This window comes from Ascaphus truei, chromosome 1 (genome assembly GCF_040206685.1).
Source record: "Ascaphus truei isolate aAscTru1 chromosome 1, aAscTru1.hap1, whole genome shotgun sequence".
NCBI lineage: Eukaryota > Metazoa > Chordata > Amphibia > Anura > Ascaphidae > Ascaphus > Ascaphus truei.
In genome coordinates this window covers 359,375,376-359,447,464 of record NC_134483.1, presented here as the reverse complement: position 1 = coordinate 359,447,464, position 72,089 = coordinate 359,375,376, and the positions used below count along the sequence as shown (strand labels likewise).

General features: G+C 43.1%; 1 protein-coding gene across 1 annotated transcript; it reads right to left on the bottom strand.

Annotated features, from left to right (window-relative positions):
- Positions 1-33,205: 33,205 nt before the first annotated feature.
- Positions 33,206-44,280, bottom strand: LOC142499100 (uncharacterized). The gene is made up of 3 exons (XM_075607999.1): positions 44,163-44,280; positions 34,720-34,797; positions 33,206-34,354 (listed from the first exon to the last, which is right to left on the bottom strand). Exons 1-3 carry the CDS (start codon positions 44,278-44,280, stop codon positions 33,291-33,293), a joined length of 1,260 nt encoding a protein of 419 aa, XP_075464114.1. The 3' UTR covers positions 33,206-33,290.
- Between the last annotated feature and the right edge of the window lie 27,809 nt (positions 44,281-72,089).

Below are 72,089 nucleotides of genomic sequence, written 5' to 3'. Positions count from 1 at the left end.
GAGGAGCGGCGGAGCAGCCACGGGAAGCGGAACCGCGGTTACGGCCGAGCTGACGGCCCGCGGGAGTGGTAGCAGGTTGGGGGAAGTTCCACTGTGCGCCCTGGGTGGTCCGAGGGTTGCGCGGACGGTGCAGAGGCACCGGTATCCTAACAGTACCCCCCTCTTTAAGTGCGGACTCTGGACGATCCTCAAAAGGTTTCTCCGGAAATTTCCTTCTGAATGCTCTAAGAAGCCTTGGCGCGCGGATGTCCCTCAAAGGAACCCAAGACCTCTTCTCGGGTCCAAAACCCTTCCATTGCACTAGGAACTGGAGTTGACCTCTGGACATGCAGGAATCAAGAAGAGAGTGGACCTCATACTCCTCATTATTTTGGATGGTCACTGGATCTGGCTTGCGTGTCAGGTCCGGGAAGAAGTGACTGGAGATTAATGGTTTTAAAAGAGAAACGTGGAAAACGTTAGGAATCCTCATGCTGTGTGGTAGGCTGGAGGCGGGTTGATCTGTTCTAGAATAGAAAAAGGACCCAGGAATTTTGGTGCCATTTTTGGGAACAGTACCTTTAAGTGGATATTCTTAGACGAGAGCCATACCAAATCCCCTGGCCTGTACCTGGGCGCAGAACAACGGTGGCGATCGGACTGGAGTTTAGCTCTGTGGGAGGAGTTGCGAAGGGTAGTTTGAATCCTAGACCAAGCTTCCAGGAGGGAAGAAATGCGCCCGTCCACGGCCGGCACCCCAGAGGCAATGATGGAGATGGGCAAGCAGGGAGGATGAACCCCATAATTTATGAAAAAAGGCGACTCATGGATGGCTTCGTTTTTGGCGGAATTAACAGCATACTCTGCCCAAGGAAGGAGTTGAGTCCAATCATCTTGGGAATCCGAAATAAAACATCTTAGATACTTCTCCAGGGATTGGTTGATCCTCTCCATTTGTCCATTGGACTGAGGATGGTAGGCAGAGGAAAAAGAGGAAGAGATGCCCAATCCCTTGGTAAACGTTCTCCAAAATTTGGACACAAACTGGGACCCCTGGTCAGACACAATAGAAGACGGAATACCATGGATACGAAAAATTTGATCGGTAAAGATTAAAGCGAGGGCGGGAGAGGTGGGCAGTCCCTTAAGTGGAATAAAATGAGCCATTTTGGAAAATCTGTTCTCGACCACCAAGATAGTGTTCATTCCTTTGGACTTGGGCAACTCCACTATGAAATCCATCGAAATATGGGACCAGGGTCGATCGGGAACCGGTAGAGGCAGCAGAAAACCTTTGGGGTTTTGACGGAGTGACTTGTTCTGGGCGCAGGTAGGGCAAGCGCGGGTATAGTCCAAAATATCTTTGGACATCTTGGGTCACCAAAAAGTCAGATGAATAAGGTCAAGAGTTTTCTTGAAACCATTTTGACCTGGGATCTTGAAGAATGACCCCAATTCAAGACTTCGGGACAAACTTGGGAGGTACGAAGAGTTTATTGTCGGGGATCACCAGGTCCTTAGGAATGCGTCTCTGAGAATGTACAATCTTATCAAGATTCTTGAAAGTAGATGTGGCGAGAATCTTCTCCTGTTGTAGGATGGTTGTCCAACGACTCCTCAGATCTCTCCTCTGAGGAATGTTGCCTGGAGAGAGCATCTGCCCTAACATTTTTTGAGCCGGGTATATATGAAAGATGAAAGTCAAATCGGGGGAAAAAAAGAGACCAACGAGCCTGTCGTGGACCAAGGCGTCGGGCGTTCTCGATGTAGAGAAGGTTTTTGTGATCCGTGAGGATAGTAAACGGCTTTTTCGACCACTCCAAAAGGTGTCTCCACTCTTGAAGAGCCATCTTCACGGCCAGAAGTTCCCTGTTACCCACGTCGTAATTCCTCTCAGCCGATGAGAATTTCTTGGAGAAATATGCGCAGGGATGTAACTTGTCTTGAGGTGTGGGTCTCTGAGACAGGACTGCCCCTGCGCCGCAATTGGAGGCATCAACCTCTAAGACGAAGGGAAGGTTGATGTCCGGATGGCGGAGAATCGGGGCGGATACAAATGCTTCCTTGAGTACCTTGAAGGCGGACAGAGCCTCGGGGGACAAAGCAGAAGGGTCTGCCCCTTTCTTCATAAGGGCTGTAAGGGGAGCTACAATAGAAGAAAAATTTCGTATAAACTTGCGATAGTAATTCGTGAACCCCAAAAATTGCTGAATGGCTTTGAGGGTATTAGGTCTAGGCCATTCCGTTACTGCCAGAAGCTTGCCAGAATCCATCATGAAGCCGTCGTCTGAGATGACGTAACCCAGGAAATGAGTAGAGGTCTAATGAAAAGAGCACTTCTCTAGCTTGGCGTATAGACGGTGTTCACGAAGACGAGAAAGAACGTAGGAGATGTGACGAATGTGGTCCTGAAGATTTTTGGAAAAAATCAAAATGTCATCCAAGTAAACAATTACAAAAATGTTGAGTACCCGATGAAAAACGTCATTAATAAAGTCCTGGAAGACTGCTGGAGCATTACACAACCCAAAAGGCATTACCAGATACTTGTAGTGGCCGCTACGTGTATTGAAGGCTGTCTACTACTCATCCCCCTGTTTGATGCGCACAAGGTTATAGGCTCCACGAATATCCAGTTTAGAAAAAATCTTAGCCCCCTGTAATTTGTCAAACAGTTCGGTAATAAGGGGAACAGTGCAGCGGTTTTTAACGGTGATGCGATTCAAACCCCTGTAATCAATGCAGGGTCTTAAGGACCCATCCTTTTTCTTCATGAAGAAAAAACCAGCCCCAGCCGGAGAGTTAAATGGTGAAACAAAGCGCACAAGCAAAAACGGAGCAGGAAGGACCCTGAATCAAAAATAGAATAAAAGGGCAATTTAATGTGACAAAAGACCCATCCAACGTGTTTCGAACGTCACAGCGTTCTTTTTCAAGGATAAAACATAGTGTAATACCATCCATTAAATACCCTCTTACCTGCAGGCAGATTCGCGCCAAAAAATGGGCGCATGATGACGTCATGACGCAATGCGCGTCATTGCGCATGCGCAGAACGACCCGGCGCCGTCTGAGGGCAAAGCTATCCATGCAGGCAGTGTGAAGTATTGTTAATAAGGGCAATGCATACGGCAACTCAGTAAATTCTAATGGTGTAGTAAGCAGGCAAATTCATACCACGAACGGACGCACAATGACGTCATGACGCAATGCGCGTCATCGCGCATGCGCAGAGCGACACGGCGCCGTCTGAGGGCAAAATTGTCCCTGCAGGCAGTGTGAAGCATTGTTGGTAAGGGCAATACATACGGCGACCACAGTAGGACAAAAAAGGAAATATCAAAAGACAATAACAATGAGCAAACCACAGAACCTCTTATTCCTTAATCAAAAACGATCAGGAGAAAGATGATATTTAAAAATGCATATGACCACAAAGTAAATTAAAATATATAATACAAAAAGATTATAGTATTTAAAAACAAGAAGCAAATAATTGAAATAAAGAATGAAAACAATACTGATTTAGCTTGAAGTAACAGGGGAATAAATATGAAAATACATATAAAATGAAATATAATAACCAATATATATATATATATATATATATATGTAAAATGAACACAAAAAAGTGTACTGCAAACAAGAAAAGGGTGAAAAAATATATACAGTAATCAAAATATGATAAAAAAATATCAATGAAAATGAAAAAATGAAAAAACAGAGAATGTATTGAATTGAAAAGATAAGTATATATAAAGTAACCAAATATTAAAAATTATTAAACAAAATTTGTAATAACTAAAAAAAAAATGTAAAAATGATATATCTTTTATAGAAAATGGGCCAATTGCCAATCAATATTTAAACCCATAGGGAAGCGCGTTTGGTGAATGAAAATCCAATACGCTTCCCTACGATTCAGTAGATTGATGCGGTCACCTCCTCTAGGTCTATTATTAATTAATTCAATGCCCAGGAAGGAGAAATTCCTGATACCCCCCTGACCACATTCGGAGAAGTGCTTGGAAACAGGATGATTAGTGTCTTTTAATCTTATAAGTCTTGGATGCTCTAATATCCTGACTTTAAGAGCTCTAATCGTTCTCCCCACATATCTTTTGCCGCAGCCACATGTTATAAGGTATACAACAAATTGACTTTTACAATTTATGAAATTATTAATATAAAATTTCTTAATATGACTGTTGTCGTCATCATGTGACTGCAGCAAATTATCCTGAAAAAAACTTTTGGCTGGTTTCATATGTTTGCAAACGCTACAGGAACCACATTTGAAAGAACCCCTGGTGATAAAGGATTTATCAATCCTAGAAGTAGTTTTGTCACTTGGGGAAACATATGATCCGCCCTACGGTACACAAATGCAGGACCAGAATCAGTGTATTTTTTGAGCACAGGGTCCATAGATAATACGTTCCAATGTTTGGAAATGATAGATTTAATTTTCCCACTTTGTTTGTTAAACTGTGAGATAAATAATGGACATTTATTGTTGGATTTTGCAGATCTATATGTACCGTGCAGATTCACATATTTCTCTGTGTCAGTACCAAGGTGAGAATCACCCATATCTTGAGTGGGCAACAATGACGCTCTCTCTGTATTGAGGGCATTGTCAAAAGCAACATTAATGTGAGATTAAGAATAACCTCTATCTGAGAAGCGTTTACCAAGATCCTCAGACTGGGAAAGAAAACCACCAGGTGTAGAGCAGTTCCTTCTCAGTCTAAGGAACTGTCCTTTAGGAATGGCTCTGATCACATGAGATGGATGGCAGCTGTCCGCCCTAAGAAAAGTGTTTCTTGAGTTTAATTTCCTATATACATCCGTTTGAATCAATTTATCAATATCCACAAACAATTGTAGATCCAGAAATTCAATGTGATGTGAATGAAAATTGAGTGTGAATTTAAGATTATACTTATTACTATTAAGATAATTAACAAGAGTGAAGTGTAGTGACATCTCCTTTCCAAATGATAATTAAGTCGTCCACAAATCTTTTATAAAAAACAATATTATTACGAAATGTGTTAGTGCTAGAAAATATAAAAAGTGCTTCCCACCACCCCATAAAAAGATTTGCATAAGAAGGAGCAAAGCTCGTACCCATAGCACTGCCGATTAACTGTAAATAAAATTTGTGATCAAAAGTGAAAAAATTGTGTGTAAGAAGAAAGAAAATAGCGTCCAAAATAAATGCCGACAGAAAAATTTAAATTTCTGGTATCTCAATGAATTGGCGAATAGCTGCCATCCCGTGATCATGTTGTATAACTGAGTAAAGAGATGTAACATCAAGAGTTACCCACAGATAATGGTTATCCCAAGTGACACATTTAATTTGACGAAGAAGATCACCAGAGTCCAATATAAAAGAGGGTAATTTCCTAACAAATGGTTGAAGAAAATTATTAACATATCTTGACAAACCATCTCCCAAAGATCCAATGCTAGAGACAATTGGTCGACCAGGAGGGTCGACCAATGTCTTATGGATCTTTGGGAGATGGTGGAAGACAGGAATAATAGGCTGTGAAGAAATAATATATTTAACCTCATCACTGGAAAGAACTTCCATAATGACACCTGAGTCAACTAGTTCAATAAGGGCTTCTAAAAAGTGCGGAGTGGGATCGGCGGGTAGCACAAGGTAGGACAAGCCATCCTCAAGTTGGCGTAAAGCCTCTTTGACATAACTGTCTCTGCTCTGCACCACCACAGCACCACCCTTGTCCGCACCCTTTATGACCAATGAGGAATTAGTTTGCAATGATTTCAAAGCTAAACGTTCACCTTGATTCAAATTGTCATAATTAATACGTGAAAATGAGAACCCCTGAGCCAGAAGACGAAGGTCCCTGATAACCAAGTTTTCAAACATTGTTAAAAATTGACCTTTGACATGGGTGGGATAGAAGATAGAACTCTTTTTTAGGCCTGAATTCCATTCAAAAAATGTAGGTACAATAATTTCATCAGAAGTCTGTTCCAACAGGAGATCATTCATGTCCTGTAATGTACAAAAATCATTAAAAGTATGCAACACAGTAGATACCGGAGGAACGGAGTCCGATGAGGGGACATCACTCTCGGTAATGAGTGGTGTCCCCCCATCAAAGTCACCAACTCCGGTCGACCCAGTAACATTTGGACTAAATTTATCAAAAAACTTTTTTAAAGATAATTTTCGAACAAATTTATAAACATCAATGGTAGTATCAAATAAATCAAAATTTGTAGCAGGTGAAAATTTGAGGCCTTTATCCAAAAGTGACATCTCAATAGGGGAGAGAGTGGTCCCTGATATATTAATAACATTAGGAAAGTCACTCAAAATTTCTTCCGTTTGGAAGCGGACCTGTAACCTCCTCCTCCTCCCCCCCCCCCCACCCTCTTCCCTCTTCTGATTCTCTTGTGTCCTTTTGAAATAAAGGGAAAGATTTTTGTTGTTATTGTTATCTTTGTTGATTGTCCTGTTGATGATAAGAGCATAAATCATGGGTGGGTTCAGGGGCCATTCCAGATCTAGATGGCTGACCCCAAAAGGTGCGACTACCTCTCCCTCCCTGCTTGCAGAGTGGGAGATACCACCAGGAGGGGAATCGGCCGGTACTCGGGCCGAAAGTACTGCGACCTGTCGGGTTAGAGCCACAATTTGATCCGCCATGGCCTGGTTTTGCTGAAGCAGATCAGAGAGGACCTGGCTTAGTTCAGTCTGGTCTGCATCTTGTGGGCTTGACATAATGTTACGCAGGTGCTGCCCGCAGACCAGACCCGTCCCCTGTGCTGAAGGGGTTTGCAAGGATACACGCACCCGCAGCAAAGGGAGCGCGTCCGGAGTGTGGAGTAAAGCGTTGCCAGGCCTGAGCTAGGTAACGTAGACAATACTTGCCGGTACCGGGTATTGGAGTAGAATCGTTAAAGCCTTGCCGAGGTCAGGGAGCAGAGAGAGGAGAAGAGTCAGGTTCCAAGCCGTGATTGAGAGGTGCCAGAGAATACGAAGTCCGAGGAGTGCCGAGGTCGAGAGCCAAAGTGAGTAGTCGTACAAGCCGTGTCTGAATCTGTGGAATCACTGAGAGAATAGCACATTAGCTCCATGCAGAGAGTATGTCGCGCGATGAGTGAGGGAACAGGGATGCCTGATAAGGTATGAGAGACCAATCAGGTGTGGGGGGCGGAACAGGAGGACTGCAGGAAGATCCTCAGGATAAGTGCAGCTGAAGGTGCACATGTGAGCCCTATAGAACTCAGGAAGTGTCCGTGCGGTGTAGGGAGGCGGAGCCTCACAGCAGGAGTGGAGGATAAGAGACGGGTGCAGGCCACCCGTGTGCACTGTAAGCAGGGCGTGCATGCGGCCCATGCCAGAGGGAGGTGCACGTGCGCACGTGGGACGGAAGGACCGCCTCTCCCGCCGAGGAGGAGGAGCGACGGAGTGGCGGAGCGGCCGAGGGAAGTGGAACCGTGACGATGGCCGAGCTGACAGCCCGTGGGAGTGGCAGCAGGTAGGGGGAAGTTCCGCTGTGTGCCCTGGGTGTCCGAGTGTTGCGCGGACGGTGCAGAGGTACCGGTATCCTAACAGCAGCCCCCTGGGTATTTCATGCACATGATGAGGTACACGACATTGCTGGAGGAACAGGTGAACCTTCCTCTGATTTTGTAATCCAGATTCCTTTGTTGTATTTCTATTGTGCCCACTGTGTGGAGCATTACGCAGGTTTTGCATCTTTTGTCCTGGCATGGTCTTGTCCCGCATTCAGTTGTACTGTTGAATACTTTACTCCTCACCCTCATTTTCTTGAGATTATGAGATTGTCTGTATGATAAGAAGGGTGTTTCAGGGAAGACCTGTTGCAGTCTTGTATCTTCATTGAGAATTGGTTGTAGTTCCCTGGCAATCTTGCATAGGGCTTGTAGGTGTAGGTTATATGTGACCACCAAAAGTGCGCTGTCGCTTGTCTCTTTCTGTCTGTATTCAAGAAGATCACTTCTTGGTATTCTGGTGGCTTTGTGGATTTGGTGGTCTACAATTCTGTGGTTATATCCACGGTTTATGAAATCTAATCTCAAGGCTGTAATCCGCTGGCCTCTCTGTCTGCTGTGTCAGAGCATATCTGGTTGTATCATATAGCTTGACTGTAGATGGTTGCATACATATTGTGTGTGGGGTGAAAGCTGTTGTCCCTCAAATAGCTGGCTTTGTCTGTAGGTTTGCGGTATACAGATGTCTGTAGTTGGTTGTTCTTTATAGTAGTGGTGGTGTTTGGAAATATACTTCGTCCGGGGGAATGGGTAAGTTTGAGGTTTATGGTCAGGTGGAACGTATTTTAAGTTGTCATGGAACTGTATGAGGTCATGTTCACCAGAGGTCCAAATCAGGAGGATGTCATTGATGTACCAAATGTATGTAAGGGGTTTCAAGTGACAGGTGAAAAGAAAGTCACTTTCCAGTTTTGTACAGAACAGATTGGCATACTGTGGCATCATCCGAATGCCCATAGAGGTCCCGGTTGTCTGGAGGTATGTGTCATTTCCAATTGTGAAGTAGTTATGGGTCAGAATACATTTTATGTATTTAGTCACCATCTCTGTGAGTGGCTCCTGCGGTCCCAGAAAGTATCTGCAGGCTGAAATCCCATCTTTGTTGGGGATGTTTGTGTAAAGTGATTCTACATCCATGGATGCTAGTAGTGTTCCTGTTGGGAGGGGGCCAATGGTGTTGGTTAGCAGGTCAGTGGTGTCCTGGATATAGCTGGGTGTGTTCCTGACAAGTGGTTTAGAAAGCCTTCCACCAGCCAGAAATATTCTCAGTCAGTGTGCCAGATCCAGAGATAATAAGGCGCCTAGGGTTACCCTCTGTGAGTTTTAGGGAGCATGTAGAATGTGCTAGGTTTGGGGTTAGCTGGTATCAGGTCCAGAATTTGTTATCTTGTGTGGATCGGGAGTGTTTTAATGATCCTGTTGTGTTCACGTATTTTTTTGTTGAATCCTCCTGCAGTTTGGTGTAATACTTTGCATCAGAGAGTTGTGTGTGCGCTTCCCACAGGTAGTCTGTGGTGTTCATTATGACCACTGCTCCTCCCTTGTCCGCAGGTTTGATTGTTATGTTGCGGTTGGCCTTTAGCGATTCTATGGCTCTCCTCTCGATCAGTGTCAGATTATTTGTCTGTTTCCTTACTTTGTCTAGGATGGTAGATTTGGCTCTGTGCCTAAAGCTTTCAATGTACCGGTCCAGTTTGGGATTGCACCCAGTTTGTGGGATCCAGTTAACACCTTAAGTCATAAATCGCATACTGCACAGGGTGGAGGGATAAGCTTCAGTCACAGATACATTCCAAGATGCACTGTTTTTAAGTAAAAACCTTTCTTGCTTTATGCATTATAACACCGCCAGAAGAAGTGATCAGTGTATCTCGAAATCTTACACAAATAAAAGCATTTCGCTAGCCACAGAACGGTATTGTCTATTTGTTTTTGATCATTAAGCTCGGCTAACATGGTACAGATACCTCTACATACATACATCTCTCTCTCTCCATCTCATTACCCCTCCCCCCCCCTGGGAGATGTTGCTGCTACATGGAGTGTGGTGGTGAATACCTGCTGGCTCACAGTAGATCGGAGTCTCCACATGGTGGTTGGGGATGTCAAAACAGGCTTCTGGGGTAATAACTGATTTGTACTCAAAGTGAAAGTCAAGCGCCTCCATCTCTTGCAGGCTCCAGGGATGATGGGAGCAATCCCTGCAGGAGAGTTTCTTTTCCCTTCCCCTGATATATTGCAGTCTCAGGCAGGAAGGTATAGTAACACAGGAACACTTTATTGCACACTGTAGACTTCACAGCATCCACAACAACATCCAGATATTCGGGCCTTCACCCTCAGGATGTTTCCCTGGATATTCACGGCAGGCCTAGGGCACCTGAAGCAGTCCCAGCTCTTCTCTTACTCCCTGGTGGAGTAAGAGGAACAGTCTCCCTCCACTCCCCTAAGGGAGGGCCCACAGATTGACAGAGCCCTGCACAACTGGTTTCGGTAGACTGGCCTCTCTCAAAGGTAGAGGCAAACTAAATAAATCAGGAAATGCTGCTCCTTCAGTACAGGAAAAGCAGGAACCAGTCCTGAGTCCCTGATTGGACACAAGGCCTGGTTGCACCGCCTCCCCTGTGACTCACTGAAGCTGCAGGAGGTGGGGAAAACCCATGATTACACCTGGCAGCCTGCTCTTACCAGGGCTTATTGCCAGAAGGAGAGCAGAAAGGTAGCCAGAAAACCAGCCCTGGCTATATATATATATATATATATATATAAAAGAAAAAAAGAGGAGAGAGCGCACGCCCCATAGCGTAAAAAGGTAATTTAATGAGGGAAGGGGGGGTAAGGGGGGTGGTTAAAATGCACTCACAAGGGTACAAGTAATAAAGGCATTGTGTGATTATAATCACCACCATCCGGTTCTTGCTTTGTGTCTTTAATGCAGTCCGGTCTCGGAACAGGATGGGTCCGCGTCCCAGCTAGTAGAGACCGGACTGCATTAAAGACACAAAGCAAGAACCGGATGGTGGTGATTATAATCACACAATGCCTTTATTACTTGTACCCTTGTGAGTGCATTTTAACCACCCCCCTTACCCCCCCTTCCCTCATTAAATTACCTTTTTACGCTATGGGGCGTGCGCTCTCTCCTCTTTTTTTCTTTTAGATTTCCTGTGGACGTGGTTTGTCCATCTTTAAGAGCAGCCAAAGTTCCCCTGCACAAGTATCCATTTCATTTTGGACTTACAATTGAGGACTGGTTTATCCTTTTTCTTTAGTTATTTGTTTTTTCTTTTTCTAATTACAATAAGCATTTTTATATATATTTTATATGTACACAGTTGTTTAAGTTAAGTGTTTAGTCTTGTTTATATTCCAGGTGTTTTATGAGTATTTGCTAGCCAATTATGTACTATTAATAGGAGTTCATTCTTAATTTACAATCTTATTTTCACTTCATACTATATTACACCCCCCCGTTTTTTATACAAATTTTAGATTAATAGTTTTGATTATACCCAATTGGTTCAGAGGCACAGCTTTTTCCTTTTGCTATATATATATATATATATATATATATATATATATATATATATATATAATATATATATGTATGTATATATACACTTACATATATCATTTAGGCTTTAAAGACATATTTTGTTTAAATGCCAATATTAAACTTAAGAGTTGAAAATGACAGGGTTAATCTGTTTCTGACTTCCATGTGATTTACATCATATTTCTGGCATGGTTTAATGAAATTATGAAAACACTGCCTTTATGAAAAGTTTTTTGATGTAGACAATTATTGACAAGTTTGCAATTTAAGCTTAACCATGAAGTCCAATAAATTGGATGACTGAAGTTCAGAAGTAAACGTTTTACACATCTCTAGATTTATAAGCATTTTACTACTAAACAGACAACCCATACTTCCTCCTAAACCCAACAGCAGAATGTTCCTCACCTACCTGTTTGGATTTGGGATGTATTGGTGTCAAAGAGGGTACTACTATACATTTGCAGCATGAATGTGGACATTATAATAAATGTGCATGAATAAGAGCAAAGAGCTTCAGTAATAATGATGCAACCGGACATGTCTGGAAAGACATAGAATTGTTGATTTGGCGTCAGTAGTTTTTTATTAGATAATAGCATGGATAATGTGGAGTCAAATTATTATTAGAAATAACACTGACAACACCAGGTTCACTCTTCAATATCTTTTGATCTTCTGTATCCAAGGTTTCTTGTTTCAAAATCTTCAATGACTGACACCTGTTGACTGATTAAGCTGTTTTAGTTGTGTGTCTTGAACCTTATGTTATGACTATCTAATATGAGGCTAATGTAGATACACTGGTAAGCATAGTGTGTGGATCAGTGTAAAAGTAATGTGAGTAAAGAGTGCAGGCAATAGGCGTGGTCACAGAATATATATCTGGTGGGTTTACTATGCAGCATTTGTTTCCTAACCAGTTAATATCAGTCTTATATATGTAACTCTCCCTGCCCGACTGTAGGGAGTTTATATCAATTATTTATGAGTAGTTGAAACATTTTAAAAGATCTCCTTAAAAATATACTGTCAATAGTGGTGTAAAAGTTTTGCATATGTTTGCAAAACTGGCAAAAGTGTTGTGTCTTGAAGAGTAATATATACACAAATACCACATATTACACTGAGACATCCAGTGCAGTGTTGGTTGATGCAACGCACAGCAAGAAAGGTGATAGCAGGTCTGGCAAAAAGTTTTCTTTATTAAAGGGACATAAAAAACGGAAGGCTGCAACCTTCTACGCGTTTCGTGCAGTCAAAATGCACTTCTTGATAAAGTGCATTTTGACTGCACGAAACGCATAGAAGGTTGCAGCCTTCCGTTTTTTATGTCCCTTTAATAAAGAAAACTTTTTGCCAGACCTGCTATCACCTTTCTTGCTGTGCGTTGCATCAACCGACACTGCACTGGATTTCTCCCTATTGGCAACAGCACGCAGACTGAGAGGATCTCTGGTGACAATTATTCGTGAGTACATACCTGGGGCCAGCCCAATGAGGTTAGGGGAGGGTGTCCCTGTGCATCTACCCCTGCCTTCAGGGTAACTGGAGCCCTTTTTTAGGTTTGAAACAGTATTCATGTCCCAGAAGTGTACCTCTTACATCATACCTGATCGGATTTCATGCTTGAGCACCACATCACCTTTACTGTATATTACACTGAGACACTCTGGTGTCGTGCAGATCTTCAAGGTTCCAGGGGAAACAGGTTGAAACCACCTAAAAAGTACGACATTCTTCTACCCTCACAGTAATATTTTTCTATCTTTTAGGAACCAGTAAAAACTCCCAGGTGGGAGCTGTTATAAGCTGGCTTGTCATAAAGAATTGGACTAAACTTGATGAACAAGTTACATACATTCGTTCTCAGAATGTTAAGGCTAGTAGAACTGGTGTTGCTTAATCAAAACTCCCTTGGACTTGTAAATAATGATTATACAATTGGTGATAACGTGGCTGTGATGGTTGAAGACAGCAGAGCTTCCCAGTAAAGGTCTTAGCGCAGCCTGCTGTGGCCCTCACCACCAGCCTAGATCCATTTTCTGTATTACAGTATTTTGTGTGGAGACACTATTCCATTTTATTTTATCTTTTTCATTGAATTACATATTTAGTGCTTTTTTATCCTAGTTATATTGTACTACAGTGTCTGTAACATGGCGGCTGTAAGCATCAAGGGCCTCTCCTTGATAAAGGCAATCTATTTGCCGAAACGTTGGACCTTTGGTGGCACAATAAACTGCACCTTTAGTAAGACTGTGTGCCTGCTTCCATTCCTTTGCTCAAGTACCTCTGGGATGTCTGGACCTCCCTGGATACAGCGCACCGGCAGATAAGTACCCCCCTCCAGCACCTACCAGCGGTGTGCATGTGCTTCTACATATGACTGTACCAGGGTTTACTGCCAGCCAAAGACAGAATAGTAGCCATCAAGTGACCTGGCTACATATGTATTATGATGCTTTGTCAATTTCCATTAAACGGTACCTCTAAGGAGGCATTGAATTGACCACCGTTTTCTGCTAGCCTACTGAGGTCAAAAGGCTGCTGCCACCAGCAATCCCCCATCTATCTCTGGTTTCCACTTTAGTTTTGACTCCACTATGTCTGAGAACCTGATCCTGTAGGTTAGTGTACCTGGTGGGTTTTCAAAACCTGGACTCACTGGATCCACTGGTTTTGTACTCCAGGCACATAATTTCATTGCGTTTTTCAAACAAGGCACTATCTCGGCTGGTGGTCCACCACTCGACTACGTTTTTGGGTGCCAGGGGTGGGGTACATTATTTAGTAAGTGTATAACATGAGTTGTGTATTGTAGAGCATTTCTAAACTGTATTAAAGTATATAGGCCAGAATTCACTAAACAAGATGCGGGGCATCACAACCTGATCCGGCGTTAACTGCCATTTGACGTGAATGGTAGTTAAAGCTAGATTGTTGTGCAATACCTCTCACCTGCCCTTAGTGAATCTGCCCTATTGATTCTTAAAGGCTTAATCAATATCAGTCATAACAGCTAATAGGACTGTTTTTGGCGAGAATTTCCCATTGACTTCAATGGGGAAATTTGGTCGAAAATAGCAAGATCAGTCACTTTGGTTGATATACAATAAGTCCCTTAAACCTGTCCTTGGGAGACACCAGCCACATCAAGATTTAGGTAAACCCAATATATTTGCACACAAGTGAATGCACCTATATTCCATTTGAAAATACATTGGTTGCTTGACTCAAAACACTAAGCAGTAAGGGTAGATTTGAGAACCCCTTTTGTCTAACATGCTGTAACATAATGCCCATGAAAATAAATACATTTTCAGCTGCACACGCCACTAATTTCTATGTGCTTGTGTTACTTACAAGTATATAAAATAGTTTGTTGTGAATTACTTCTCAAATGTTATGGTTTAAATGCCTCTCATAGTCTTCAATTTGGTCTTACTATTTAAATTAAGAACGTTCCATTAAAATTTAATATTGTTTGGAGCAAAACACAAATTTTTCAGTCACATATCTATAGCTTTAGTTGTCAAGTCAGGGATAACCCACTAATGAGTTCAATTCTTTTTTTATCTACCATGGCATCCATCAAGTGACTTTATTCTGCACTCAGTCCTGGCAGTGATAGCTTTGCAGAACACCCTTGTAGAATGGATCCCTCCATAATTAATCTATCATTCATGCTACCAACAGTTATTAATTTGTGCATAACTACAGGATTTAGACAGTTCCTTAGGGTCAAATTCTTTTTCTATACCTGAGCTTGAGAGTACTGGCTGCACTCCCACTGCCGAGGATCCCTGCTGAGGATCTTGACAACAGGGGGGACAATATATCTCATAATACGCACTGTGCCTGAGCTGTGTAAATAGTGAACAATGCATCATGTTGACTAATTATAATGAATCTAAATGCCAGACACTGTACCTTAGGGATTGTCGCGTCTTGTCAGGTTAACCCTTTTGCTGTCTGAAGGGCTTGTAATGCAATACTCTCCCAAGTGCTGCAGGACGCTTTGATTTACAAGGGGTTAAGATTATGACCTGGGAGTCTCAGCACTTGAACCCTGCTCTGCTAATGATCATTCATCATGGTCTTCTGAGAAAGAAAGAAAAAGGACATCAGGTGCCTGTGATTCTGCACTGTCTTTGTCAGCATACTGGTGCCATTTCAAGGATTCCCTTTCGTCTTTTCAGTGAAGATGACTTTGGAAACAGATCATGATTGAAAGGCTGATGAAGAAACTATTGTATGCAAATAAAACATGGGAAAAGGAGGAAGAGCTATTACTCACATTTAAGTTGCACAATAATATTATGGGGCCTTTGAATAAATGTATTCAGAAAAAGTTGCATTTCCCGTACCTAGGTCCTTAAACTGCATTTGTTTCATTTGACCATTACTATCAAAATTGCTTTTACTTTACTGAAACAGCACCTAAAAATAAGTGTCATTCTTTAAAAGCAGCAAACCCAGCTGCTCATTTTTAAAAACATACCGCTAAAGGTACTGGCATTTCAGCTCCCTCTAATGAAACAAAATGGCAGTTCAAAATCTCCCAAATGATGCGGGCCAAGATGAAAAACTCATCCATTGTCCCTACTGACATGCGTGATGTGGGAGATTTAAAAACAAAACAAACCAGTAGTGCTTATTTGGATACGCCTTGGATTGGCCAGTTCCTTTGGTCTGTGGATTTCCGCCGATCTGTGTCAAAAAGGCAAATCCGCAGTTTAGGATTTTTTATTTTAGAGTACAATCCGAAATCTATGGCTGCATTGTTAAAAAATCTGCGTGGAGGGTTGGGGGGGATATCTCTCTCTCACCACGGATTAATCCGTGTGTGGATTTTAAACAATCTGGTCAGACTGTAGCCAATGGCGGATTTGAATCTTTCTGAACATATTTTTTAGTGCCTAGTCCGGCGAATTCTGGGAAACGGATTTGGACTGGTTCGCCTATATCTACTTGTTTCTGTTTCGGCTATACCAGCTCAGATCTGCCACTTTAAATGGTGCTTGAAAACAAGAACAACATGACAGCAAAAAAAATAAAAATATAATCAGACACCGTTAATACAGTGATAAATAAAATAAGGCGCAAACTTAAACTAGTGACAAGTGACAAATATACAGCTGTTTAAAGTGCAATGTTCCAATACTTAATGTGCATTACATTATATAACAGGTGCTGCCAAAAACACTTGCAGTTTCCCAACTGCAATAACCAAGAAGTGAATAAAATGTGTGTTCATGGCGCAAACTGAATGAAGTGAATAATAAAGTAAATAATAAAGTGATTGCACGGTAATAGATAATACCAGCCCTGCTGAGTGATGTTGTGCACTCCTCCGTTGATCTAGGGTCTCATAGGTTAAACCGCCATCACAGATACATGTAGGAAGAAACACATACAGAAATGCTGGTGCAATAACGTTTTACCTCCAAGCAACAAACAATACAAAGGGGATAAGGTAAACTCACACTCTCCCCAAGGTAGCGTGCAGGGAGTGACTTGGGGCGCACTCCAACCCTAACTCCGCTCTCGTCAGCAGCTGGTACTTTCGTCCTGCCTGGTCATCCACACAGAGTTTCTCCCGTCTGCTTCTCTCACCAGCAGGCGCTCCGGAGACCTCTGACGTCAGCGCTGGATTGTAGAGGGGTTGGTATGGTGGCCTCCAAGATCCAAAAAGCCCAACTAGTTTCGCCAAATCAGTAGGCTTCTTCTGGGGTTATGCTGGGATCTGTGAGGTACCATGTCCAAATACCCTAGTGCTTCATTACTGAAATCTATGTCAGCTGATTACCATGTTACAAGGAGCGGCTGCTATATAATACTAATCCCATCTCTAATTGTACCCGCCCTAAGCACACAGGAGTTTATACATGAATCTTAAAATCCTCACCTGTCCCTCATACTCATCGTTATTGCATTAACATGTCATAATTAACAAACAGGGCAAACAAAATCTTTAATACCGGTAATGCATAAAACCTTCAATCTTATGTTCAAAAAAATGAACTGCCTATCTAAACATATATAAGGTTGATTGAAGATGCTAAAATAAAATGAGAATAAAGGTTAACAGACAGTTCAAAATACTTAAAACAACTTTTACAATTCAATGATTCTATCAAATATCTTTTTAAAGGAGACTGGACTGAAATACTATAAAAAAGCTATAAAAAAAAAAGTATATCAAAGGTTACAAAAAGTTATAAAAATATATTGAAATACATATATCATGAGGTGCAAAAATCTTTCAGATATATATAAAAGACCTATAAAATCCATATATTAATTTGATTAAAAAAAACACAAAAAACCTCCACAAAGGACTTGAGCAGACTCAACTAAGGGGTTAACATTTTTTTTTTTTAAATGTTTAAAATAATAATAAAATGTATATAGATGTAAATAAATACAAATATATCCACATTTAAATATTAAAAGGACATCTATGTTATAAAAGCATAGATCTAAAAACATACAGTAATTATAAAAACTATGGACTTGGACAGATGCAGTGCGGTTAATATGTCATAGAATCACTGGAAATGGAGGAAACAATCATGTGAGAAAGGCATTTATATCAACATCCACATTTAGTCCATGGGGTCTCAAAGTTTTTAATTTGTGAATCTAGAAACTTTCTTTCTGAGAGATTAACTGGATTCTATTTCCTCCCCACCTTAAAGGGTCAGCTTATCCTTTATGTTAGGGGCTTTCGTGAAGACTATCTGCGGTTTATCCAGTAGGTTGCCGCTATGAATGGGGTCTTGTTTCAGAATTGGCCAATGCTTTCCAATGATCTTCCTAATGTCATGTGATTCATTGTTTTATTGAGTAATAAAGGGGATAAATGTCGCCTTACCATTCTTGACCACTTTCGTAGGTTTCAGAAAATCCGTTCTTTCCATTTCAGTTACCTGGTGCATCACAGTATATAACATCTTCTTATCATACATTTTCTCTAAAAATCTCTCTTTCAAGATTTTAGATTGCTCCTCATATGATCTATCTGATGTGCAATTACGGTTTATTCTCAGCAATTGGCCCTGTGGGATATTATCAAGCTACCTCTTAATGTAGCCCTTTTTCTGACACTCTAAAGAGACTACGGGTAACTGCACGCACCTGCGGCTCCAGGAGATCTGAGCCTCCACTAGCTGGGAGACTGGGGTAACACTTATTAGCGCAGCGCCTCCACTTATCCAGGATCCCCGTGATGTGAGATTCCCCTGGGCAAGAAACATATACACACACATATGTCTGTAACTGATTTTTACTGTAACGCAATATAACCTTAGTGCTCTATAACTTGAATCAACACATAACACATATACTAAATGCTATACACTTATCATTAACTCAGCTTACTGGTAATGTCCTTATAACGTAAGTGGCTCAGCCATGCTCTTAATGAGTATGTCTCTGTCCTATCACCGCGTGCCCCCACACACCGTGTGGGGTTGTGTGAGGTTGGTTATTGACTAAAATATTGTGTAATTTAAATAATGTCTGTGTTATAGTCCAAGATAAAATGCACTCCTCCTCCAAAAAATCACGTCCTAAGCCCACTGAACATAAGATCAAATACAGATGTAGCCTGCATAACACCAAATATCACAAAATAACAGATATGATTCATTTCTTTCACTACACTAATTAAAATCCTGACCCAAAACTAACCATGGAAAGAATGTTGCAGTAATTGGAAACTTACAGTGTACAGACCTAAGTTATAAAGTTTCAAAATTCCCAATGGCCCCTCACACAATATTTGCTATCAATATAAAATGTATCAGTAGTGTGTGTTCCAGGTGAAAGGGTTAATAAATGGCGATTAAAGATGATTTACACAAAGAAACAATTGTATAGTAGTTTTCTATTTTGACGCAATATTGTTTGTTTGCTTTCATATTCTTTTTCATTCAACCTTGATACCTCAAATAAAAATATCACTTGTGAGCACATTCACGTCTCAGACAGGTCTGCAACCCTGTCTTACGCCATTATCTCTAGCACACAGTGCTTCCACTGGGGCCAGGGATTCTGAGAAATGACATGCAAATGAGCACACTGTGTCATCTTTTGCTTCTTATCTGTTTTAACATGGACCCCTATAAATATATGCCTGCAGCATTACACAGCTTTTCAGCACAGTCTGAGTTGAAGTGCATAGCCAGTAAACCTACTCACAGACAGATATTTTGACCTTTTGGGTTTCATCAGTGTGAGGCTGGTTGTACTGGCTTTCCAATATGAAGCTGGAATAGGTTTTAAGCGCACACATGAATGTACTCACAAACTATATTTTTATTTGCTGTACACTGTACGGTGGAGGGGTTTGTCGTCACTTTTTTAACCACCATAATCTTTTCCTAAATTAGAACTGTCTCTCAGCTACAAATAATTATCCTGAAAAGTATTATTATTATTTTTTTGTATTTATTGTTCAAGATTCGGCCCAAATGCCTAAACACAAAAACCACATTGTTATCTTTCATGGCAAATACAGTACCATTCAAATACATTTTACCGAGAGCAATTTAGATAATTTCATTGTATTTGCCATGTACTGTACTATATTTGTCATTATAACTCTGTGCCCAGGACATACTTGAAAATGAGAGGTAACTCTCAATGTATTACTTCCTGGTAAAACATTTTTATAAATAAAACAAATAAACTATTCTTGGTAAGGTCTAGCTGCAGGCATTTGTAAAAAAAAAATATATATATATATATATATATATATATATATATATATATATATATATATATATATATATATATAGTGCTGATCATATTGTAGGACCAACAAAAATGAAGTTACAATTATGTTTCTTTGAAATTAGAAACAGCTTGAATGGGATTACAACAAAACTGCTAAAGTGAATGTGATTTCTACAACCTAGATATGCAGTACTGTATTTTTGACACCAGAGTTGTGACAGCAGATTTAGATTAACACACTTGACGTTGTCTTTTGTGCATGTCAGGTTGTGGTAGTGTCTCCTTTTCAGTTCAGATAGTCAGGCCCCCCACCAGACTACTGTTAAATCTGATCCCAGACTCCAGCTTAAAGGTCAATACCTACTGTAGGTGCCCAGATTAATAGGGAAGTCACATGCTGAATTCACCGTTTGGTAAGCTCCCTCAGTAAATAAAAACCTCAAACTTTAGAGATTCAATGGAAGTGTTGTTGAGTGTGACCTTGAAAGACGTGTCCCTCTAGATCCCCATCTTTATTTCACCCAATGCTGAGTAAAAGTCTGCAAAACAAATATTATGAAACATTTAATAAAATAAAATAGCAATAATCTTTCCATAAGAGGAGTCTTTAGTGACCACAAAAAGAAAAACGCAGGTATTTAGAGGGGTGTGCATTGGTATGTTTTTTTTTTTATGTTTGTAAAGTAATACAGTATGTTGAAACAAAAGATACACATAATTTAAATACTCCTACAAATTAAAAAGTGTGATTGTAGCAAAAGAAAACAGAATACACACAATGGATTATGCTTTAAACCAGGGGTGCGCAAACTTTTTTGATCGCGCCCCCCCCCCCCCCCCCGTTTGCTCTCCCCCACTGCTCGCCCTCCCCCTCCCCCCTCCTTACCTGCTCTCTGGCTTCGGCGGCATCTTATATGACGTCGCGTTGCCATTTGACCCTACAGGGGCCTCAAACCTCCCCCGGCATCCTTGGGGAAGAGCGTAGGGCCTATGTAACCACCGCGCACCCCCTAGAAAAGCGTGCCCCCAGTTTGCGCACCCGTTTTAAACAAAGCACATTCTTATTAATAAGAATGATGAATAGATTCACAGACTGCTATTTTTAGGTTCAGTTTTCCTGTTCTTGTGTCCTATCAACACAGATAATGAGACAAAGTTAGAGTATATAGGCCCATATATATACTAAGCCTAAGCTTAACCCTGACCCTAAAACCCCCAATCCTAACCCCTTATTCTACCCACTAAAACCCCAGCATTTAACCTCCTATAGTACACTAAACACTAACCCCCTACCCTAAGCACTGAAGCCCCTAAAACTAACCCCATACCCTAACCACAAAAACGTACCTTCTCCTAGAAGCGGTCAGCACACAGAGGTTCCGGCGGTGGATCGGCTGCGGTAGAGGGTCCCCCTGTGGCCAAACGCCCGCGGTCATTTGGTTGCGGCGATACGGCCATGGCCAAATGTTCAACTCCACAATGCCAGTGAGCCCTGCAGTATGTTTGTTTCTATATCTGTGTACTACAAATACAATGTGAGTATTTGTTTGCATGTACTGCGTGACACTTTTTAAGGACTCAGGGCCTTATCCAGAGAGCATTCATAAAAAAAATCGCCAGGGAATGTAAAATGTTTTTTTTGGGGGCGTTGCTATCACGGTATTCAGAAAGGCTCGAATACCAGTGACAGCAAAATGCCCACAACTGGCGAGTTGCTGCCAGCGAGAGCATCAAGCCTCTGAAAAGGCAAAAACCAGCGATTCATTTCTGCTGCAGAGAGAGCTGCTCTGAGAGAGCCACCTCTCACAGCTGAAATGTCGCCCGAAAATTATTTATTTAAATATCCATTCCTTTAATAGTGCAGAGGTGCAGGGGGTCTCCGAAGCTGAACCACGTTGGTTTTATGTCCGGGGACCCCCTGCTTCCCGAGATACAGGCCCCTTTATGGGGTGCCGGTATCTCCTATGTACGTACAGGAACATACACACAATCCCCCCCCCCACATACACACACTCCCCCCCCACATACACACTTCCCCCCCCCACATACACACACTCCCCCCCCACATACACACACTCCCCCCCCACATACACACACTCCCCCCCCCACATACACACACTCCCCCCCCCACATACACACACTCCCCCCCCACATACACACACTCCCCCCCCCAACATACACACACTCCCCCCCCCACATACACACACTCCCCCCCACACATACACACTCCCCCTCCCCACAAACACACACTCCCCCCCCACATACACACTCCCCCTCCCCACATACACCCCCCCCCCACATACACACACTCCCCCCCCCACATACACACACTCACCCACCCCCACATACACACACTCACCCACCCCCACATACACACACTCACCCACACCCACATACACACACTCACCCACCCCCACATACACACACTCACCCCCCTCCACATACACACACTCACCCCCCCACATACACACACTCACCCCCCCACATACACACACTCACCCCCCCCACATACACACACTCCCCCCCCCACATACACACACTCCCCCCCCCAACATACACACACTCCCCCCCAACATACACACACTCCCCCCCCACATACACACACCCCCCCCCCACATACACACACTCCCCCCCACATACACACACTCCCCCCCCCACATACACACACTCACCCACCCCCACATACACACACTCACCCACCCCCACATACACACACTCACCCACCCCCACATACACACACTCACCCACCCCCACATACATGTCCGGGGACCCCCTGCTTCCCGAGATACAGGCCCCTTTATGGGGTGCCGGTATCTCCTATGTACGTACAGGAACATACACACAATCCCCCCCCCACATACACACACTCCCCCCCCCACATACACACTTCCCCCCCCACATACACACACTCCCCCCCCCCCACATACACACACTCCCCCCCCACATACACACACTCCCCCCCCCCACATACACACACTCCCCCCCCCCACATACACACACTCCCCCCCCCCCCACATACACACACTCCCCCCCCCAACATACACACACTCCCCCCCCCACATACACACACTCCCCCCCCAACATACACACACTCCCCCCCCCAACATACACACACTCCCCCCCCACATACACACTCCCCCTCCCCACAAACACACACTCCCCCCCACATACACACACTCACCCACCCCCACATACACACACTCACCCACCCCCACATACACACACTCACCCCCCCCACATACACACACTCCTCCCACCCCCACATACACACACTCACCCCCCCACATACACACTCCCCCTCCCCACATACACACACTCCCCCCCCACATACACACACTCCTCCCCCCACATACACACACTCACCCACCCCCACATACACACACTCACCACCCCCACATACACACACTCACCCACCCCCACATACACACACTCACCCACCCCCACATACACACACTCACCCACCCCCACATACACACACTCACACCCCTCCACATACACACACTCACCCCCCCCCCCACATACACACACTCACCCCCCCCACATACACACACTCACCCCCCCCCACATACACACACTCACCCCCCCCCACATACACACACTCCCCCACCCCACATACACACTCCCCCACCCCACATACACACACTCCCCCACCCCACATACACACACTCCCCCTCCACACATACACACACTCCCCCCCCACACACACACTCCCCCCCCACACACACACTCCCCCACACCCCCCCCCCCCCACAAACACTCCCCCCCCCACACACACACTCCCCCCCCACACACACACACACTCCCCCCCCACACACACACACACTCCCCCCCCCCACACCCAACACAAAGTGGAGAACAGCGACGGACGGATGGATGGGGGGGGGGGGCAGGGGACAGAAGAAAGGCCTGCTTTTTGAGCCTCGCGATCGCGCACCACCACTGCCCGCCCCCACTCCCATCATCCGCAACATGCGGACCGGGGGCAAAGGGAGCGCCAAGGGTGCAAGGGGGGGGCCAGGAAAGGGGGGTGATCGGCAAGGGTGGTGAGCACCAAAGGGGGTGAGCGGCAAGGGGGGTGAGCAGAAAGGGGGGTGAGCAGCAAGGGGGGTGAGCAGCAAGGGGGGTGAGCGGCAAGGGGGGTGAGCGGCAAGGGGGGTCAGCGGCAAGGGAGGTCAGCGGCAAGGGGGGTGAGCGGCAAGGGGGGTGAGCAGCAAGAGGGGTGAGCGGCAAGGGGGGTCAGCGCCAAGGGGGGTCAGCGCCAAAGGGGGGTCAGCGCCAAAGAGGGGTTAGCGGCAAGGGGGGTCAGCGCCAAAGGGAGGTTAGCGGCAAGGGGGGTCATCGCCTCTACCTCGGGTCCCTGTGGCTGCCAGCCCGGCGGGGGACATCGCGCAGCAGGCAGAGGAGCGGGAAGGCAGAGACACACTCACCGTGTGCTCTGCACAAAGCGGAAGCCCTGCCCCCGGCTTCCTCTGACCTGCCTGCGACCAATCCCCTGCATCCCGGCCGGCATTCTAAGCCCCGCCTCTTTCATTCAAACCCATGCGGCCCTTCATCCAATCACCTGGCAGCATTCACTCACACACAGAATACTTACCAGCTGCCGCATCCTCTTCACCACCGCCGTAACCGGGACACATTGGGTGGGCCGCACAGATACTCGGTGTGGGCCGCATGCGGCCCGCGGGCCGCGAGTTTGACATGCCTGCTCTAAGTATTAATGGAAAGTCCAGAAAAATAAAGTAACCCCATACTGAGGTGCTGAACCCTATATTTAATACAAAGAAACTGGCAAATGAAATCTGTGCATCGCTATATTGTGAGTAAGCAACAAGGTTAAAAGTAGTGCTTAGTTATTTACATTTATGTTAACCTTCATTCTTCAATGCAAAATATCATACAATCAGTTATTGCTCTTTGCACTGTTGTGGTCTCTGTAGTAGAAATGGGCAAACCGGTCCAAATCCGTTTCCCAGAATTTCACAGATTTTTTTAGACTAAATCTGTTCCCGCCACCGAAATCTGTCTGCGGTTTGGGCACTAAAAAAAAATCTGGACGGATTAATATAAATCGGGCATTGGCTACAATATTTTTTTAGCTTTTTAAAAATTTCAGCAGAGAGAGAGGGAGACATAACCCCCCCCCCTACAAATTAATCTGTGTCCGGATCTTTAACAATTCGGCCACGGGTTTCAGATTACTCTCTAACATTAAAATCTGAAACTACGGATTGACCTTTTTGAGACTGATCTGCAGAAATCCATGGACCAAAGCATCCGGACGATCTGTGGCAGATCCAGATCTGCCACGAATTTCACTCATCTCCAATCCCTAGCAAACATTATGAGTCAGTTAAGGATTGAGGTTGCCAGCTGTTTATGTTATGGAGAAATGTAGCCTCCTTATAGTCAGTGAAATGTCAAATCCTTAACATGGAGCAGTATGTTGGCCACAACCCTGTAAAGACAATATCATCGTTGTAGAGGTAAAACTCATTAAGTACATTCTTGGCAAAAGCTCACTAAGGGCCTCATGCAGTAAGCGTTGATAAGGGAATTATCGCCATTTTATAGGCAAAATTGGGTTTGAGATTCAGTAAGCGCCGATAAGTGCTTGATTTCGCCAGGTTTCGGAGCCGATTATTTTGTTATGGCCATTCGCCTGCCGATAAGCCTGTTTTCGCCACTGATCGCCACTTTTTTAAATCGGCTGGATTCAACAAAAAATAACAGCTTATCGGGCCTGATCGGCACTACGAAATTGAGATGTTATGGCCAATTTCTCCCGCCAACTAAAGTTGGCAGTTTGGAGGGGAGAACGATCGCTAAGGCTGCCGCAACGGCACTTAGAAAAAAAAAACTTCTGTACATCAATGGAGTCAATGGAGCGGGGACGTATAACAGTATAGTACTGTTTACGTTTCATTGCTCACAATACAAACGTCATTTGCATTACAGTGTGGGGGCATTCCCTGCATTGTGTCACAGCTGACGTGTATTATTTGCATAACATTATACTTTTACATGTTTGCAGCATTTGCAGGTCACATTACTCATCATGTGATGATGTGCCAAGGGAAAATACTATACTCAACTCTTAAAGGAGAACCTCACATCATATCACACATTTTATTGAACTGAGCGACAATTATTTACATGATGTTACACATGTCACACATGTCACACATACACAGTATATTCATGTTCCTTTACATTACACAATGCTTGTAATGTTTCACGCATCTTTAAACGTACATGTACATCTAAATTCTCATGTTTACATCTACGTTTGGTCCTCCCTATTTTCATGACGTCACTTATTGGACGATCAATCACATTGCATGTTTACATTGTAACCGTTGCATTACAAGCACTTCAACCTAACTTATACACACATGTACAGTAATTCATCATTGGGATACCTTGTAAACTCATTCTCTAGCAACTATCCTCCTTACAGAAATGCATGCATATGCACACGACTATTCATTGTTGTCAACATGTCACAATAACATGGCTAATTACACATGTTACACAAAACTTTTCCCACGTCAATCTCAGCCTTTTTGTCTAATTACATGACTGACTGTTGCGTTCAGAAGTTTTACATGCATTGCACATGCAACTATTTATTTGCAAGCAATGTTTCTACAAAGCTTCACGTCACATCATTGGCAAATATCATCATTCCCTGCAGAATACACACAACAAATACTTATAACAAGAACTGCACACAGCTTGCCACAGAAGTACTTTATTATGTTAATGTAACACCTTGCATTTTACTATGTCACCTGACATCATCACATACCTATTTAAAGGACGCCCATTACCTGATCATTCACAGCTACTCATTTCAAAATGTTGAGATTGTTTAGGAGACGGAGGAACATTCTTTTCTATGACATGCTTGATGATGAAGAGAATCATATAGGGCAAGGGAGGGACACACCGAGGGACAGTGACAGGGACAGTCACGCGGATACGACAGGGACAGACCGAGGGACAGGTAGAGGGACAGGAGATCAGAGGAGAAGACCGAGGAGACAAGTTGTGCCTCGTCCGCGTCTGTACAGGGAGAGAACCCTGTTAGATGGGATGAGTGAGGAGGAGATTGTAAGTCGCTATCGTTTGAGTTCAGCAGCAATCTTAGCTCTTTATCAGGAGATAAGGGGAGATTTAGATTTTTTCACAGCCAGAGGTCGTGCAGTCCCTGGGCTTGTTAAAATGCTGTGCTCATTACATTATCTTGCTTCCGCGTCATACCAGACAACTGTGGGCATAGTGGGCGGGGTCTCGCAATCTACATTCTCGCGGGCCTTGACCCAGTTTCTCTATGCACTCAATAGACGCGCTAGGAATTATATTCATTTTCCTACAGAGGCGACAGAGTGGCTGGAAGTCAGGACTGGCTTTTATAATATAGCAGGGATACCATGTGTGCTGGGTGCAATCGATTGCACACATGTTGCTTTGATTGCACCTAGTCAGAGTGAGCATGTGTACCGCAATCGTAAGCACTACCATTCACTCAATGTACAGGTGGTATGTGATGCGACGATGAGGATAATGCATGTGGTACCCAAATTCCCTGGTTCCAGTCACGATTCCTCTATCCTGAGGAACTCTTCAGTCTTCCATGCGTTCGAAGAGGGACATTTTGAACATGGTTGGCTGCTGGGTGAGTACACATTTACATGTTCTAACACAAAACACATTTTTATTTAGGAATGTTGGCATTGTACAATTTGATCACTAATGTCAGCTTATGTGTGCTCCATTCATTATAGGTGACTCAGGATACGGAATTAGGCCGTGGCTCTTGACTCCGGTGCTAAACCCTCAAACTGAAGCAGAGGACAGGTACAATGCAGCCCATATATCTACAAGATCTGTTATAGAGAGGACATTTGGGCTACTCAAGACCAGATTTAGGTGTCTGGACAGAACTGGTGGGGCTCTTCTATACAAGCCTCAAAAAGTGTCTGATATTATCCTTGCCTGTTGCATTTTGCACAATGTTGCACTGAGGCACAATGTACAGTCAGACCTAGCTGAGCCTTTGGTAGACGAGCATCCCACCCATGTAGCTGCTGAAAATGAACAAACAGCCAGTGGTGGCCAGACACGCCAGAATCTCATCAATTCATTTTTTTCTTGTAAGTAAAAACATATATGTTCCAAGTTCTACTTTTATACTTACATTATGTTATCTTAGCAATAATGTTTTTTTATATACCCTTCTGGTAGGACACAGATGAATATGGGTTGCACACCTTTCTTTTCTCTGCTGTGTGCACAAAGGGATGTGGCACCGGTATGTTATTGTTGCACAGGTTATATAATCCCTCTTCAATTGTACTTTAGTTGTGTGTATGTGAATACAACTGGGGTAACAAAGCACTAATATTTTAGCATTGTGTTGTTCCTTATGCTAACACAATACACATATTATGCCCATACTCATTCATGCTTCTAGTATGCTTACATACAATGTTATTGGTGCAGTGTAACATGTACATCCATATGATGTGTACACCAGCCTGATTTACATTTTGAATGTCATGAAATATACATGGTGTTGCACATTTAACACCAAATACACACTTTGCTGTGTTGTTTACGGTACTGAAGATGGCATGTCAATGTTTGCAATTTATATATTGTTCCTTTGCATTATAGGTATATCTCCAGTATGACTGATCATGGTATGTATATTTGCTGACATCTCTCATAAGATGTGCCTACCTCAATCTTCCTATAATTATTTGAAGTAAAAACCCAACATATTGCTTTTAACACAAATGTAACATACATGTACTTTCTGTATCATGTATATGCATTTAGCTACTCTTGAGCTTTCATGTGCATTGTATTAGAAAATGATTACTCACATTTCATCACATTTTATGTATGTTTCCTTATAAATTCCATTAATGTAATATAGAGGTGTTTGGAGACAAGGGGATAACTGTACTTATTTGTTTACTTACGGGAGCTCATTCATGATGGATGAAATTGACTGATCATAACACTCCATGCATGAATGCCTGTAATCACAACAATGCGTACTACATCTTATATTTAGCAATGTAGGTGTTTTTTAATGCTAAGAATTAATAGTCAACATTAATTTACATTTGTGACATGTGTATGTATAAGTCACACGTGTGTGGATGTGTCCTACATGTACCAAGTGTTAAACTGTTAACAGAGAAGACAAATTTGTCACTAATGTTACTGTCATTTAGCATTTATAATTTACCAATATGACAATGTTGGTAATATTTTTGCAATATAAATCACGTCACTTCATCATTATCATGATGATAATTATCAAGTATTGTCACAATTGTAACGTCAATCACGTGCACATTAGCATAGACACACTTTGTAAGACAACTGTTTGTGTCTGTATCAATTTGTGTAGGATCCATGTATAACACCGACAAATGATAACACCAGCTTTATTATGGTAGCTTATATCATCATATTGACTATACTATGTATTTTTAGAACGTTTAATAAACACAGTAAACTATAGTTAGTTAGGTTAATGAAATATACACAGAAACATACTTCATTACATGATGTTGATGTCATAATCAGAACATCATGCATTGTAGGGGACCACAACATCTGGCCAATAACATTATTTGCTACAGTCCCAAACCATTTTATCAACATACCCATGTAACAAGAGATTTTTAACAAGAAATGGCTAGTTGGTTGTAAGTGTCCTTTACATTGGGAGAAGGAGTGGCTCAGTGAGTAAAGACACACACTGGCACTGAGATTTTGAAGCAGGGGAGTCTGGTTCAATTCCCGGTGTCGGCTCCTTGTGACCTTGGGCAAGTCACTTTATCTCCCTGTGCCTCAGGCGGCAAAAAATAAATTGTAAGTTCCACGGGCCAGGGACCTCAGCCTGAAAAATGTGTCTGTAAAGCGCTGTGTACAACTAGCAGCGCTATACATGAACATGCTCATATTATAATTATTATTATTATTATTGTTACATAGTTTCGACAGTCATACGTTCCATTACACAATAGAATTCACAAATGTGTTAGCAGAGTGGGAATGGTTGTTATATATAAAACACACCATGCCATAAAATGATAGTAGTCATTAAAGAACACTCAATAAAAATTCATGAGGCACTATTTTGCAACATCATTATGTTAATTAAGTGCTTATGCAATATAGGCATAAGGGTATCACATTTTTAATTGTTTGTTAATAAGCGCTGCAAGCAATATAAAATTAGTTCCATATGTAGTATAGTAGTCGGTGGCTCCTCCTCACAATCATCTCATATAAAGGTAGACTCTTCTGAAATCATACATTGATCTGATTGTATCTTCCCCGACATCTCTGAAATACAGCAAACACATGATGGTCAAATATGGCACCTTACTATATATGTATCCGTGACAACGCATTACACAGCTCTATATGATTGTGTACATACACACGTCACTCACTTATATGTTAGAAGTACAAGTGTACATCAGTATGTAATGTTTCTTTAAATTTGTAGCAGGCATAACTATGTATATGATGTGAACGTTGCCTGTATACTGAAAAATGTGCGCGCACATCTTAGTGTGCGCACGCACTTCACGCTTGGCTGCACTAACTGTTAGCGCATGCGCAAAACAAAGCGTACGTTGTGCGTTCAATACATCTTGAAAATACCATTAAACATAAAATCTTTATTTCAAATACAATGAATACGAAACTACATTCGTTCTAAACGAGTACATCTGTATTCTTTTTAAACAGACGTGTTTGGACAGAAAGGACGGCCGATAACACAATGCGCAAATGCAATACGTGTGACGTCATGTTAAACCAGCGTGAAACGCACGCTAACACTCCTCCCACTCAATTAACATTCAGCTAACGCCCAGTTGACGCCTACAAATACTGAGCCGCACACATGACACACTGCAGTTACCGTTACTATAACAAAACATGACAGCCAATAGGCTTTGAGGCGCGCACGTCGCTTGGGGGCGGGACTTACATCCGTAATCCTTTTTAAGGACGCCTTGGGCCATGACAAGGGTCCCACGTCATACGTGGTGGACCCGCTTTTAAATGTTGCATGATAACAAAACAGGTATGTGTTAGAGTTATGTTAAAATGTTGCTAATATGGTTAAAGGGATAGGAAAGTACGTATATTTATTCCGTCAGCAATGTGTACTACTCTTTCAGGTTATACTATATTGTATTCGGCAACAATTTCTTTGTGATCGCTACATGTTATGCAGTCTGCAATGTTACGCTGTATCCACGCATTGAAAGGGAAAATGGTGGTTAAAAAAAAAAAAAACATTTAAACGCACAGTCAACGCATAACGGTTGTTATATTTACCATTCTTCTAGAATTAACTGTTTGTCTGGCTGCAACTGGTCGCTCCAGAAATGCAAGGCATTTTCATCCACGCTTGACCCACCCGCTGAATCCAGTATGACACACATCTCCTCCATGAAGCGCTCATAGGAATCGCCACTGCTTTCTTCAAACAATTGGTCGGGAGGTAGGTTCATTTCTTCTGGTTCCCATTCCAATGCATTTTCAGCTGAAAGGCTTGGTACATAATCATAGTACTTTTGTTGTTGTACAATGTGGGTTTCAGGAATGGAGGGTGCAGATATTGCAGCAGGTATCGATTCACACGGAACAGTAGTAGCGGATCCATTGCTATTGGCATTAGGAATAAATATGCCTTTCACAACAATATATGTGCCCTCTTTCAGGGTAAAATGCTTTTCCTTTGCAATCTTCCAGAAACCATAGGTGTGTTCTAGCTTATCCTGCACACGTTCAAAAAAGTCATTAGTTGATAAAGTGAATCTTATTGAGGAATTAAAATTCCGCGCATGCCTACGGTCTTGGTAATAAGGATATTTAGCTCGAATCAAATCATAGATTTGGCGTGTGCTTGCTTTGTGTCCGCGACTGTTTAAAATTGCTTCTGAAACCATGTACTTATAACCTAAGAGGGGATTCATATTGTTAACGAATTCATCAGCCATGTCAGAGTAGCACAAAAGATGTGTGCAGTTCTGTCTTCTTTGCTCATCAAAATGATTCTGCTCAATGGCTAACAAATTCCTGTGTTTCGTTTTCAAGGTCAACAAAAGTAACTACTTTTACTCCTTATTTCAAACGCCAATTGGATGTGTCCTTTTAATTGGTTTAAGTTTTGTGGTTAGTGATAGGCGAATGTGGGAAAAACATGTATCATTTTTTTATCTCGTTTGTGAAAACATTCCTACACTTATTTCAGTAACATTGAGTTTTCTAGAAAAATAACAAAGAGCACTGTGTGAAAATAGTGCTTAGACAGCCATATCAGTAAATACACACACCTGCAAAATGAAATGTTTTTTTCCCACATACATTTCTGTGTGTATTTGAAATTCTGGTTAACTACCTGTCTGCATGAGTTTAAATACGTGTGTATCTATATATATATAAATATATCTCTCTCAAAAATATATATATATATATATATATATAAAGTGTATATTGTACTATATGTATAGTGTGTGTGTGTGTGTGTGTGTGTGTGTGTATATATGTATATGTATATATATATATATATATATATATATAATGTATCTTTTTTTTTTTTTTTATATTGCAGGAGTACACACAACATATTGATGGCAGTAAGTAGGCCTTGTATCAAACCTATTTAAATGGTGATAAACATGAGTGAATTAAGTAATAAACATTTGTTTGCACCCAATAATGTTAGAGGCTCACACTTAGTATAGTTGTCAAACATTAGGCCTGTATTATTAAAATAGTGTGTTTTCACAAGGAAGCATGAAGTGTATGTTTTTTGTAAATACATCTATACCAGTTTAGATAGTACTATATATACACACACACACACACAGTGTGTGTGTGTGTGTGTGTGTGTGTGTGCATATATCAATACATACTACATATATATTAGTATCAATTCAGAGATGTTCTTGAAACAAGAACACATAAATGATTAAAGGACAACATTACAATGGCCACCAAAGGTAAGTAATATTTAACACAAAATCCTGCTGTACACGTACAAGAAAGATGTTTGCAGTTAAATAGGTGCTTTTATAATTGCATGAAAATAATATGCACATGCAATGATTACATCAATTAACACACCCAAATGCAATGTTTTGCTGCAAAGTCAATGGCAGCTTCTCTAAACTTAGCAACTGGCTCCTGGTGGACCATTACTGAACAGACGATTAAAACATAAATATTTATAACACTATTCATTAATTAGGAGTGTTAACATTTCCAAAACTTCACGTGTACAAGAACATACTTGAAAGTTTGGAAACAACACAGTCTTCAGCATACATACAATAGTAATTAGATAATCTGAAGTCAACAAAACAAGGCCAAAGACATATTTTCTGAATTATAACATTTATTTTTTTTGTTCCTTTTGTGAGCGAGTAACAGGCCTGCTTGTTGTCTCTTGAATTTTCCTTTTTCTTTTGCCACCAACTTTAGGCACAACAGAGCCACTTTGAGTGGCCTCTGGCACTTCACGGGCAGGGCTTGTGGCCAGTGACTCACCTACAGGGCTTTTGGGCAGTGACTGTTCACCTACGGGGCTTGTGGCCAGTGACTCACCTACAGGGCTTGTGGCCAGTGACTCACCTACAGGGCTTTTGGGCAGTGATTCACCTACAGGGCTTTTGGGCAGCGATTCACCTACAGGGCTTTTGGGCAGCGATTCACCTACAGGGCTTTTGGGCAGCGATTCACCTACAGGGCTTTTGGGCAGTGACTCACCTACAGGGCTTTTGGGTAGTGACTGTTTACGGACAGGGCTTGTGCCCACTGACACATGTGAGCAAGTTGGTAGACACTGCACAAGTGATGGTTGGTCTGTTTCATGTGTGTCTTGTTTTGTTTTTGTCGCCTCCTTTGTAGGTGTCTGCTGCTGAATTTGTACAGATGGCAGCGGTAGGATGTCATCAGGAACCTGCACAGCAATGTCTGCTACTTGACCGGTAACATTTGGGCCTGGTGAATGAATATCAGATGAATGTGGTGAAAACTGACCTGCATGAACAGATCCTGCCTGTGAGGTGTTGAATTGTGGTACATTAGTCATTCTCCAGTAATTAGCTTGTGTTTGCTGAACAACTAATGCTTCGAATGAGGTGTTGATTTTTTGCAACTGTTTAGGCACTTCAATGAAGACTCTGTGGAGATGTGCCAATTGTGAAACTGTTTCTTCCTGCAGTGCAATCATCCTTTCCAGCACTGTCATCAGGTCAGAATGGCGACGATTTTCTGCTTCCACAATTTTTCCCTCAGAAGCTACAATTGCATCATATGTGGTATTTGCTGGACGTTTTGGCGGTAAAACAGTTTCAATTGGAACCTCTTCATGGTCACTTGCTTGTATTTGTGTGTCTATGGCGGCGGCGGCGGCGGCATCATCATCATCATCATCATCAAAATCCTCTTCATCATGTTCTACAAATAAATGTACACATTATTAAATGGCATGTTAATCTCTGCTGTGTTACTATGTAATTGTACTGTGTCATAAGTAACAACTAACATGTTTCCATACGTTTTATAACCTCACATTAAAAACTACCTTGACTTAAGAATAATGTTTGGACTCAGTATGAAATATGAGTGAATGAAAACTTGCTGTAAACTCACAACTCCTACATGATAGTTAACATCACTAACACAATACAAGTTGCCTTACACTTCATTTTCACTGACACTAAGTAATCCTATTTAAAGAAGATGTGCAAAACAAATAATGAACATGACAACATAACATATAGAAGAGCACATATTATATGGCCACCAACTGATACACTCACCTTCTAGGTGTGTTGAGCTGGCTGACCCAGGTGAAGACACTTGTTCAGTCTCAGGTGACACATGTCCTTCAGGGGCATCTATATATAACAATAACATAAGTTTTACATTTACATGTGTAAATATTGAACAAACAGTTATTGTATGTTCTGTATTTATGAGTACCTAACAGCATCATTTCCTTAACCCAAAATGTGTGTGTGAAAGTGAACATAAATAGTTGTAATAACAATGTACATGCCTGTGTACTTAGAACTTTTGAGTTCCCTAACATAAAACATACTATGTTCCTGCAGTAATGCGTGAGGATAAATAGATAAAATTTGTACATAAAAATCATATGTTGTGTAGTGATATCAGTATCATAATGTACATAACTATCATGAGATGACCATTCACAATTGTTATCATGAAGGTGGTCATATTGCAAAAAGTGTTGTTTTTGGTAGAGGATATGTGTGGTACATTAATATAAGATGTGGCACACATGAATGTGGCTGTGACTAAACAAGACAACACATGCAGTGTGTGATAATGTGTCGTTGATAGTAGTAGTTCAACTATAGATATGAGTGAACTAATGTGTGACGTACGGTTTGATAAGTAATGAGTTGTTGGGGCATTTAGTAGCTAAAGTGAAGCTTTCAAATGAGTGTGATTAACTTCAGTGTGCTAGTCAGGTTGTAAGAACGGTATTCCCTTCCCCAAAAAGCCTAATCAGCCACACCTTTCAATTACTTGAAACAGGTGAAAATGGTGTGAACTAAGTTGACCCTAAAATGAGGCTGTAATTAGTGTGTGTGCTGAACCCCACCCCCTCTGTTGAAGTGTATGCTGTGATGAGATATTAATTGCAGCTGCTTTAACACAATGGTAGATGAGCTAAATAGTCGTGTGCAGTTTTTAAGTTATGAAAACAATGACATAAAATATGATACGTGTGCCTCATTATGCTGTCTGTATATGACTTAAAGCAAAAATGGACCTTTTCATAAACAACTATAGATGTGTTAGTGCAAGTGATGTTTGTAGGCCGTTGCATGCAATATATTTGATGCATGCTTAAAATAGGCAGTAATGTCATGTTTGTCGGAGTAAAATAAATAAAATACACAATAATATTATACATATTTATGTTCTGTACCTGTAGCTAGTAATAATTTCTCATTAACATGTGTTACACATGTGTACTACCCTGTTGTTCCCCATCTTCGCCCACCATCAATTGCTTCCACTGCAGCAATGCATTTTGGGAATTCACATGTAAATGAGCACGCAATGGCACGTGCTATATTAGTTACTGCTTTTAGTAGGACTACAACATATATGTCTATTTTGAGATATATATATATACAGAATCAGACATATACATATATAGATGCAGGTATGCTTATATTGTGAAGACAGTATAAAAAGCAGTGTAACTATGCAAAATAACTGTAAGCAACGACACGCCTAGTACAGTAATATTTCTCACCTGGTGGAAATTGTGACGGGTAAATTCCTATATCACGGTCACCAGGTAAGCCTTCCACGACGACGGGAAGTAATTTTGCCCGAAGCAGCTCCTCCAATGGACTTAATATGAGACGTTGTGGTGTCGGCCCACCTCCAGTGCCAGTAGCATGCACGCGTTGGTGTTGTATTTTCTTTTTCAATTTGGACCTAATATCATCAAATCTCTTGTGACAATTCCGCTTGTCCCTCACATGATTCCCACACGCATTGACACCAATGACTATTGTGTCCCACATTTCTTTTCTGCTTGCTGAACTTGTCCGCCCTTGAAAAACATATAAAATATATGAGGTAAATGATTAATAATAGAAGCACCAGTTTCCTACACTGCTAGCTGTTCCAAGAGATAGCAAACATGCTGTTTTATGTGTAATATGTGAAGCACATGAGCATTCACTACTAAACCTATACATGTAAGCAAGGTTGCATTCATATTGTATGCAGTTATGGCAAATTGACCGCCTGTGTTTAGTTGTCCTTGTAAGGCATGATAAAAAGCTGTGTTTCCAGACTAATTAACATAGAAAGATATTCTGAACCCATATTTGCATATGAACAAAACTCAGATGACCTAGGATCACATGTATTTGAATAATAAATGTAAAGGTACACTTACCTAGTAAATGTCCATATATACTGTCATAGTGCTCCAGAATGCCAGTGACAAGAGCTGTATTTTCCTGGTCATTGAAGCGAGGATTACGTGGCTTCTCCACACGTTTCTTCCGAGCAGGTTTAGGGTCAGAGCTTGGCTGGTGCTGACTGGACTCTCCTTCTTCCAATGGAAGAGCCTCCAAAAGCTGCCCACCAGCAAGCACGCCACCACCATCCACCCCATCAGCAACTGCGCCACCAGCAGCACTCACAGCACCAGCACTCCCACTCCTAGCACCAGCACTCCCACTCCTAGCACCAGCACTCCCACTCCTAGCAACAGCACTCCCACTCCCAGCAACAGCACTCCCACTCCCAGCAACAACACTCCCACTCACAGCAACAGCACTCCCACTCCCAGCAACAGCACTCCCACTCCCAGCAACAACACTCCCACTCACAGCAACAGCACTCCCACTCACAGCAACAGCACTCCCACTCCCAGCAACAGCACTCCCACTACCAGCAACAACACTCCCACTCCCAGCAACACCACTCCCACTCCCAGCAACACCACTCGGTGCACCAGCAACATCACTCCCCTGAACAGTACGTTCACTCCGACGCGTACTCGCACGAGTAGCACTCCCACTCCCACCAGCATCACTCTTCCCACGCTTTGCGGGCATACTTCCAGCACTCACAAAAAACAGACAACTAATGTACAGCCAATCACACGAAACACTTCCACATATAAAACAAGACAAAGATGTAAACAAAACAACAATGGAAAAAGCTCACCCAATACACAACAAGTCTCTCCGTCAATATGCAAATGTTCAATCAGCCAGCTCTGTGCTTCTCTCTCACTCTCTCACTCCCAACAACACAGAGAATGATTAGCAGTACATGTTGCCTTTAAATATGACGCGCAATCCAATACATGCTTGTTTCGCCTGATTCAGCAAGATTTGTGTTTGGGCAACCTATCAGCACCCCGCCACGCACGCCGATACACCTGTGTGTGATCGGATAATCATCGTGAGAGTGGGCGGATTTGTTTTCGGGTTCATTTTGAATGTATTCGGCACTTACTGCATACGGAGAGGAAAAATCGCCATTAACATGACTAATCGGTAAACTTGCCGATTTCACTTAATCGACGCTTACTGCATGAGGCCCTAAATGCACTTCCTGACTTTGAATTTCTTGATATTTCCATTGAAAAACTCATTAAATGCCTATTCAGTCATAGTTCAGAGTTACCAAAAGATAAAACTCCTTAAGTATGATTTTGAAATAATGTCAAAAAGAACATTTGATTACCATTTCCTCAGTACTCAAAGAATGTAGCTAATGACTTACCTCTAGAACGACGAGATAATAGATATAGTTGTAAAAAAACGGGAACATCAGCTAACAGCAGGGTGGTAAATGCAGTACATGATAAAAATCCAACAATACAGTGCCAACATACTATATGCAAACTCTATCATTCAGCTTCATTTGGAACTGAGATTTAACTTACGTTCTTATTCATCATTTTATACCAAAAAGTGTTTGTTATTTTTAGGATTATTCGGGTCAACGAAATGACAATAGATCTTAATCACTGATCAAATCTAATTTACTAACTATTTAGCATGATTTGATTCATCCTTGGGTTTACTTTGGCACTTTTTTTGTCTTATCCAATTCATTTTGTGTCTCACATTCTGTGGCTAAAAGTAACTCACTGGCGATGTTAAAGAATATAGGAATGTAATAAATGGATCCCACTGAAACATAGACATGAGATGTAGATATTTCTCTGAAGGACACCTTAGTTTATTTGAAGACAACTCTAGTACTATACATGAACTTTAGTTTAACGTAAAGTTACTCATAGGAAAATGACATGACAGTTCTATTGTTCTGCTTTGGCAAGATAACGTCCTCCTTTGCAGACATATGCAAACTACTAAAGAAGACTCTGAATGTATTACACAAGACACTAGTGGCTCATCCCAGTGGGAATCAAAGAAAAGAAGAACCTGATTAAATTTAATGTCACTGGCATTTTCTTCTTCATTGCTAAAAATGATAGAGGTAGTCATAGCTACAGCAATGTTCAGGCCCCATGACCACAACACCTGCTTTCAAAGATGGGTGTCAACAATTGAACTTTCATTTCAAGAAATAGATATCATAGTGATTCATACAGGATGCATAAATACTTCAAATGTTAAAGAACATACTCCCGTTTATATATACACACAAGTGTTGGCAGGTTGTGAAGGAAGGTGTGTTATTTGCAGATTGTGAGTTTGCAAATGTAACAGTAGTTATCATTCATAAATGCTGTCGTGCATGGACTACTATTGGAGAATGTCACGTGGCCAATGAAGCCCTCTTAAAATAATACATGTATGTTATTTATGCAGGTCCAATAACAGGAATTGCAGCATGCAGCTGTCCAGGGTTTCACAGTAACAGAATTCTTTATAACTGTAAATCAAAAAAAAGTAATGCATCAAACATTGGCATTATTGTACACAGATAAACGCCCCTAATCTGCTTGTGTCGTGTGTGTATACATGTATGTATGTATATACAGCTTATATAAAAGAAATAAGTCTTCCAGTGCATAGACTCGGTTCATCATCCCAAACAGGTATATGTGGGGAGAGACAAACACAAACAAAAAGAGATATCGGTACAGTAAAATAGTTAATATGTTATATAATCTATAAAGAAACTAAAGTACTAAAAATTACTAAGAGTACTAAAGATACTCAATACACTAAAAAGCTCAAAAATGCTTAGCACTAAAAAAACACACACACTTACATGTGCTGAATCACACTGGGGATAGGGATGTAACTTTCCACAGCAATCAGTGGATGAAAAGGGTAGAGAGAAAAAGAACATAGCACAATAAAATTTTAATAAAAATAGATCAAATGAATAAATCTACTGTGTGTGTGTGTGTGTATATATATATATATTACAGTGTTCGACAAACCTATAGATCTGCACGCCCCGGGCGAGTGGATTTAACACCGTGGCGAGCTCCTATTGGCCCAAGCAGCACACGTGTTTTTTTTTTTTTTAAATTCCCTGCTCGCGCTGCTGTTTAATTTCCTCCTCCCCCGCCTCTCTGAGAACGTTTCTCCTCCCCGTAGCAGCCAGAGAGTACCTCCGCATATCCCCAATGGCCCCCGCATATCCCCAATGGCCCCCGCATACCTCCCAATGCCCCCCGCTTACCCCCAATGGCCCCCGCATACCTCCCAATGCCCCCCGCTTACCCCCAATGGCCCCCGCTTACCCCCAATGGCCCCCACATACCCCCAATTGCCGCTGCAGGCCCCCGCATACCCCCATTGGCCGCCGTATGCCTCCGCAGGCCCCCTCAAACCTCCGATGTCTCCCGCAAGCCGCCGCAAACCCCCGCAGGCCCCCTCAAACCTTCGATGTCTCCCGCAAGCCGCCGCAAACCCCGCAGGCCCCCTCAAATCTTCGATGTCTCCCGCAAGCCGCCGCAAACTCCGCAGGCCCCCTCAAACCTCCGATGTCTCCCGCAAGCTCCCGATGTCACCCGCAGCCCCCGATGACTCCAACATACCTCCAATGGTGAGCGGGACTCCCGGCGCCATTTCTGGTAGTGTGTTCCTGTCAGAGTGTGTGTGTGTCAGAGTGTGTGTGTGTGTGTGTGTCTTTCAGAGTGTGTGTGTGTGTCTGTCAGAGTGTGTGTGTGTGTGTGTGTCTGCCAGAGTGTGTGTATGTGTCTGTCAGAGTGTGTGTGTGTGTGTGTGTCTGTCAGAGTGTGTGTGTGTGTGTGTCTGTCTGTCAGTGTGTGTCTGTCAGTGTGTGGGTGTGTGTGTGTCTGTCAGAGTGTGTGGGTGTGTGTGTCTGTCAGTGTGTGAGAGTGTCAGTGTGTGTGAGTAGGATGACTGACTTGGTCTCTCTCTCTCTCACCCTCTGTGTGTGTGTGTCACTCTCTCTCTGTGTGTCGCTCTCTGTGTGTGTGTCACTCTCTCTCTGTGTGTGTGTCGCTGTGTGTGTGTGTCGCTCTGTGTGTGTGTCACTCTCTCTCTCTCTGTGTGTCGCTCTCTCTCTCTCTCTCTCTGTGTGTTGCTCTCTCTCTCTGTGTGTGTTGCGCTCTCTCGCTCTCTCTCTCTGTGTCGCTCGCGCTCTCTCTGTATGTCACTCGCTCTCTCTCTGTGTGTCGCTCTCTCTAAGTGTCACTCTCTCTCTGTGTGTCGCTCTCTCTCTCTCTCTGTGTGTCGCTCTCTCTCTCTCTGTGTGTCGCTCTCTCTCTCTCTCTGTGTGCCACTCTCTCTCTGCGTCACTCTCTCTCTCTCACCCACTCTCTGTCTCTCTCTCACACCGTCTCACACTCTGGACCTGGATATCTTACTTACCCTACATATCTTAACTGCCCTATACCTACACCGAAATAACCTATACTGCTTTCTTCCAGATCTGACTCAAGCTTCACACAGGAGACATCGGAATCCCCCCTAACCCAGAAGACAGGTAAGAAACACCTCACCTCCAATATATAACATGGCGGGAATGAGGTACCTGGACTGCGGATCAGGTAAGATCACACATACACACACACACACACACACACACATACACACGTAACAAGGACTAATTGTAGTATAATGTAATACAATAAATAAACTTATGTCAAAAACGAATGTTGTTCTTACTAGGAATTTATTCCATTTATTTTATTTTTTTAAAGTGGGGCGGGGTTGGGGGCAGGACTAAGGCAGGGTTGGGGGCGGGACTAAGGCAGGGTTGGGGGCGGGACTATGGCGGGGTTGGGGTTGGGACTAGGTGGCGAGTAGATTTTTTGTTCGGCGAGTTGATTTTTGGGTGATTTGTCGACCACTGTATATATATATAGATATATATATCTATATATATTCACACAATCCAGTTGTCTTGAAATTAATTCAAATGAGCGCTTACATTTGTAAGGATAATATTACAATATATAGTCAAAAGCAACGACAAAGTAAGATGTGAGGATGAAATCATAAAATGTGTTGGAGCAACATGGAGAAGAGAGGCTTTCAGCTGCAGCACGTGGAAGATCCCTGGGGGGGCGTGAGGGGGGCTTATCCAGCATTGGATCGACAAGGGCTGAAGATGATGATGATAGATATATATATATATATATATATATATAGAGATAGATAGTCAGGTATGGAGATTAGCACTCACGGTTTTTTTGCAGGAGGCAGATGCTTGTCCCATAGAGAGTATGTAGACATATGGAGACCAGGGGATCCTGATAGCCAAAAAGAGACAGCACACTGCAGGTATGGTATCAAAAAAGTGTATTCAGTAACACAAGGCCGCCAACGTTTCGGTCCTCCCAACGGGACCTTCCTCAGGGCAGTGCAACTACAGACTAACACAAGCACCCATATATACCCCTTAACACATACTAAAAAACACCTGAAAACAATCATGAACTCCAAATTGTAATCCCAGATACAACCCACATTTCTGAACAGCCAATCCAACATACTGATACTGGTATGCACCAATGAGAGAACCTGATCTATGCATATGTGTACCTAGTCACATGATCAAACCTTGATAACAACATAATGACATCACAGTGCATCCTGTTTACGTAACCATGACTACTTGAAACATCTAATGATATTCAAATGCGCATAAATGGTTAAAATACATATAAAATGCATAGCCTGAACAGCAACTCGCCATCAGTGCTTGGAGATACACACTGTGGATGTTACAAAGCGTGCCCGTAAATGAATACGTTAATGCAAATGGTCCTGCAAAGCATGCACATTGTCCAGGGAGCAGTGGTCAGGGTGTAACGGGCAGTCAATCATAAATCGCATAATGGCAGCGCGTCCGTTGGGTCAAAACACTTCCCCAACCTGTTGTGCATGGAGAGCGGGTGATTCTCATACAATGCGCGCCGTGGAGCGTAACCGCGCATGCGCAGTGTGCTGCTGACAACCCGAACGTGTCCCTGACTACTGCAGCAGAGGGTATGCGTGTATCTGTGCTAATGCGCATGCGCAACACTGCGCAAATAGCGCAAGCAGTATTAAAGAGCATGAGGCTGTTGCTCAAACTGCGTAATGGACAGAACTGAAACGGAAACATGGGCACAATAAAGATGGCAGTAGCATACTAAGCACGAATAGTGGCAATGTCTGTAACAAAGTAATCCAAGGTTAAACATTTGAAATGCATGGGTGAACCTGAAATCAGGCCCACAATAAAACGAAAATCATAAAGTTAATGTCTATAACATAGATAACTGTATTCCAGAAGGAACATGGTAATTCATGGCATATGTATAGCCCTATCTTGTAGAGTGTTGGTGTAATTACCGTAATCAATATATTAGACTCCCAGAAAAAAAACGTAATACAGGCATACCCCGGTTTAAGGACACTCACTTTAAATACACTCGCAAGTAAGTACATGTCGCCCAGTAGGCAAACGGCAGCTTGCGCATGCGCCTGTCAGCACGTCCTGAACAGCAATACCGGCTCCCTACCTGTACCGAAGCTGTGTGCAAGCGGGAAGACTATAGAGCCTGTTACAAATGCGTTATTTACATCATTTATGCACTTATATGATGATTGCAGTACAGTACATGCATCGATAAGTGGGAAAAGGGAGTGCTTCACTTTAAGTACATTTTCGCTTTACATACATGCTCCGGTCCCATTGTGTACGTTAATGCGGGGTATGCCTGTATATACATGTATGTCTACTACAAAGTGGCATGGCTAAAGCCTGTAGTACCAACCAGCCCATCCAGATGTACAGATGGTTAAAGTGCTGATGTATCCACATGCAACCAATAGTGGACTGTGAGTTGTTTAAAAGATGGACACCGAGTGTGACTACACACCCAAAAGTGAATGAGTGAATAAAACATGCAAAAAAATGCATAAAAAATGCAAAAAAATGCATAAAAAATGCAAAAAAAGGGAGGGGGGGGGGAAAGAAGGGGGGATGGAGAAAAATGCGTAACGGGTACAATGCGCAATGAGATAATGTAACAATAAAACAATCACTATACCCAAAAATATTCACACTACAGAATTTGTATATGATTTTTACAGAAAACAGCCTAATTTCAGATCTTCATTTAGTCCGTAAGGAGATATGGTCTTGAGCTCGTATATTAGCCTTGCCTCTTGTTGCAGAAGCAACTTGTTCCTGTCTCCCCCTCTGGGTGGTGGCAGTACCTGTAATATAGGCATACATCGCATTGTGGCTAGTGAGTGCCGTTGTTCTTTAAAATGTCTGGCAACCGGCAGATATTTAAGCTCACTCTGTTCATCCTTGCTGTTCAATGCTTTCCTGATCGTGGAGCGATGGATGGCTATTCTCTCCTTCAGCATCCGTGTAGTTTTCCCTACGTAGCGCAGCCGACAGGGGCACGTGATCATATATACGACAAAACGAGACTCACGAGACTCACAGTTTAGGAAATTCTTGATCTTAATCGGTACCCCACTATGCGGGTGGGTATAACTAGCTCCAGTTTGCATGAAACTGCAAATTTCCTAAACTGTGAGTCTCGTTTTGTCGTATATATGATCACGTGCCCCTGTGGGCTGCGCTACGTGGGGAAAACTACACGGATGCTGAAGGAGAGAATAGCCATCCATCGCTCCACGATCAGGAAAGCATTGAACAGCAAGGATGAACAGAGTGAGCTTAAATATCTGCCGGTTGCCAGACATTTTAAAGAACAACGGCACTCACTAGCCACAATGCGATGTATGCCTATATTACAGGTACTGCCACCACCCAGAGGGGGAGACAGGAACAAGTTGCTTCTGCAACAAGAGGCAAGGCTAATATACGAGCTCAAGACCATATCTCCTTACGGACTAAATGAAGATCTGAAATTAGGCTGTTTTCTGTAAAAAATCATATACAAATTCTGTAGTGTGAATATTTTTGGGTATAGTGATTGTTTTATTGTTACATTATCTCATTGCGCATTGTACCCGTTACGCATTTTTCTCCATCCCCCCTTCTTCCCCCCCCCCTCCCTTTTTTTGCATTTTTTATGCATTTTTTTTGCATTTTTTATGCATTTTTTTGCATGTTTTATTCACTCATTCACTTTTGGGTGTGTAGTCACACTCGGTGTCCATCTTTTAAACAACTCACAGTCCACTATTGGTTGCATGTGGATACATCAGCACTTTAACCATCTGTACATCTGGATGGGCTGGTTGGTACTACAGGCTTTAGCCATGCCACTTTGTAGTAGACATACATGTATATACAGGCATACCCCGCATTAACGTACACAATGGGACCGGAGCATGTATGTAAAGCGAAAATGTACTTAAAGTGAAGCACTCCCTTTTCCCACTTATCGATGCATGTACTGTACTGCAATCATCATATAAGTGCATAAATGATGTAAATAACGCATTTGTAACAGGCTCTATAGTCTTCCCGCTTGCACACAGCTTCGGTACAGGTAGGGAGCCGGTATTGCTGTTCAGGACGTGCTGACAGGCGCATGCGCAAGCTGCCGTTTGCCTACTGGGCGACATGTACTTACTTGCGAGTGTACTTAAAGTGAGTGTCCTTAAACCGGGGTATGCCTGTATTACGTTTTTTTTCTGGGAGTCTAATATATTGATTACGGTAATTACACCAACACTCTACAAGATAGGGCTATACATATGCCATGAATTACCATGTTCCTTCTGGAATACAGTTATCTATGTTATAGACATTAACTTTATGATTTTCGTTTTATTGTGGGCCTGATTTCAGGTTCACCCATGCATTTCAAATGTTTAACCTTTGATTACTTTGTTACAGACATTGCCACTATTCGTGCTTAGTATGCTACTGCCATCTTTATTGTGCCCATGTTTCCGTTTCAGTTCTGTCCATTACGCAGTTTGAGCAACAGCCTCATGCTCTTTAATACTGCTTGCGCTATTTGCGCAGCGTTGCGCATGCGCATTAGCACAGATACACGCATACCCTCTGCTGCAGTAGTCAGGGACACGTTCGGGTTGTCAGCAGCACACTGCGCATGCGCGGTTACGCTCCACGGCGCGCATTGTATGAGAATCACCCGCTCTCCATGCACAACAGGTTGGGGAAGTGTTTTGACCCAACGGACGCGCTGCCATTATGCGATTTATGATTGACTGCCCGTTACACCCTGACCACTGCTCCCTGGACAATGTGCATGCTTTGCAGGACCATTTGCATTAACGTATTCATTTACGGGCACGCTTTGTAACATCCACAGTGTGTATCTCCAAGCACTGATGGCGAGTTGCTGTTCAGGCTATGCATTTTATATGTATTTTAACCATTTATGCGCATTTGAATATCATTAGATGTTTCAAGTAGTCATGGTTACGTAAACAGGATGCACTGTGATGTCATTATGTTGTTATCAAGGTTTGATCATGTGACTAGGTACACATATGCATAGATCAGGTTCTCTCATTGGTGCATACCAGTATCAGTATGTTGGATTGGCTGTTCAGAAATGTGGGTTGTATCTGGGATTACAATTTGGAGTTCATGATTGTTTTCAGGTGTTTTTTAGTATGTGTTAAGGGGTATATATGGGTGCTTGTGTTAGTCTGTAGTTGCACTGCCCTGAGGAAGGTCCCGTTGGGAGGACCGAAACGTTGGCGGCCTTGTGTTACTGAATACACTTTTTTGATACCATACCTGCAGTGTGCTGTCTCTTTTTGGCTATCAGGATCCCCTGGTCTCCATATGTCTATATAGATAGATAGATAGATAGATAGATAGATAGATAGATAGATAGATAGATAGATAGATAGATAGATATAGATATTATAAGAACAACAATATAGATTAAGATAATAATAACAAAGATGCTTTGAGCATGCTTACTAAAAATGCTACAGTACTTCAAATTACAACTTCCCACTATGGAAGACACCCTATGGTGTTCACTGAGCCAGGTGATTACAAGAGGAGATTGTTTTGGTCATTTTCTAAATCAGTTCTTTTCAACCGAGGTTCTGCAGAACACAGGGGTTCCGTGGGCACCACTGAAGGATTTTGCAGCCAAGGGGGTGTAAGGAATTGGGGGCCACATCCCTTGCGGCGTGACCCCTCCTTAACCACTCCCAGTACTGCAGCGGCTGCTGTCCCTGTACCCCGTCGCTAGCCATGCCGCCGCCCAGCGCATACCTTGAACTCCGCTGCGGCTGGCATCTTGGATTCTGGTGCTGGTGTTAGAGCGCGCGCTTCTTTCAAGGATTTATAGCGCGCCCATTATGCCTGTCTCCGCCCCTCGCTGGGCGTGGGAGTCTTCACCATGTCTCCAGCACTCTCAGCTGTGCTCTACTACTTCCTGGTCTCTCAGCAACTCACGAGCAGCTCCTCGACACGCCCCCGCCATGCCCCTCGTCCGGATTGGTCATTGCCGCTTTAAATATCCTGCTTTGCTTTCACTTCCTTGCTCTGCATAGCTCCTTGCTACCTGTGTTGCCTGGAACCTGTGTCGTGCTCTCTTTGTGTTTATTTCCTACAGCTATTGACCCGGCTCGTCTGAATACCCCCTCTGGCTCCTGAACTCGGCTTTCCCACAGACTACTCTAACTTCTAACACCCTCGGACTCTGCTACGGATTTTGACTACGGAACTTTCTATATCCTCGGACTCGGCAAGTACTTGACCATTCTTTATCTACACCCAGGCCTGGCTATGCTACTATGCCACATTACGGACACACCCCCTCTGCTGTGAGTGCGTATACTCTACATCCCACCTCAGTACAGGGGACTGGTCTGGTCTGCGGGCTGCACAGCGTGACAGGGGGTGGGGGAGAGCTGGGACATCTGTCCCAGTGGATCTCAAGCAGCAGCGGCTGACAGCTCCCCATGTAGCAGCAGGTCACTGCAATCCTCTCCCTCCTCCTGTCGGCGCTGGAAGTTGAGTCCAACTTCCCTCCGACCGGAGGAAAGAGATGCGGAGTCCCCAGACTGTAGACTGGGATTCTGGGATATGACATGCAAATGAGCACTCAGTGTAGCACCTTTTGATTCTGATCCATGTGTGATACTGTATGCTCATTTGCATGTAATTTCCCAGAATCCCTGGCTGCACTGGAAGCGAGATAATGGGAAAAAAAGCAGGGTTGCAGACCTGTCTGCGACGTGAATGTGCTGACAAGTGATATTTTTATTTGCTGTACACTATATGCTGTGGGGGGTTGTCACTTTTTTTACCCACCATAACTTATTTAATGTGGTTGGAAAATGAATTAAAAATATTTATCAATGTTAGATTTATATCACCCAGATGAGACCTCTCAAACACGTCGCCTGAAATTAGGGATTTTCACCTTTAAAGGGGAAACCCACTGGTTTTTTTTATCCAGTTTTTCTTGTGTAAGACCATAACCATAATTATTGTGGGAGACCCTCAGTTAAAGGGGCATTTCCTTTAGGACCAAAGTGTACTAATACTAATGATAGTGTATGTTTCAAATGAATTCAATCATTAAAGTGATGTATGCCTTTTTACCAAAATACTGTATAACACGTTTTGAGTATATTAAATGTTTTAAAGTTAGTTTGTAAACATGGTGAGCTCAGATATAGGAAGAGGGGGGGGGTAATTTGCTCTGGCTGCTCCCTTTTCTCTAATGTCATGTGTTTTCTACAAGAGTCTTCTTACCCACTTCCCCTTGTCCTTATTGACTGATAACGGTAAAAGGGCTAAGCGTAAAGGAAACCATAGATTGACAGACACTCCACACCCATTTAGAAGTCCCTGAGAAATGCTATTTACAATTACTTTCCAGAGAAACTAAATAAGCCAATCTTTGCATTTGGCATGGTTAGATTAGTTCAAGGAAATCAATTCAATAGTTAGGTTGATTTTTGTCTGACTGAGTGGAACATAAACTTTAATTCATTTTTTAACGATTTGCCCTTCTTTGCTGACGGTTCTAGTGGCACCTGACAATGATCCTTTCTGGTGCCCATTATTAAACATGGAAAGAAATGTTAAAGATCACCTCTGAAACCATACACAAGAGATCTGCCATTGCCCATAACAATCTATATCACTAACTTGACAGGTGGTATGAAATGGATATGAAAGTGAAATGTAACCAAAGTACAGTAAACAACCAGCTTCCTAATTAAATATCCTGCTAGCAATCGGCAGAGTTGAGAAAGACCTCCTCACAAAGCTGAACATGGATTAACACTAGGATCCTCTACCAGTCTCTAGGCATGTGTACACAATTGTTATTTAAAACTTCTTACTAGTTAACAATAATAGCGCACGTCATGTACAGATCTATACTATCAGGTTTATGGGACTTGTTCTATATCTGCTGAGGCTGCCGATTGGGCCACTTTCGGCCGAAATTCCCCTTTGAAATCAAAGCTTCGGCAGATATAGAATGAGCCCCATATGTTATATACAGATACCTTCCAGTGGGGTGGAGGAGTGGAGACAATTTGCCATTGCAGAACTTTCTGAGCGTGAAAGGTACACATAGAACGTTAGGCTGGGGCCATAGAGGGGGTAGCAGGGCTGAGGCGCGCTGACGCTGAGGCTCGCCTGCTGAAATCTGCGCGATTTCATGCCCATGCAGGCGAGCCAGCGGGCGTGATCGGAGGCGGGGGGAGACTGAGGGAGGCGGGGCAGTGACGTCGCTGGGCCAATTGCCCGCGACGCACCGACGTCAACGTCACCGACGTCAACGTCACGGCGCCGTGACGTTGACGCTGCTCCGCGCTGATTGGATGTTTTCAACCGACAGCGCGCTGAAAAACAGCTTGGCTGTCGGCTGAAAAATCTAGCGCCTCAGCACGCCTGCGGACGCTCGCATGAGCCCCCTCTCAAGGCATCCTCATTGAGGATGCAGGGGCTCAGCGCGAAGCGTCCGCACGGCTCAGCACGGCCGGTCCTTCTATGGACTCGGCCTTATGGTGAGAAAAAAAAGTGACAGAACTCTCCACCGTATAGTGCACAGCAAATAAAAATACCACTTATGAGCATATTCATATGTCTCAAACGGGTCCACAAACCTGCCTTTCCACAAAATCACTCAGCGTACAATGCTTCAACTGCAGCAAGGGATTCTGGGTAACCTGTCTGAGACATGTGAATGTGCTCATTAGTGGTATTTTTATTTGCTGAGCATAAAAGGCATTTCAGCCGAGGAGCTCAATACTGCTAACTTAATTGTTAGCTGTGTCTCACCATTTACAGACATGCCAACCCCCAAAGACCATAATCATGGAGATTTGGGTGTTTTGAGGTGGAAAAAAATAGCATTTTAATGGAAATATACTGTTTTTTTATCAGTCAAACTTAATTTGTCTATGAGACTGCTGAATGCAAAAATCAATAGGAATGACTCCAATTCAGTGAGACTTACAGAAAAGCAGTGAGAGTTGACATGTCTGCATATAACCTGGAACTATTTTTAGTGCATTAAAACCCTGGACATTTCCACACAGCTGCCCGATATTTACCCATGATCTATAGGGCTGAATTTGCGGGGACATTCAAAGGAATTGTTTGTCGGTATTAGTTTCTTTGTCCTTCCATCTTACATTTATATTGAGCAATACAAACTAGTATTCACATCACATTAATGTGATAGAGTTGTTAAATGCTTAGCAGTAGCAGCAGGACGCATCATATAGATGGCATTTGCATATCATATTGTGCATTAAACACTTGCATAATAGCATCTTTAACAATAGCCGGTGACTTCAAAAAGCAGTGGTCTGTATTGAAAATGAAACAGTGCACCTCAACTGACTTTCATGGGTTGACTTTAACCTTAGAAGTTACAAGTTCAACAGTTCAGTACATATGGTGGGAAGTTTATTTTAGGAGCACTGAGATAATAGTAAGTGCTAAATACAACTAAATGCTAAATAATGTGTTATGTCAAACAGATTTCACATAATGACGGTACAAATATTTATCTGAAAACCATGTGATAGAACCGTTTGTTGCACATTATATTCCAATACAGTATTTGGTAACTGCGTAACTACTGTGTAATACACCAATCCGTGTGACTAATCGTTAGCTTCCCTCGATTCTGAATGTTTAACCAATGACAAGTACAGCGAAGTTTAATTTTAACAACGATGAGACTGATTTGGTCATCAATAGTATATTAATGACATAGTAAATATAAATATGTGGCGTTACTACATTTAGAAAACCTTTTCCAAAGAGCTATTATAGTCATTATAAATCTTCATGAACAACATTGTGTATTTCAGTCTTAAGAAGAGCTGCCATTGATGTAATGTTATGTACATGTTACAAAGCAGAATAGGGAAAAAAACAACACAATACGCATTTTGTGTGGATCACATTTATTATGCCTGCTTTTGTGATGTTTTCGGACCGTCATCGTACAACACTTACACTTTATCTTTACTGGTGTGTTTGTTGCATAGCTGTATAAATGAATGCTCACCACAGGGAAAAGAACTAGAAATGTGTACATATGTGGATGCTGTGCATAAGCTTGCCTATTCCTTTTTATTGGCATGTTGTGAGGTGGCGGGTTCTCTCTGAAAGGCACAGAGAAGCAGTCAGCCAATATTAAAGCATTGTCCCTGCACAGCTGGGAAGCTTGGAACAGTACTTCAAGCTCCTTTGCAAAGGAAGCCTGGCATCTAGTGGACATTTGGCTCATGTCCTCTGAGTTTCCCACATCAGATGAATCAAATGAAGGGAAATAGGACATTTGTTGCAGAAAAAGTTTTTAGAACTGAAATTGGAGCAACAAATTGCAAGGAGGGAGAGGGAATAATGATACTTTTTACTGGACCAATAAGTAGTTGATATGTTACAAGCTTTTGAACCTCCCAGGGTCCTTCATTTGTTTAGAGCAGTAAACTCATGTAACAGGTGCAAATCAACAGCAATAACATCTATTCAACTGCTTCAGCTATTATTTGATTGATTGCTTTTATTTCATTCTTATATGTTGCTTTAAAAAAAAAATATTTTATATTTTTTCATTTGTTTAATTGTTGATAATGTACATATTCATATCCTGAAACATGAAAGGAGCATCACAGCCATACTATTACTAAAGGACTATTTACAAACTTCTAATTTCTTAGTTATGTTTAATTGCAGTAGCTCAAATGTACAACGTTTCGGGGATTAACCCTCCGAAACTCCTTCGTCAGGTTCTGTGCATATACAGTATCTTCAAATGTGCAAACATTTGTCATTTCTTGTGATGATACAAGTCCTTTATTAAATATAATTTATGGGAAATTTAGGATGTTATTGATTCAAGTGCAAATAAGTCAATGGGAGCTTCTGTACAATAGTGCCCCGATCACTATCACAGTGAATAATATCCATAATAATGTGTTCAAGTAAAATATAATGTCAAAGTTACTTCTTAATTGTTTTTAGGTATCATTTCTACTTCCTCTACTTGTGGGAAAGATTCTCAGTGATTTATTAAAGCGGCAAGTTACGTTCCTCCAGATTTTTTTTCAAATATGTTTTCAAAAAGCTTAGATGCTCCGTGGTTCCTTGGCATCTGCGGTCTGGCATCCGACAGAAAGAGGTACCCCCAGGCACAAAATGGCCACTGGTTCATGGCTCCCTCCCGTAGTCAGTAGAAAGCTCTCCCGATGATGATGTTGTGGCTTTCTGTGAGTGATCCCGCTAGCCATGCGTGTAGTTATTTAAGAAAACTATAATACATTTGCAATGTTGCCGCTGGAGAATCAGGTGTCACCGGACCTTGTGGAACCACGGATGAACTCTGGTGGAGCCACTGGTTCAGATAAGATTTAAAAAAATCAGGAGCCTCAACCGATTTAAATGCTTTTACGTCAAAAAAAAACATTTAGGAAGAGCTACTGGGATTCATAGCCACACTAATTCACAGTACCAACAACTATAGACACAGGGAACATTACTTATTTGACACTAACGACCATGTGTATTTCATGAGCCATAGTGCAGATACTGTGGGGGTTATTGATTAAACAGCAATAGTGCCAAGCACAGCACTATCTCACAGAAACTGCTGCGACTTCAATGAGAGTTTCTGTGGGACTAGGGTTGCCAGGTGGCTTCTCCAAAAATAATGGACACAATAGTAAAATATGCGACTCCCCAATGCATTTAATAAATACACCCCCCAACACACATAAAAAAATACACCACCAGTACATATAAAAAAATGCACCACCCCCCCCAATACATATAACATATTACACCCACCCCCCAATACAATAAAATATTACACCCATCCCCAATACATATAAAATTCAGACTTACCTTGGGGATGGTCTCAGGTTCGGGCTGGTGACTTCAGGGTGGGGGGTGGTGGGAGGTCTCGTGGCTTCGGGGTTGGGGGTGGCAGCGGGGAGGGGAGGAGGGGGCAGCGGGCGGTGTGAGCAGTTGCCGCTGGCTCTGGCTCTCCCCCAGCTGCAGGCTTCTCCCTCACTGTCTGTCCTATGCCGGGCCCTCACCTCACACCGGCAGGCACCGGAAGTTGAGCCCAGCTGACTTCCGGCGCTGACGTCAGAGAGACCCGGCGTGCGTCAGCATCACACACCTTGGCGTGGGACAGACATTGAGGGAGAAGCCTGCAGCGGTGGAGAGCCGGGGCTGGCGGCAACTGCTCTGACCGGCCACCCCCTCCCCTCCCCTCCTGCAGACACCCCCCATACATGTCCAGTATTACCTTTCATTTTATACGGGACGCAGGGGCAAAATATCGGTCTCTCCAGTTCAAAACCAGACACCAAGCAACCCTATGTGTGACAGTGCCCCACCCTGCACTATTATTGTTTATTTATAAAATATAATTAATTAAACTATCACAGATTAATGAATAACCCCCTATATATTTCATTTATACCATAAACATTTTTAGGACGCCAGAAGGAGAGAAAACAAAAAGTAACAAACAAGCAGGAAAAAAGTTTTTTCTTAAGACTACACTGGTGGGGTTTAACTCACAGCCTAGGTCATCTAAGGTCATCATCTCACTAATTGCTAAGCCACACATGATCTTATCCTTGGCCACAGGCAATGTGCAGTGATGACCACACCATTCTGCGTTCCCTCTTCACAATATCTCGTTGTCCTTCAAAGACCATGTATTTCTTTTACAAAATGATACTTATACATAAACACATTTACACAGACACATAGGAATACACACCAATGATTAACACACATATGGCAATATTCATCACATAAGCACCATTTCATTCAATGGTTGCAATATTTCTAATGCACAGTGTATATGTAGTTTTTTAAACTTTTTTAGCTTAAGGAACCCTATAATTATATTGTGAAATTCTATTGAACCCCAACCCTCTCTAATAGTGCATCTGAGATCAGATGCATTGTAAGGGACTCCAACCCTCTCCAATAGCGTGTCTGAGATCAGATGCATTGTAAGGAACCCCAACCCTCTCTAATAGCACATCTGAGATCAGATGTATTGTAAGAAACCCCAACTCTCTCTAATAGCGCATCTGAGATCAGATGCATCGTAAATTCTTCTGTATTTGGTACATTTGCAAAAGACCTGAAAATTGCAGGTATGCCCATGGAACCTAAGGCTACGTCTATACTCAGGCAGACGGAGCGGAACGGAGAGGAGGCGCACACACGCTGCAATACTCTTGCTAAAGCCTGAGCTTTTTCATGGCTTTGCAGGGTATGCAGCGGGTGCGATTTGGAGGCGTGTCAATGACGTTCCGGCGGGGACGTCACTTTCCTACCTCACATCCCGATGCCATCGCGAAAAAAATCACTTGTCTCTGTCATCTTGAATTTTGCACCGTTGTGAGCTCCGTCTGATGTGCGCGCTGGCGCCATCTATAGGCATTCTCAAAGAGGACAATAGATGTGATCGCGCAGCGTGAGTGCGCCTCTGCTCCGTTCCGTCTGAGTAAGTATAGACGCAGCCTAAGTGTTCCTTGGAACCTGATCTAGTGTGCATGTTGCTGTCTGGGTAACATGTAATATAGTGATTCTAAGTCCTGATACTGAAAGTTTTGTTTTCTAACTTTAAGATAATTGCGTCTAACGAATGATTGATCATTATGCAAAGTACTTGTGAAGTCTAATAGCGACAAATACATCCCAGTGTTACACCACTGCACTGCTTAGATAAACTAGGATAATTATGTTTTACAGTAGGCCCTAGGCCTAGTTAGAGCATTTGCATCCCTTTCACCTGTTCAGTAATTCCCAGAGGGATGCAAAAAAACAACCTGTAAAGCAGGGGAGCCAGGGTCTAGATTGGTGGGGAGACAGGAGAATAACTTAATGGATGGGTGTGGGGGTCAGGGGACTTGGTGATTAGATTTGGTGGGGGGACAGGGGAATCAGTTAATGGATTGGTGGGGAATGACAGGGGACTACGCGACTGGTTCGGTGGGGGGCAGGAGAGTCAGTTATTGAATGTGGGGGGGGCAGAGGAGTCAGTGACTGGATTGAGGAGGCAGTAGAATGTTCTAGTCTGGTGGGGGGTTATGTACCTTTATTTTCATTGGGGGGGGAGGAGCTAAGGCTTCTTCTGTCTTCTCTCTTTCTTCTGTGCTCTATTAGCACAGCAGACAACCAGCTCACTCACAAATCAGCACGTTGGTAGAAGGAGTGACAAACCTTCCCCTCACCCAGGGTCTAAATACATAGCATAGTACTGACTCCACGATACACATATCTTCTAACCCATTCACACACTCAAATCGAACTTCCACACACATATAATAAAAGTATCACACTCCCATTGAGCATCCTCGACCTGTCAATGATTAACAAGTTTCTTACATGTCATGGTATCACAAAGGAGAAAAAAAACATTACATTTACTGTGGCCCATATTTACTAAGCAGGGCAATTATACATGATACCTTCCGGCACCAGAACACGCCTCATGGCCCATTCAAATGAGTAGGTTATAAGGTGACTTTTGGCACTGAAAGGTGTCTTGTGGAAAAGCACCACTTAGTAAATATGGGCCAGTATGTCTCAAGTCACTTCCAAGGAGCGTAATACACAGTCCCAGTTACAACATTTAAGGGGAACTTGTTAAATAAGAGGGCAAAAGATTAAGTGATGCCCAAATTTAAAAAAAGGCTTATACGTAACCGATTGGCCCTAAGACAGCAGTGCGCAAACTGGGGGGGGGGGGGGGGGGGGTGAGGGGGGTAACGGTAGTTGCAGAGGCCTTGCACTCTTTCCCAAGGCATTTAAATTAGATGCCGGGGGATCGCATGAGGCCTCTGCAACTAAGAAGAGCTAGGGTACAAAACCCAAAAATGACGAGTGCTGCAGAGTGTATGGAGAGATGGTATGTATCGGTCACATCTCATGGTGTGCAATTCACTTTAGTCTCCGGTTCCAGTGAGGCTGTTTTTATATGTAATGCCATCTGAACCCCTATGAAGGGAAAGATAGCCCAGTGGAAAAAGTATAAGAAGGGGGGGGGGGGAATGTCAAAAGACAGGCTCTGGACCCTACCCACTGTACCACAATTTACCACAAAGACAGCCAATCTTCCTGAGGTAGAAAAACATTCAAATATAACATCACTGTAACGGAGTGCTCACCACAAACAAGGCGTCACCGCGAGGCCGAGGTGGGGATTGTATATAACACCAACCCTCTGCCGCGTGGGCGCGTCTGGAGTGTAGATAGGTCGAGGTAGCCGGGTCGGGGTTGGAGAGGTATGGAAGGTCAGAGATACTTGCCGAGGTCGGAGAGGTGCGGATCGTTGAAGGTACTGTACTTAGCAGTGGTCTGGATTGGAGAGATGCGGATCATCGTGGTACTTTGCCAAGGTCGGGGTTGGACAGGTGCGGATCGTCGTTGGTAGCTAAGGTCAGGAGTTTTAGAAGAGCGGAGTCCAGAAGAATAGCCAAGGTCTGAAACAGAGGAACTAAGAACCAGAGTACACCACAAGACTGTGGAGGCAAGGGTAGCAGTGAACACTTTGCACATAGGAAGGTTTATGCTCAGCCGATTTGCCTGTGGGCAGGCTGAACATATATAGGAGAGAGGAACAATGAGATACAGGCTGGAGGAGGCACGTCAGTAAGACTGACCGTGATAGGCTGATAGGGTGCAGGAGACAGGTGTGGGGAGGATCCCAGAAGCAGAAAGATGACGCGGCCCATGCGCCGCATGTACGCGCTGTGCACTGATGACATTGCTACGTGGGCGAAGTCTGGACGTGGGAACCGGAGAGAGTGGTATTAACCTCTTCGTGGGGTTGACAGCTGGTCCCTGGAGGAGAAGCGTCATGGCTGACGGAAGGAACAGAGGACCCGATCATGGGTTGGAGTGACGAGTGCGCCGAGCACGTCGCGGATCACGGATCCTGACAATCAGCAACTTACAGCCTCCTCATGCCCGGATCAGTGTGCTCCCAGCCAAGGATCGTAGACCGGAAGTGAAGTCCCGTGGAGGAGAGATATCATTAGTACATAGCTCAGTGAAAAAATAATAAGGCTGGATTGAAGAGAAGGTAGTCCCGGAGGGTCCAATGGCGGAGCACTGCCGTACAAACAATGGGGGCTGCAAACCAGTAGCGAATGTAAAAAGGTTTATTGAGTGGTCAAAAAGAAGTACATACAGTGGCGACCAACTTTATTTTAACTCGGCTAGCTCCGCGAATTTCAAATTATCCCGGTTATCTGCGGTTTTGTGTCGTTTTCTCCCGAGGTGTATTGCGTTATTTTCGCGGCTGTGATTTAAGCATTTTATTCTCGCTGGCTGCAATACTGCAATGCCGTGTAAAAACTCATGGGGGCGTTTGCGAGCTGTTGTCTTTGAAGCCGAGAAATTCATGAATTGTAATGCAGTATATACTGTATAACAACAACCCCTATAACCCCTAACATACACAAACAGTACTGTATGTGCACATCAATGATACTATAGGCCGTCCCCTGGCGAGATGTGTTTGCAGCAGAGAGAGATCCGCTGCTCTATCTGCGCAAACATCGGCACATTAAAAATTATTTAAAATACATTTTTATTCATAGTGTAGATGTGCAGGGGGTCTCCGGAGCTGAAACGCGTTGGTTTCAGGTCCGAGGACCCCCTGCTTCCCGAAATACAGCCCCCTTTATGAGGTGCCGGTATCCCTCTGCATTTAAAGGTCCCTATCACGTGACCGCGGCATGCAAACCAAGCAGAGGGATACCGGCACCCCATAAAGGGGCCTGTATCTTGGGAAGCAGGGGGTCCCCGGATCTAAAACCACAGCGGTTCAGCTCCGGAGACCCTCTGCACATCTACACTATGAATAAAACACATATATAAATAAACACTCATTCCTTACCTTTGCGGCTATGTGCTACAGTAACGAAGCAGCATGAATGTATTTGTAATAATATTGTACAGTGAGCAGGGGTTTCCTGAGCCACAAATCAAAGCTCCTGCACAATATTATTAAAATACAGAAATGCTGCTTCATTACCATAGCTGATAGCCGCTAAGGCAATGAAGGGGTTAACCCACCGTGCCCGCTTTATTGTGGGTAGCGGGGGTGGGTGAAGGGGGTATTTGGCCCTTGGTGTGAGTTTAGGACTTGCGGGGGGTTGCGGGTGCACTTAACCCCTTCACGGCCGTAGCAGTTAATACCGCTACGGTCATGAAGGGGTTAACCCCTCCCGCTACCCCCCCGCAAGCCCTAAAAAAACATTGCTGGGGCTAATACCCCCTTCACCCACCCGTTACCCACAATAAAAAAAATTCACACACTGCAGCCGCCCAATAAATAAATAAATAAATCTAAATAAATAAATAAATAATGAATATAAATAAATAAATTTTAAATACATTTTTATTCATAGTGTAGATGTGCAGGGGGTCTCCGGAGCTGAACAGCTATGGTTTTAGGTCCGGGGACCCCCTGCTCCCCGAGATACAGGCCCCTTTATGTGGTGCCGGTATCCCTCTGCATTTAAAGGTCCCGATCACGTGACCGCGGCATGTAAACAAAGCAGAGGGATACCGGCACCCCATAAAGGGGCCTGTATTTCTGGAAGCAGGGGGTCCCCAGACCTAAAACCAAAGCGGTTCAGCTCCGGAGACCCCCTGCACATCTACACTATGAATAAAAATGTATTTTAAATGTATTTATTTATATTCATGTATTTATTTATTTAGATTTATTTATTAATTGTGCTGCTGCTGCTGTGTGTGAATTTTTTTTATTGTGGGTAGCGGGGGTGGGTGAAGGGGGTATTAGCCCCAATGGTGGTTGTTTAGGGCTTGCGTGGAGGTAGCGGGTGCACTTAACCCCTTCACGACCGTAGCGGTATTAACTGCTACGGTCGTGAAGGGGTTAAGTGCACCCGCAACCCCCCGCAAGTCCTAAACTCACACCAAGGGCCAAATACCCCCTTCACCCACCCCCGCTACCCACAATAAAAAAAAATCACGCACAGCAGCCCCACAATTAATAAATAAATCTAAATAAATAAATAAATACATGATTATAAATATATATATATATATATATATATATATATATATATATATATATATATATATATATATATATATATATATATATATATATATATATATATATATATACAGTATATACACACACATGATGAACCAATATACACTGGCGACACACTTTATTCGAGCTCGGCTAGTCCCACGAATTCGGGTATACCCGGGTGTATTGAGGTTTGTGACTGTTTTCTGCCCGAGTGCATTGAGGTATTTTCTAGGCAGGGATTGAAGCATTTTATTCCCACTGGCTGCAATACTGCACAGTATATATATATATATATACTGCATTACAATTCATGAATTTATGCCATCTGGTAGACACGCGAAGCATTGCAGCCTATTAAATCCTAATCATTATCATTTAACAGATCAGCCGCCCGTCAGCCAGGCATGAACCCAGGCTGGGAAGGCAAACACAACGGGGCTTGTCAGAGGTGAGGAGCGGCGCATTCCAGGTATCTGCCAGGTACAAACTGGGCATTTGCTCGAATAAAGTGTGTCGGTGCAGTACAAATAAATGTAGAAGGGTTATCAAAATCATACTGTACTACAAATAATACTTCTCCATACAGACACACTACATTAAAATGAATTTCCTTTAATAATCCTAACTGATCTTCAAATCTAAATCATCAAATGCCAATGAAAAACCTCACATTCCAATCAATACATTGCATTTACATTGTATTTATGATGCATAAAATCTATGCACCATATACATTCTGCAAATGAATGTGAACAATATCATTGCATGCAAAATACAAATACTGTACCTCCAAACAAGTAAACTATTTTAACCAATCAAGTAAACAAAAATCAATATATAAGTAGCAACCAGAATACAAAATTTAAAACCAAGGCTAACCCTTACAATACCAAGGATTACATCTATCTAATTGTAAAAAAACATTATACTGTACACACATTGAAGCATTGCAATAAACAACATACAGTACAGTACATCCCCTGTACCTCCCTGCCTTGAGTGTAATCTGTGTAAGGCCCCCTCCCCCTAATGTTTCTGTTAAATCTCCCTGCCTTGAGTGTAATCTGTGTAAAGCCCCCTCCCCCTAATGTTTCTGTTAAATCTCCCTGCCTTGAGTGTACTCTGTATAAAGCCCCCTCCCCCTAATGTGTCTGTTAAATCTCCCTGCCTGTGTTGCTGTGAGTGCAGTTTATGTAAATGTGGGGGGGGGGGGGGTGGACCCGATGTGCATACTGTGAGGTCTACCCACCCTCACCCACTACCCACATACCGTTACCCCCCCATCCTGGCCATGGCCCCTCCGCTTCTGCAAAACAGACACAAAAATTAAAACATCCAAAGTAATGTCCCTAACCCCTTTATCACCATAGCGGTTATTAACCGCTACAGTCATTAAGGGGTTAACCCACCCTCACCCACCACTCGGGATGCCTACATACCCTCCCACACTAACCCCTCACCCCGTGAGGCCTAACCACCCTCACCCACTACCCACAAGGGAGGCCTACCCACATACCGTTGGGGAACCCCCCCCCCACCCCCAGTACCCACAATAAAAACAATACAGTGACCCACAATAAACATCATTATATTTATTAAATACATTACCCACCCCCTGTGCCCCCCCATAAATACAAGATTTATCCTTTTACAAACAGGGTTCATAACGCAGCCCCACGCGAGTCCCCGGTGGGCTGGCGGGGCACCTGACAGACCTACAGGGTACCAGCAGCCCTTTTCAAACAGGTTCTGGAGGCCTGCTGGTGGGTCCCGCCAGCACCATGGCCCCCAGGTTGTCTCCTTGGGTCACCGTGGGCCACAATTGGGTCCCCACGGTAGGCCCAAGGATGTCTGGGAGCCCCGGGTCAGACCCACAGGTGTCTGCGGGGCCTCTGGTGGTTCCCAAGGGGGTCTGGGGAACTCACGGGTGCTCACTACGGGTCCGCGGTGCCCACACAGATGTGAGGCCACCGCTTCATCCCCGCATGTGTCACCCGTGGAACCACCAGCCTGATACCCGTGAGATACTCGAGAAAACCGTGGTCTCCAGAGATCTCACGAGGAACCACGAAACAAACCCTGAATGTAAAAAAAATAAACCTGGCCTATACATTCAATACATACACCCCCCCCCCCCCAACACCTACAGTACAATAATGTGCAAAATAAATATTATCCAGATATGGATAATAGATTAATTGCCCATTATTAAAAACATTAACTAGCATATTCAAATAAATAATAAAGTGCTTCTGACCTCATCAAGAAGAAGTCTCCGTCGCCAGCAACATTCTTGTCTTGCCCACAAAATACATTGCCAAAACAAAGCCAATACATTGCAATTACATTCAGATATCAATTAACCCCTTAAACACCTTATCGGATAATAACCGCAAAGGTAATTAAGGGGTTAAGCCACACTGGCCCGATACCCACCCTTCACCCATGAATTTGTACAGTGGCTTCATCATGCAACTATATATACAGAATATATATATATGTATATGTATATGTATATGTGTATATATATATGCAAATATAGCTGTATGCTCATCTGCATGTCTTAGGCAGGTCTGCAACCCCGCCTTTCCCCATTATCACCCAGCATACAGCACTTCCACTGCAGCAAGGGATTCTGGGAAATGACATGCAAATGAGCACACAGTGTCACTTTTTGCCTCAATAACCATTTTTAACATGGTTCCCTATAGGCTTAAGCTTGCCATAAGCCTCTCTTGCATTCCCAGTAAAATCAACCCCACACTGATGAGACCCATCAAGGTCGAAACAGCTGTCTGTGGGTGGTTTTCTGGGTATGCACCTTAACCCTGGCTGTGCTCGAAGCTGTGACCATGCAGCAAGCTTAAGCCTATAGGGAACCATGTTAAAAATGGTTATTGAGGCAAAAAGTGACACTGTGTGCTCATTTGCATGTCATTTCCCAGAATCCCTTGCTGCAGTGGAAGTGCTGTATGCTGGGTGATAATGGGGAAAGGCGGGGTTGCAGACCTGCCTAAGACATGCAGATGAGCATACAGCTATATTTGCATATTTGCTTTCCTGTGGAGGGTTTTTGTCACTTTTTTTACTCACCATAACTTAACTGTATATATATATATATATATATATATATATATATATATATATATATATATATATATATATATATATATATATACACACACATGATGAACCAATATACAAATAAATGTAGAAGGGTTATCAAAACCATACTGTACTACAAATAACACTTCTCCATACAGACACACTACATTACAATGAATTTCCTTTAATAATCCTAACTGATCTTACAATCTAAATCATCAAATGCCAATGAAAAACCTCACATTCCAATCAATACATTGCATTTACATTGTATAAATGATGCATAAAATCTATGCACCATATACATTCTGCAAATGAATGTTAACAATATCATTGCAAGCTAAATACAAATACAGTACCTCCAAACAAGACAACTATTTTAACCAATCAAGTAAACAAAAATCAATTAGCAATCATTATTTACATCCCTAAACAATTGACAGTCCATCCCGAACAATGAAACAATGAACTAATTCACGCCTGGAGCAGAACAATTTAGCATGTGAAAAAAAAATTAGCTTTTAAAAAAATTAACAAGTTAAATAAAATAAATTTCTTTAGTTCACTTACCATTACTTGGCCCCACCGACTCCCGTTGCGCAGCTTACTCACGAACCAATCCACCAGGCACAGGAACCCATAAAATAATAAACCATACAAAAAAATAAACATTACACTAAAAATCCAAATGAATCCACGGGTCTTCTAATTGTAATCCATCTTCATCTTCATCTGTATTCTTCTTTCTTCTATCTTCTTCCGCGCGGGGCGGGGTCTTCTTTCCATCTTCGGCCACGCCCTGGTCTTCTTTCTTCTCCGGAGGTCCTTCCTCCTCGGCGTCTGGCTTCAAAATGAGACGACATAGGCTTTTAAAGGCCTATGACGTCACATTTTCGTCATATGGTTCCCACGGCCCCTGATTGGGCCGTGAAAACCATGTGTTTTGGCCGATAAAAATAAAAATGATGACGTCATTTAAAGGCAATGAAAGCACAGCCAATCACAATGGCTTTGCTTCAATTGCCTTTAAGATGACGTCATGAAAAGAAACATGGCCGCCCTCACATGGTATGGTAGCCAATCAGAGCGTGGGAACTCCATCCCTACTCTGATTGGCTCTAGTATACCATGTGACAGAGGCTTGGGGGGAGAAAGGATGTGACGTCATTGAAAGCCTGTCACAGGGTACTACAGCCAAAGGAAATTCATTGTAATGTAGTGTGTCTGTATGGAGAAGTGTTATTTGTAGTACAGTATGGTTTTGATAACCCTTCTACATTTATTTGTATATTGGTTCATCATGTGTGTGTATATACTGTATATATATCTCCCTCTGTGTGTGTGTGTATATATATATATATAGCATTGGCTTGAGGATTGGCTTGTGTAATACGAGCTTGAGACAAAAGGTGGCACTGAGTGCTCATTTGCATCATTTCCCAGAATCCCTTGCTGCAGTGGAAGCGCTGTATGCTGGGTGACAATGGGGAAAGACAGGGTTGCAGACCTGTCTAAGACATGCAAATGAACATACAGTAATATTTACAGTTGCTTTATGCTTTACTGTGGAGGGTTTTTGTCACTTTTTTTACCCACCATAACCTTAATAGTAGTGGTGATTACCTAGTCTAGTCTCAAACCTGCTTTGCCATTAAGACCAACCTCACACTGATGATACCCATCAAGGTTGAAACATGTCTGTGAGTGGGTTTAATGGCTTTGCATCTCATCCCAGCCTCTGTCTAAAAGCTGTGTTTAAAACAGCATGCATTGGCTTGAGGATTGGCTTGTGTAATACGAGCTTGAGACAAAAGGTGGCACTGAGTGCTCATTTGCATGTCATTTCCCAGAATCCCTTGCTGCAGTGGAAGCGCTGTATGCTGGGTGACAATGGGGAAAGACAGGGTTGCAGACCTGTCTAAGACATGCAAATGAACATACAGTAATATTTACAGTTGCTATATATAAAGATATATATATATATATATATGTATATATATATATATATATATATATATATATATACTGTATATATAGTTGCATGATGAAGCCACTGTACAAATTCATGGGTGAAGGGTGGGTATCGGGCCAGTGTGGCTTAACCCCTTAATTACCTTTGCGGTTATTATCCGATAAGGTGTTTAAGGGGTTAATTGATATCTGAATGTAATTGCAATGTATTGGCTTTGTTTTGGCAATGTATTTTGTGGACAAGACAAGGATGTTGCTGGCGACGGAGACTTCTTCTTGATGAGGTCAGTAGCACTTTATTATTTATTTGAATATGCTAGTTAATGTTTTTAATAATGGGCAATTAATCTATTATCCATATCTGGATAATATTTATTTTGCACATTATTGTACTGTAGGTGTTGGGGGGGGGGGGGGGTGTATGTATTGAATGTATAGGCCAGGTTTATTTTTTTTACATTCAGGGTTTGTTCCGTGGTTCCGCGTGAGACCTTTGGAGACCACCTGTGGTTTTCTAGGGTATCTCACGGGTATCAGGCTGGTGGTTCCACGGGTGACACATGCGGGGATGAAGCGGTGGCCTCACATCTGTGGGGGCACCGCAGACCCGTAGGTGCGGGGATGAAGATGTGTGGTCCCACTTCTGTGGGGGCACCGTGGACCCGTACAGAGCACCCGTGAGTTCCCCAGACCCCCGTGGGAACCACCCGAGGCCCTGCAGACACCTGTGGGTCTGACCCGGGGCTCCCAGACATCCTTGGGCCTACCGTGGGGACCCAATTGTGGCCCACGGTGACCCAAGGAGACCACCTGGGGGCCATGGTGCTGGCAGGACCCACCAACAGGCCTCCAGAACCTGTTTGAAAAGGGCTGCTGGTACCCTGTAGGTCTGTCAGGTGCCCCGCCAGCGCACCGGGGACACGCGTGGGGCTGCGTTATGAACCCTGTTTGTAAAAGGATAAATCTTGTATTTATGGGGGGGGGCACAGGGGGTGGGTAATGTATTTAATAAATATAATGATGTTTATTGTGAGTCACTATATTGTTTTTATTGTGGGTACTGGGGGTGGGGGGGGGGTTCCCCAACGGTATGTGGGTAGGCCTCCCTTGTGGGTAGTGGGTGAGGGTGGTTAGGCCTCACGGGGTGAGGGGTTAGTGTGGGAGGGTATGTAGGCATCCCGAGTGGTGGGTGAGGGTGGGTTAACCCCTTAATGACTGTAGCGGTTAATAACCGCTATGGTGATTAAGGGGTTAGGGGACATTACTTTGGATGTTTTAATTTTTGTGTCTGTTTTGCAGAAGCGGAGGGGCCATGGCCAGGATGGGGGGGGGGTAACGGTATGTGGGTAGTGGGTGAGGGTGGTTAGACCTCACAGTATGCACATCGGGTCGCCCCCCCCCCCCTCCCCACATTTACATAAACTGCACTCACAGCAACACAGGCAGAGAGATTTAACAGACACATTAGGGGGAGGGGGCTTTATACAGATTACACTCAAGGCAGGGAGATTTAACAGAAACATTAGGGGGAGGGGGCTTTATACAGATTACACTCAAGGCAGGGAGATTTAACAGAAACATTAGGGGGAGGGGGCCTTACACAGATTACACTCAAGGCAGGGAGATACAGGGGATGTACTGTACTGTATGTTGTTTATTGCAATGCTTCAATGTGTGTACAGTATAATGTTTTTTTACAATTAGATAGATGTAATCCTTGGTATTGTAAGGGTTAGCCTTGGTTTTAAATTTTGTATTCTGATTGGTACTTATATATTGATTTTTGTTTACTTGATTGGTTAAAATAGTTTACTTGTTTGGAGGTACAGTATTTGTATTTTGATTGCAATGATATTGTTCACATTCATTTGCAGAATGTATATGGTGCATAGATTTTATGCATCATAAATACAATGTAAATGCAATGTATTGATTGGAATGTGAGGTTTTTCATTGTCATTTGATGATTTAGATTTTAAGATCAGTTAGGATTATTAAAGGAAATTCATTTTAATGTAGTGTGCCTGTATGGAGAAGTGTTATTTGTAGTACAGTATGATTTTGATAACCCTTCTACATTTATTTGTATATTGGTTCATCATGTGTGTGTATATACTGTGTGTGTGTGTGTGTGTGTGTATAATATATATATATATATATATATATATATATATATATATATATATATATATATATATATATATATATATATATGTTACAGGCATACCCCGTTTTACATACACCCACTTTACGTACACTCGCAAGTACGTACATTTTTTTTTAGTTACACCATACCCCTGTGTACGTACACGTGCTTCGCGAGTACGGACACCAGGGGGCGGCGTGCGTGCGTCCGTGCACACCTCCAATACAGCCACCTCCTTCATTGTGGTCCCTAACTGAGTGGGAGTGCAGTTAAAGGGTAACGGGCCGTATGGCAGGGGGAAGGGGGAGATCGGGCGCGCCATCAATCAGCTGCTATAGCAGTGATTCCGCCCGCACTGCAGCTCCTGGCTTTTCTCCCTCCGTTCTCCTCCCTCCTCCCTCCTCCCTCCTCAGATCTCGCTCTAGCCTGCTGCTGCTGCTGCTGCAGCAGAACGGAACTTTGTATGTGAGTTACAGGCTACGGGGGAGGAGGAGCTGCTCTTCTACTGCACTCTGTGCTTGTGTGTGTGTGTGTCTGTCTGAGTGTGTCTGTCTGCGTGTGTGTGTCTGCGTGTGTGTGTCTGCGTGTGTGTGTCTGCGTGTGTGTGTCTGCGTGCGTGTCTGCGTGCGTGTGTCTGCGTGTGTCTGCGTGCGCGTGACTGAGTGCGTCTGCGTGTGCGTGACTGTGTGCGTGACTGTGTGCGTGACTGTGTGCGTGACTGTGTGCGTGACTAAGTGCGTGTGCGTGCGTGATTGTGTGACTGAGGGAGTACGTGCGTGATTGTGTGACTGAGGGAGTGCGTGAGAGATTGTGTGACTGAGGGAGTGCGTGAGAGATTGTGTGACTGAGGGAGTGCGTGCGTGACTGAGGGAGTGCGTACGTGTAAGCCAAGCTGATCAAGGACCTGAGTAAGGCCGTGCGTATAGTGCCGGCGATGCCGCCCAAAAACAAACACATTGCCGCCGCCGCGTGCGCTTATAGTAAGCGCGAGAGCGGCAATGCGACGGAGCAGACTTTGGAAGCCGGGAATATTTGATTTTCAAGGGCTGTCACCTCATGTGACAGCCCCTGAACAAATCAAATGTCCGGGAGTCTGCGATGCCGCCGCAAAGCGAAATATAACTTTCGCTAGCGGGGATGGGTGATGTCGCCGGTCGCGGGCACTATACGCACGGCCTAAGCAAGCACAGCATTGTAAAACACTGTACAGTACTGTACAGTATTGTACTGTACTGTTTTCACCAAAGTCACAAAAAATAAGTCCCAAAAATATATCAGTCAGTCAAATAAATGCACCTCACCTTCATGCCCTTTCAGTAAAAATACTGTACAGTAGAAGATATGCCCTCTCCTTCATCCTTCCTACATATTTTTAAAATAATTTTCCATTCATCCATGTTGTATCTGTCAGCACATAAGAAAAATCAGCTGACATTAAAGATTTTATTTCAATAAAGCCTACTGTATTTATTTTGGTTACAAATGCGTTATTACATCAGTTATGCACATATATGAGGTTTGCAGTACAGTACGTGCATTGTAAAGTGGAAAAAAGGTAGTGCTTCAATTTAAGTACATTTTCACTTTACATACATGCTCCGGTCCCATTGCGTATGTTAAAGCGGGGTATGCCTGTATATACATATATATATTCATTTATGTATTTATTTATTTAGATTTATTTATTAATTGTGGGGCTGCTGTGCGTGATTTTTTTTATTGTGGGTAGCGGGGGTGGATGAAGGGGGTATTTGGCCCTTGGTGTGAGTTTAGGACTTGCGGGGGGTTGCGGGTGCACTTAACCCCTTCACGACCGTAGCAGTTAATACCGCTACGGTCGTGAAGGGGTTAAGTGCACCCGCTACCCCCCCGCAAGCCCTAAACAACCACCGTTGGGGCTAATACCCCCTTCACCCACCCCCGCTACCCACAATAAAAAAATTCACACACAGCAGCAGCACAATTAATAAATAAATCTAAATTAATAAATAAATGAATATAAATAAATAAATTTAAAATACATTTTTATTCATAGTGTAGATGTGCAGGGGGTCTCCGGAGCTGAACCGCTTTGGTTTTAGGTCTGGGGACCCCCTGCTTCCCGAGATACAGGCCCCTTTATGGGGTGCCGGTATCCCTCTGCTTTGTTTACATGCCGCGGTCACGTGATTGGGACCTTTAAATGCAGAGGGATACCGGCACCTCATAAAGGGGCCTGTATCTCGGGGAGCAGGGGGTCCCCGGACCTAAAACCACAGCGGTTCAGCTCCGGAGACCCCCTGCACATCTACACTATGAATAAAAATGTATTTTAAATGTATTTATTTATATTCATGTATTTATTTATTTAGATTTATTTATTCATTTTTTGGGCGGCTGCTGTGTGTGAATTTTTTTTATTGTGGGTAGCGGGGGTGGGTGAAGGGGGTATTAGCCCCAATGATGGTTGTTTACGGCTTGCGGGGGGGGTAGCGGGAGGGGTTAACCCCTTCATGACCGTAGCGGTATTAACTGCTACGGCCGTGAAGGGGTTAAGTGCACCCGCAACCCCCCCGCAAGTCCTAAACTCACACCAAGGGCCAAATACCCTCTTCACCCAACCCCGCTACCCACAATAAAGTGGGCACGGTGGGTTAACCCCTTCATTGCCTTAGCGGCTATCAGCTATGGTAATGAAGCAGCATTTCTGTATTTTAATAATATTGTGCAGGAGCTTTGATTTGTGGCTCAGGGAACCCCCTGCTCACTGTACAATATTATTAAAAATACAGTCATGCTGCTTCGTTACCGTAGCACATAGCCGCAAAGGTAAGGAATGAGTGTTTATTTATATATGTGTTTTATTCATAGTGTAGATGTGCAGAGGGTCTCCGGAGCTGAATCGCTGTGGTTTTAGGTCCGGGACCCCCTGCTTCCCGAGATACAGGCCCCTTTATGGGGTGCCGGTATCCCTCTGCTTGGTTTACATGCCGCGGTCACGTGATCGGGACCTTTAAATGCAGAGGGATACCGGCACCTCATAAAGGGGGCTGTATCTCGGGAAGCAGGGGGTTCCCGGACCTGAAACCAACGCGGCTCAGCTCCGGAGACCCCCTGCACATCTACACTATGAATAAAAATGTATTTTAAATAATTTTTAATGTGCCGATGTTTGCGCAGAGAGAGCAGCGGATCTCTCTCTGCTGCAAACACATCTCGCCCCCGCCGGCCTATAGTATCATTGATGTGCATATACAGTACTGTATGTGTACAGTACTGTATGTTAGGGGTTATAGGGGTTGTTGTTATACAGTATATATATATATATATATATATATATATATATATATATATATATATATATATATATATATATACTGCATTACAATTCATGAATTTATGCCATCTTGCGGACACGCGAAGCATTGCAGCCTATTAAATCCTGAACCATTATCAATTAACACATCAACCGCGCGTCAGCCGGGCATGACCCCTGGCTGGGAACGTGGCATGCTCCGGGTGAACAGCGTCGCATTCCAGGAACAAGCCAGGGACAAACCGGTGATTTGTTAGAATAAAGTCTGCCGCAACAGTAATAACTTTGACGCGTTTCGGGACCTGCGTCCCTTTGTCAAAAAGTACAGGGACGCAGGTCCCGAAACTCGTCAAAGTTATTATGTACTTCTTTTTGACCACTCAATAAACCTTTTTACATTCCCTACTGGTTTGCAGCCCCCATTGTTTGTACGGCAGTGCTCCGCCATTGGACCCTCCGGGACTACCTTCTCTTCAATCACGTTTGGCGTGACGCACCCACTCATCAAGGACAGAGCTGTGCTTTAAGGGAGTTCTCACAATCACTGGTTGATACGGTATGTACTCTTTGTTTTGCTGGGGGCTTATGCAGGACCTTTATGGTATATATGGAGATCTGTGTTAGCCGTCCAGCTTAACTAGTACACTCCTATGTTTACATCACTACATTGAGTCTCCCATAGCACTTCTACATGCTCTAAGTACCTTGGTTATAGACTATAACTCTGAGTACGCATATATACTCCCAGGACAGCTGAGCCCTGATTATTGGGATAATATCCCTCACCCACTATAAGGCTGGATTGTTTAAGTGTTAAATAATTATTTATTTGGCCATAGGCAAATGGATAAAAAAAAGAGAGTGGTGACCCCACATGCAAACTCTAACGCGTTTCACCCGCAACTGGGCTTTATCAAAGAGCTGCGGTTTGCAGGTGAAATGTGATAGAGTTTGCTTGTGGTGGGGTCATCCCTCTCTGTGGACTAGTGTTCTCAATGTACTTAAACTCATCTCAAATATCCTGTATCCCGGTGTCCTTCAACATTCGTCTTTGTGCTGGCATGTAAGGTACAGTTATGTCAAAACCAGACCAATTCCTAGCGACCTTCAGAAACAGTGCTTTGGTTGCCTCCATGGGTGTATTTCCATTACAGAGGGAAATGTCCACACGCAGCTTGAAATGTTTGCCTCATACCTTCACCTGTTCGCACAGCACCAGGATACAAATTCCGGGTCAAGTGATGTGGCGACAACACGTACTGATGGTCATGTATATTGAGATGGGGTTTTTACTTATCTTTTTGCTATATCAAAGCTATTACATTTTTGTTCTGGTATGTTATAGCATGGTCCAGCATGACGGGGAAGTTTTTGGAGCAATGCAATGTCTTTCCTGCTGCACAGCGCTAAGTCTTTCCAGAGCGTGAAGCTCGTAACCATTGCGCTACACTGTCTCACTGATTTTACACCATCCAGGTTCACACCTTTGCTTGCGTCCTCCACTGTATAAAAGAGCACGCAAAAATTCCCCCACACCAGTTGGCTGACCTTCACCCTTCTTGTATCATTGACAGAGGTAATGGCAAAGGTCACTATTATTTGAGGTGTGGTGGAGGGGTCTTTATTGGTATACAGTAGGGGAATCTGTATGGTCAAGGAGGGGGTTGTCTGTGTGGACATGAGTGGTGGGCTAGTGACTTTTTCTGCTTGAATCTTGGGTATTTTTCAAGCCCATGTAAACAGAATGTCGGCACCCCTCTTTTAACCCCCACTCCAAGGAGATCACTTTACTGTATGCTTACCCCCTTCCTCTTAATCCCGTCCGTACTCCTATTTGTGATGCTCAGGGATAAGGGCAGCAAGGGTGTTTTATTTATTTTACAATGTGATAATTGTAAAAACACATTCAGTTTGTCATAAATGTTAGATCATTGGGAAGGTATTACATTTTATTTTTAATGTTTAATCTGAAAATGCATTTTCAAATTCATTGAAAGTTATTGTCTTTTTTTCCCTATTAAGCAGATTAATATTGTTATCACGTTAATGTTCTTGGTATTGTTATTGTGGAATTTTTTGTTTTTTAACCAATAAACTTCAGAAGTCTGGGGGAATTGACATAAGAACTTAATCCCATTTAAAGCAAATACCCTTCATTTAGCAAGTACTGCATGTTACCTGGCTGCTATGTCCTATAACAAAA

Bases quoted from the DNA above. Each gene is read 5' to 3' on its own strand.
- LOC142499100 (XM_075607999.1), bottom strand. From the start codon at position 44,280: ATGATCACGTGCCCCTGTCGGCTGCGCTACGTAGGGAAAACTACACGG. The intron at 34,798-44,162 runs GTGAGCTTAAAT...TGTTATATATAG, and splicing joins GAACAGCAAGGATGAACAGA to ATGCCCCTGAAGGACATGTG. The intron at 34,355-34,719 runs GTGAGTGTATCA...ATTTATTTGTAG, and splicing joins CAGCTCAACACACCTAGAAG to AACATGATGAAGAGGATTTT.